This window comes from Balaenoptera ricei, chromosome 12 (genome assembly GCF_028023285.1).
Source record: "Balaenoptera ricei isolate mBalRic1 chromosome 12, mBalRic1.hap2, whole genome shotgun sequence".
NCBI classification, from domain to species: Eukaryota; Metazoa; Chordata; class Mammalia; order Artiodactyla; family Balaenopteridae; genus Balaenoptera; species Balaenoptera ricei.
Genome location: NC_082650.1, coordinates 77333354 through 77394395, shown reverse-complemented (window position 1 = coordinate 77394395; position 61042 = coordinate 77333354). Strand labels below are relative to the sequence as shown.

At 39.7% G+C, this 61042-nt stretch overlaps 1 protein-coding gene and 1 long non-coding RNA gene across 7 annotated transcripts; one reads left to right on the top strand and one right to left on the bottom strand.

Moving 5' to 3' along the window:
* Window positions 1-6565: 6565 nt before the first annotated feature.
* LOC132376155 (uncharacterized) lies at window positions 6566-7530 on the bottom strand. Its single transcript, XR_009506231.1, has 2 exons — window positions 6967-7530; window positions 6566-6706 (listed from the first exon to the last, which is right to left on the bottom strand). It is a non-coding gene; the product is annotated as an uncharacterized LOC132376155 (long non-coding RNA).
* TPBG (trophoblast glycoprotein) lies at window positions 7399-15705 on the top strand. 6 transcript variants are annotated; one of them, XR_009506229.1, is made up of 3 exons: window positions 7630-7818; window positions 8535-8639; window positions 15647-15705. XR_009506229.1 is itself a non-coding variant. In XM_059941738.1 (2 exons), the coding sequence occupies exon 2, from the start codon at window positions 8867-8869 to the stop codon at window positions 10124-10126; it is 1260 nt and encodes a 419-aa protein (XP_059797721.1). In that variant the 5' UTR covers window positions 7399-7466; window positions 8535-8866; the 3' UTR covers window positions 10127-11218. The 6 variants fall into 6 exon arrangements, 5 of the variants coding, with proteins under 5 accessions (XP_059797721.1, XP_059797720.1, XP_059797723.1 ...); XM_059941738.1 differs by lacking the exons at window positions 7630-7818; window positions 15647-15705 and adding an exon at window positions 7399-7466 and having other exon boundaries at window positions 8535-11218; XM_059941737.1 differs by lacking the exon at window positions 15647-15705 and having other exon boundaries at window positions 7668-7818; window positions 8535-11218.
* The last annotated feature ends 45337 nt before the right edge of the window (window positions 15706-61042 follow it).

Genomic DNA, 61042 nt, shown 5'->3' with positions numbered 1-61042 from the left:
CCATTTATATAAAATTCTAGAAAATTCAAACTAATCTATAGTGACAGAAATCAAATTAATGGTTGCCTGGGCATGGGTTGGGGTGAGGGTGACATGTGGATAGAGAGATTATAAAAGGTCATGAGAAAACTTTTGAGGGTGATGAATATGTTAACTTTCTTGAATGATGGTTTCAAGAATGTATGTATATGTCAAAACTTATCAATTTGTTCACTTTAATTATATACAAAAGAAAACTGAAAAAGAAACCAAATATTAGGATTTGTAAAGCTGAGTAGTAGACACAAGCTTTTGTTATACAATCCTCTGCTGTTATGTGTTTTTTATATTTAATAACAAAATATTTTAATTCAATTAAAAAAGAAAACTAGATTTCCCACACTTGAGTTAATTGATTTAATAAACAGATGGAAACAATAAGTTTCCATGAAAACAAGGCTTTTGTCTGTTTAATTCATCATTGCATCCTCAGTTCTCAGGACAGTGCCTAGAAGCACTTATGCCCTCCAAAGTTATTTAATCTAACAAATAATGAATAAACTCAATTTATTCATAACTACTGATTATTTTCTTATTTTAAGGAAGATTTCCAATTCCTTAGAGTAAAGCTTCGAAGTTTTGGAACAATTTTAATGATTGCCTGTACTGTGGAGGGTGCCAAGAGAATAGGAAACCTTCAGCATATATATAATTGCTTGTATTCAGGCAGCTTGCAACACCAAAGCCCTACTGCTTGTTGACAGGTGGAACCCTGATTATTGAACACTTACCGGTCAGTGGCTGTGCCATACTAGTTGTAAACTATTTTGAATATCGCGTCTTTGCAAATGTCATCACACCAATATTTTGTGGGTTCAAGTACCTCCTGATGTCACACATTCCTCCAGCAGGCTTTTGTTCAAGTTCAGTAATAGGTATCCTCTGACATGCCCTTTGCACCCAACTCCTTTATTCTACCATTTTAAATGAATTAAAATATTTTGTTATTAAATATAGAAAACACATACTCAACACCCACCCACTGTTCAGGCCATATGATTTGATGCTGGCTTGATTTTGTCTCTCTAGTTAAACTCTTTAACTTCATTCTTTTTTTCACTGCCAAGGTAATGTGATAAAATTCTATTCCAAAATACACAATATTTTTAGCCTTCTCTTCCTGGACTTTTATATGGGGAGCTAAACCAAATCTGATAAATATTCACTTATTGGCTTTGAATATTTCAAGCAGTGCTAGCAGGCAACTTATTGACCTATGTGCTTTAGCTCACTGGATAAGACTTGTAAAATAGATTAGAGACACCTGGGTCATATATCTGAGTTTTGGCCCAAGTCTATCTGCTGAACCTCTGCCATGGACATGCAATAGACTGCCTGTCAATGTGCCAGGATTAGAAAATTTTTAAGGAAAATTTCTGGCTTTGGAGGTGGCTCTGTTTGGAAGACAAAGTGAATTCCATACAAAAAAGCTACATTAGTAAACATTTATTGAACTGTATTAAATTTAATTGAAATTAATTAAATTTGGATGGTAGCTACAACTGCAACTGCTCCCATTGCTTGGCTGAATTCCAGTTTTGGTTTAGAACCCAGTTTGGGCAAGGACTAGAGAAATGGAAAATCTTCAATGTCAACTTCAAAGTTGAATTAATTTACATTAGAAAAAGAGTATTAGGTAACACTGCTGATTTAAATATTTATCACAATTTCTTTTAAAAAGACAATAATTTCAACCAAATAAGCCAGGTCTTCTTCAAGCAAATAAATTCACTGTTCTATCCTTTACTCCAGGTATTTTTCAGCTTCCTTACAGTCAAATTTGACTCTTCAATCTAGGGTTATTAGGATTTCTCTTGGGCATCATTTAAAATAGAGAAACTATCTATTATATTACATGTTTTAGAATTATAAATGCCTGTATTCTCGCCTCCATATTGAATAAATTACCAAGATTTATAGATTCTACCTCTTAAGTATCTATACAGGTTACTTTCAAACTTTTTAAAACAAGTATTTTATAAAGCCCCTTTATATAAAGCATATCTTCACACCAATTTTAAAATATATATTATACTAACTATAAGAGGGAAATAAGAGGAGCATAATTAAATGTTAACTAACATGTAGTATAACATATAAATAACTATACTAGAAGATCTAATGAAGTGGTAATTTACTTCCACCTACTTATAAACAGGCTAGGATTTAAGAGAAATTAGACTAAGATTCAAATGAATAGTGAAAAGATAATAGTTTGCCTTTACATTAGACATTTTGAAATAAGAATTACTGTAAATGCAATAAATACAAATGCACACTAATACAGTTGGGTTGTATTTGTGTCTCAAATAGCATGAGTGGCATAGCTGTCAGAGATAAAATTTTGGTAGAGTCCCAAACAAAACAATAATTTTTCTTCAATGAACATGGTAGCTGCATTCCTGGAAAATTCAGTGTATATTAAAACCATTTTTAAAAAAAATTAATTTATTTATTTTTGGCTGTGTTGGGTCTTCGTTTCTGTGCGAGGGCTTTCTCTAGTTGCGGCAAGCGGGGGCCACTCTTCATCGCGGTGCGCGGGCCTCTCACTGTCGTGGCCTCTCTCTCTCGTTGCGGAGCACAGGCTCCAGACGCGCAGGCTCAGTAATTGTGGCTCACAGGTCCAGTCGCTCCGTGGAATGTGGGATCTTCCCAGACCAGGGCTCGAACCCGTGCCCCCTGCATTAGCAGGCAGACTCTCAACCACTGCGCCACCAGGGAAGCCCATTAAAACCATTTTATAACTATTTGCAATTTAAATGTAGAATGGAGTTGTTTCTAGGCTGAGATGATTATAATCAGGTTTTTCACCTACAAGATTGCCTAGATGGATACTTGAAAGTCATGTGGGAAGCAGCATAATTTTTCATTGTATGATATTGTCTCTCTAATTGCAGGATAGCTAACATCCCTGTCCTGTACACCCTAAAGGCCAATAGCTCTCCCCAATGATTGTGGCAACCAGAAAATGCCTCCACAAATATCCAAAATGCCCACTAGGGGCCGTGTCACCCTGTTGAGAACCACTGGTCTATATAATCTGTTCCTGCCTTGTCAATCTTTTAACACTGCTTTAGTTTAGTTCTCCAACATGCATCACTTGGATCTCCCAATTTCTCTCCCTGCCCTCAGTCTCTCTGCCTATAACCTACCCTTCAAACAGATTGCAGAGGTGATCTTTGTAAAATGCACATCTGATCACGTCGTTCCCCTGCTAAATATCTTCGCAGGCTCCCCAGCTCTATAGGATGAAATCAAACTTTTTCCAATAGAGGGCAGTAATCTGATCCCACCGTGTTTCAAATCTGGCCTTGTACCACTCTCTCCAATGCAGTGCTGTGCTCTTCCCCACGTAGTCTCTAGAACTGAACAAGTTCTCTAAGTCTTTTCACCAACTTGCCAATCTTTTGTCTAGCAAGTTCCTACTAATACTTCAAAATGCAGTTCAGGCATTACTTCCCCCATGAAGTCTTCTCCAGTCTCCCCACTCCACCACGACCCTTGCAGTCACCATATGTTTTGTAACTGTTAGGTAGTGTGCCTTCACCACTAGACTGTGAGTTATCTGAAGACAGGGATTTTTATCCTATTTACCTCTGTACCCCAAGAACATCAAATAGCTGGAGGGCGTACAGTAACGACTTAAAAAGTTAAATACACTTAAAGCTGAATAATCCTGTAATGTTCACTATTTGGAAAGTTCTGCAGATTGTTATATAATTGTTTTATTTATGTTTCAAGGTTTTCTCATCCTTGAAGAATCACATATTTACATCCAGTTTAATCTTTCCAATTTTACAGCCTTTTAGCTTGTTCTTTCTTTAGTATTTATTTAATTTCTGATAAATCCTGAAATGTCTTTGCTATATTTTTCTTTTACTAGCTCCAACCCCCATTGTACTGACTCATGAAACAAATATGTCCTTTTCAACCCATTCCCTAGTTAATATTTTACTTAATTTAGTTTATATATCTCAGACAAGAAGCTTATTTCTTTCTCAAATGATTTGAAATCAGCACATGAGAAGAGTTTTCTTTTTAATCGTTAACAATTAAAATATATTTTTCCCCCCAAATTGACTGTCAAGTTGATTGTTCTGGTTTTAAGGGCTGGTTCACGGTTTTACGACATGTGTGTTTGACATTCACCAATGTTTGATTTTGTTTTAGAAATTTTTTGGATTTGAGAGTGTTCACCTTTATCAACTCCTTTGCTAATTTAAGGCAGAGACCAAAATTAACTAGTCTTAAATAACCTTGATGTTTGTCCATGCTGCACCACATGGTTTCTCTCTTCTAGTTACTATGAGGGTAGCCATAATCACCCATCATTTAAAAAAAATACATTATTCCTTGCCTTCCCAGGATTTAGCAGCAATATTTCAAAAATTTACTAATGACTTTCCTTTGGGTCATTAGAAGAAAAACGGTTCCTGCAGAAACAATGTGCTAAATAAATAATAGTGCGGAGACATTTTCCTGGAGGCTACAAAATGACCTATGAAATACACTAGATTGGTTCTTCTCCATTAGGACATTCAGATCCTTCTTATTTTATTTTGGAATGGAAGAATAAATGGGGGAAAATGTGCTCTGAAATTCTCTGTTCTGCTTTAGAGCATGTAAATAGCATCATGCACAAAAAAATTTTCAAGCTGTCAGGAGTAAAGCAAGTATGATAATTCCGGATAATTAGATGCTGAAGACAATCAAAATAGAACTGATCCTAGTAAGCTTTTCTCACTTGAAGGAAACTTCTTTAAAAAGTAGTTACTGATCTTAATGTCTTTCAATAGGGCAGTTTAAAAATGTGGCAAAACAATCCACAGTACGGAATATTTTGCAGTCTATAAAATAAAGAAGAAAGCATACCTATATGTATGGACACAGAATGATATATGGTTGTTTTAAAACTAAAAAAAAAAATCATGAATAATACATATACTATGATCCCATTCATATAAAAAATAGCAAAAACAGAAGTAAAATATATGCAAAGAGAGAGATTGGAAAGATACACATACTAAACTGCATTCAATGTTCTGCATTGAAAGCTCTTGTTTCTGTGTTTCTTCCACCAGGTTATGAATTCCTTTGTCACCAGACCAAATACAGGATGCCCAGTTAAATTAGAATTTCAGGTAAAGAACAAAATTTTTTAGTGTAAGTACATCCCAAATATTGCATGGGACATATTCATACTAAAAAATCATTCATCGTGTATCTGAAATTCAAGTTTAGCTGAGTATCCTGTATTTTTATTTGCTAAATCTGGCAACTCTACTTGAAGGAGACCTTGGACTATTCATCCTTGGATTCCTATCACTAACACAGTTACAGGGATATGGTGGGTGCACAATAAATGGCGAGAGGGCGAGTAATTAAGAAGAATACAAAAATAACAGGCAATTTTGCCTGTTATCTCAATTCTCATGGAAATGCCATAACGTTTTATTAGTGGTCCTATTTTACAGATTAAGAAACAGAGGTATACAGAAGCCACACAATGCGTAAGTGGTGGAGCTAAAAATGACCCCAAATTTCTGAGTCCTGATTCAGCAGCCATAACCAACTGCCAGCTGCAGGCAAGTAGAAGAAAATCAGGAGAAAGAGAACCAGGGGAGAGGCTTTGGTTGTGCCTAAGTGATACAGAGTAGGACTTTGCACAAACTCCTCAATTTTGCCTAGAGGCGGAATGTGAGATATTTAAGAAAAGCAGACAAATCTGGGCCTGGTCCCTACCTCCACCACACATTAGAACAAGTTACATAATTTATTCCTGCCTCAGTTTTTCTCCTCTTTAAAACTGCAGTGAGAGAACCTACCTGAGTACTGATGCGAAGAACAAAACAGATAATTTCTGTAAAGTGATCAGCACAGGGCTTGGCAAGTAAAAGACACGGTCAATGCTAGCTATTCTCAGTTCAGAGCCCCAGTTTTTTCATTTGTAAAACAGAATAACAACACGAATTAGAAGACAATAGTACTAATGGTATCTATACTGCCGAGTTGACTCTAAGATCGGATGAGAATATATCTTTCTAAATTCTAAAGTGCTTCTCACTCTCCTTAACAGAGCAGAACCAGAATTAATATCATGCCAGAGCATTACTACAGTTTTTTTCCCATGAGTAATTACTTTTGTCTAAAAATTATCAAAGAACTGATTCTTTTCGGTGTACAAAGTTCTATGAATTTTGACACATGTATAGATTTATGTAACCACCACCACCATCAGGATACAGAACATCACTACAGCTTTTCAGATTCTTTTGTCAAAGTGTTTCACATGCGTGTTAAAAAACACTTTTAAAAACAAGAAAAAGAGATTTAGATAAACGTGCTGAAGACACAAGTGAACGAAACTGGCTTTTTGCACAAACCGTTGCAGTCTCCAACCCCTCCAGGTCTTGTCTGGGGTCATTTTGGCTATTGGCTCTGCAGACTATCTCTTCCCACAAAAGTAATAAGGAATCAACTTGAGAGTTGGGGCCTTTTGTCACACTAAAGGCACACGTCACAGGCACAAACTTCGGCATTCTTTATTCGATCCTTTTCAGATTACCAGATCTTAATTTCCCCAACTGTTTTCTCTAATTGCCATTTTCTTTCTAAAATGAACAAGCCTTGAATAACCAGCACCTTCTCATCCTTTCAGGGAAGTTATCTGATGGGGAGAAAGGAGATACAGAGTCACTGAGAGAGCAAGGATTGAGCTTGCAGGACCCCAAACCTCTCCGATGTAACAAATCCCCCCTATACTCAGTCGTTCAGAGTCTCCTTTCCCGACTTCAGCCTCTTGGGTTCCCTGCCTACCTGGCGCCTCCTGGGGCGTTACACATTGGTACCAAACTTCTGCTCTCCCCAGGCGGCCTCCCTCCCACTCCCACCCCATGAGCTCTCCCATCTTAAGTGACTTGCACTGACACATCGCTGCTACATCTGGTGAGCGGGGCGGGTCCGCTTTCCGGGTGACTCACGTCCTCTCTGTATGCCTTTTGTTTCTAGGACGCTTTGGCGGCCGTTTTCTTCCTTCTGCTTTTAATTTGGGGATAGGGAAAAGCTCATGAATCAAGAGTGAATCTCTTCTCCACCAATCTTTCCCCCCTTCTTCTTAAAGTTAGCTCTCTCCCTTCACAAGTTCCGTAACTATCCGGAGAAGTGCGGGGGCGGGACAGGTAGGGACGCGTTAATCACACCTAAATCTGAAGTTGGCAGTCTAACGTTATCACTTTGGTGGGAAGACTGCGAAACTCCCTTGCAGGCTGCTGGGCGTTTTACCGCTGCCGCTGTGCATTTTCAGCTCCCTTCTTGACGCCGCTGCTTCGCGTTGCTCTGTCACGCCTAAATCTACCCGGTTACTGCCTTAAGTGCCCGAATCAGGACGAATTCCACGAGACTCACCAGCGGTTTTGTTCCTGTCCAAGGTAAGTCCAGTATGCAAAACGAGGAACCACCAAAGGATGTCGGGGAAGGGGGAGAAGAAGGGATTCCCTCACCTTTTCCGGCGCATTCCTCGTCAGTTTCCACCAGGAGGAGGTGCGCAGCGCAGACCCCCCCCCCTCCGCCTCCTTTATTCAATCCCCCCACCGAGGTCTGCCGAGGCTGGCCCCGCGGCCGGAGCAGCCCCTCCGGCAGGCCTGCCCTCCCCCGCCCCCCGGATTGGTTTTTCCCAGCTGCGGAGGTTGGGCCTGGGGCTGGGGTGCGAGGAGAGTCGGCGCGCAGCTCGGACCCGAGAAGTCCCCGCGACTCTGGTGGGACCGGGAGTTGTCTCGGGAGGTGAGCGGTGGGGAGCGGGCGGAGGCGGCGGCTCCGGGGCCCCTCCCCACCCTCGGGCAGGAGAGGAGCGCAGGTCCGGGTTCCGCCGTCGCTTTGTTCGCGGCCTCTCCCCTCCCTTTTGGAGAGGACTGGAACGCCCTCGGATCCGAGGGGCTGGCGGGGGCGCCGGCTGGGGGGCGCCAGCTATCCGCTCCTCCACTTAATCCGAGAGGGTTCTGAGAGATCAAAATACTCCTGTAACGGGAAACTTCCCTCTCATCCTCACCTGGACCGGGAGGAGAAGTCCGGGCGGGGGGCGGAGACCCCGGAAGGCAGGTCGTCTGCGGAGACGGTGGGGGGAAGGAGCTGGGAGAGTGAGAAGTTTGGCCGGGAGGCGCTGGGGATTAAGCGAGAAGTTCGATGCGGGGGAGGGGGGGGGGGGGAACGAGTCGGATCGGGAAAGGCGGAGGGCGGGAGCTGGAAGGGTATATATAGCAGGGGCCGCAGCAGAAGGCAGACTTCGCGCTCCGGCATCTCGGGTCGCGCGCCCCTCTCCCGGGTACGGATCTGCGTGTACGGATCTGCGTGGCGCGCTGGAGGCGGCGAGGCTCGGACGGGCTTAAAGGAGGGAGGTCTCGGGTACCGAGTGGGGACGACTTGGCTGGCAGAGGCCGGTTCCTGCACTCGGGGAGCTGCGGGCGCCGCTGCCCCTCACGCTTCTCTCCCGCTTGTCCCAGGTCGCGCCGCGGATCCTGCGCGAGGCGCCAACAAAAGAGGCGAGGAGGTGCCCCCCGGGGGCGGCCGCTGGAAGCGGAGCGCGGAGCTGAGCGTCCCGACCCGCCGTGCGTACTTTCTGGAGGGAAGGGGCGGGGGGCTCGGCCCCGGGAGGGGGACGCCCGGTGGCGAGGGGCTTAGCCAAGTTCCGGCGGCAGCGGCGGCCCTCCTCAGCTTCCACAAGAGGAAAGTTTTCTCCGGACGCTTCCGGCCGGCCCGCGTCCTCCGGGCCCAACCCCCCGAACCTTCGGAGCGGGCAGCGTCCCAGCCCAGCTCCGGGGAGACCCGAGCCGCGATGCCTGGGGGGTGCTCCCGGGGCCCCGCCGCCGGGGACGGGAGGCTGCGGCTGGCACGGCTGGCGCTGGTCCTCCTGGGCTGGGTCTCCTCGTCCTCCCTCCCCTCCTCCGCGTCCTCCTCCACCTCCTCGGCGCTCCCGGTCTCCGCGGCGTCCGCCCAGCCCCAGCTGCCGGGCCGATGCCCGCCGGCGTGCGAGTGCTCCGAGGCGGCGCGCACCGTCAAGTGCGTGAACCGCAACCTGACCGAGGTGCCCGCGGACCTGCCCCCCTACGTGCGCAACCTCTTCCTCACCGGCAATCAGCTGGCCGTGCTCCCCGCCGGGGCCTTCGCCCGCCGGCCGCCGCTGGCCGAGCTGGCCGCGCTCAACCTCAGCGGCAGCCACCTGGAGGAGGTGCGCGCCGGCGCCTTCGAGCATCTGCCCAGCCTGCGCCAGCTCGACCTCAGCCACAACCCGCTGGCCGACCTCAGCCCCTTCGCCTTCTCGGGCGGCAACGCCAGCGTCGCGGCCCCCAGCCCCTTGGTGGAACTGCTCCTGAACCGCATCGTGCCCCCTGCGGCCGAGCGGCAGAACCGGAGCTTTGAGGGTACGGTGGCAGCGGCCCTGCGAGCGGGCCACGCGCTGCGCGGGCTCCGCCGCCTGGAGCTGGTCAGCAACCACCTCCTCTACCTGCCCCGCGACGTCCTGGCCCAGCTGCCCGGCCTCAGGCACCTGGACCTGCGCAACAACTCGCTGGTGAGCCTGACCTACGTCTCCTTTCGCAACCTGACACACCTCGAAAGCCTCCACCTGGAGAACAACGCCCTCAAGGTCCTGCACAACGGCACCCTGGCAGAGCTGCAGAGCCTGCCCCACGTCAGGGTCTTCCTGGACGACAATCCCTGGGTCTGTGACTGCCACATGGCGGACATGGTGGCCTGGCTCAAGGAGACAGAGGTAGTGCAGGGCAAAGCCAGGCTCACCTGTGCATTCCCGGAAAAAATGAGGAATCGGGTCCTCTTGGAACTCGACGGCTCCGACCTGGAATGTGACCCTATCCTTCCTCCATCCCTGCAGACGTCTTACGTCTTCCTGGGTATTGTTTTAGCCCTGATAGGCGCCATCTTCCTACTGGTTTTGTATCTGAACCGCAAAGGGATAAAAAAGTGGATGCATAACATCAGAGATGCCTGCAGGGATCACATGGAAGGGTATCATTACAGATACGAAATCAATGCGGACCCCAGGTTGACAAACCTCAGTTCTAATTCGGATGTCTGAGAACCACGCGAGGACAGAACGACGACAACTATGCATGAGACGTAGACTTCAGCTTTTATCCTGTCCTAGGCTGGCTCCACCTCCACCCTCCACTGTAGCCGCCACTGACCTTGACTGAAAGCAGTGAAGGGAATTTGCTCCCTTCTTACGTAAAGTTTCTTGGTGTGTTCTGCTACTGTAAGACAATGCACAACTGTGCTTAGTGTTTTATCCTCTTCCTTTTCTGGGAAATCAACACGTCTAGAGGGGTGTTTTCAAGTTTCAGCATGAACATGGCCTCTTGGCTGTCTGTTTCTCTTAGTACAGTTCAAGGTTATCAAGTGTACTCCCACAGATAGCATTCAACAAAAGCTGCCTCAACTTTTTTGAGAAAAAGACGTATTTCATAAATATCAGTTTTATTCTCATGTACCAAAATCGCGGAGAGAATGATTGCATTCCATAAACTGCCCGCAGACCTTAGCAAGCTCTTCAAAGTAAACTCCATAGCACACAGGAGCGCCTGCATCCGAGAGCATGCTTACATTTTCCTGTTCTGCATATTACAAAAAATAACTTGCAACTTCAGATAACTTCTTTGACAAGTTACTTTTTTGATTGCAGTTTATATGAAACTGTGCTGAAGTTTTTTTATAAACTGCATCCGAGATCCAGCAAACTAAATTGTTCAAAAAAAAATTCAATAAAGATTCTTAAAAGAATTACAGTTGTGTTCAAGTTTCCTATTTGAAAAAAAGATTAGGGGCAGTGATATTAAAGGGTCTTGGTTCTGATGATAATTAAGGTATTAGTTATTATAGCTGAGAATGAAATGGGAGCAGTGTCATACAGACAGACTCCGGAGATAGTTTTGAGATGGTGGATCCTTTCAGGGTTTACATAGAGAATTTGAATATTCATGTGAAAGTTAATGCTATTCATTAAACAATTTTGTAAAAGCATTATAAAGTTGGTAAGAGGGAAGAGTTCTGTATGATAAGCAGTTCACAGTGTGGGGCTTTTTCTAGACTAATTAAGTTGTTAGGACAGAACAAAATTATTCACGTAATAAAACTCTCCATGTGAAATTGATCTGTGGATTTTTAGAGCTGAGTACGAAACAAATATAATGCAAATAAATGTGTGAAAATGAAGTGTCTTAAGACAGAATATTGTAAAATAAAAGATTTAAAAGAGTAACTTTAAAAATTTATAAGGTCATAATGTAAATTGGAACTTAGATTTTCCTGAGAATATATTTTTTTAAATGCTTAAAATGGAACCTATAGGGTTGATAGTTTGATTATCAGAGACTCTGCTAATGTATTTTAAAAATTGTTATGTTTAGGATATGAATTTGAGGAAATAACCAGAGATAACTGTCTATGTGTCTCAACTAATCATAGGTTCTTATGTTCAGTTCAGCACTTAAGAATTTGGGGACATTTTGATTTTAGCTAAACTCTATGTTAGTGTATACACCTTTGTGAAGAATAAATCACACTTAGGTGTAAATAAAAGCAATTGGTTAATCAAGTGATATTGTCAATAATAGACAAGATTTTCTTTTTTTCAGAGTTTTTTATATTTGAAATAAAATTTAGGTTTCCATACTTTTATAAATGAAATAGGATTAGATAGTACTTTAGTTCTAGAAATCTTTTTTTACAATAGAAGCATAGAAACCTTTTCCCTCTTTGAGTTAAATTCAGAAGTTTTCAAAATAGAGCTAAAAATATCTGAATCTGTTCCTTGTTTAGATTAGATTAGACAGACAGAATATGATGTTTTAATTTTAACTATATTAAGTTTCTTAACGCTCATTTTATGAAATAGTATGCATTACTTTGGGGTTATACGTCAGATCCTATAATTACCTAAGAAGAGGTTAAATATATGGTACTTAATATTCCATTAAACATTTTAAATGTTCAACAGGAATTCGTAAACTGGCTGGCTGCCATTATTTCCTAAGGTTGATGCCAAAACATAGCCAAAAACTAGCGAAAACATCTAATAAATAAAAGCACACCATCTTCGGAATACACTGGCGATGGGCTTTCATTGGTAAGTCTGCTGTTATTGTAGAAAACAACAAATTGTAATATTTATAGAGTCTCCGTTCAGAAGAATGATTTCTCCTTCATCATGTGATAATCTAACAGTTAAAAACTGAGCTCTATCTAACATCCGGGAAAGCGGTAGATTTGTCAGTCTAGCTTTTCTCGTCATCAACTCACTGAAGCAGAATCTGTGATACAGTGAAGCCAAGTTTCTGCCCATTAGGTGATGGCTTTTTTGAAGTTTATGATTTCCTGCTGCTTTTTCACCCCCTTGCTTCTTCCTTTGTATAAACTTCCCAATTTTATATCATATCACTGCTTGCTCTTCCCCAGTACATGGCAGTAGACATTCTTAAGGTAAAAAATATTACTGTTTGAAAACAATTGCTATTGTGTAGTCATAATACTCTAAGTCTATAAGCTTATAAGGCATTCTGAGTTCCTTGGCAGATAGGTGCTATATAAATCCAATAAGGATTATAGGCAAAAAAGGAAATGAAAGTATCGCTTTAAGTGCACTTGTTTTAAACACTGTTCCTTAGTACCATTATGCATTATTGATCCTAGAAACCTACAAATAGTCCATTTTTAAAAATTATTTTGGTTGGTGATACATTTTATTACTCAGCTTAGCAAAGGTTTCAGCAGAAAACACCCTTCATTTATCCTTTACAAGTTTCATTTGAAGAAAGTTAGAAAAATACTTAAAATTTAAGTACTTCATAAATCCCTCAATTTAAAAAGCTATTAAAATGTGCAATACATTTCAATTTAAAGTGGCAAGAATTTAGGCTAATACAGCTATTTGACCCTGAATTGTAACTCGTCCCTTTCAATGTAACAATTCAGTTTGCAACATTAATATATATATCATCAATTTTGCTGCCCCATGGGACTCAATGGTGACCCATGAGGCACATTTACACCTTATAACTGATAGATCTTTCTTATAAAATAAGGAGTCTTTGAAGCACATTTGATAACATTTTTTAAAGAAAAAAGAGCTACTTAAATTGATACTACTGATAATAGACAAGATTTTCTTTTTCTTTTTTTTTCAGAGGTGGAGAAAGGATTGGTTGAAATAAATGGTAAATTCTTTTAAAATACCTTGATTGGCAGCAAATGTGGATTATGCTCATCTCAATATTTAATCGGAAATAAGTTACAGCTTTGTTTTCTGACTTTTTAATTAAAGTGGGTGGGAAAAAAGCAGGTCCCAAATGAACTACGATTGTTTCCTTAGGGATTCCGTTTGACTCTGTCCCTTTTGGACTAAGGTTCCAAATACGAGGCTTACCTTCTTTAGGACATCAGAGGCTTTGCAGCTCTAGCTTGGGAATCTTTCCTATCATTTCTGCTGGTTTGCAAGTTAAAACCAGTTTGGCCCGTGCTTCCTTTCTGCTCCAAAATCCAGCCTTCAGAGAGCAGCACCCTGCAGTGAAGAGAGACATTTTTCAGATGAGATTCAAGTTTCACTTTTACACTTGTGCAAGGATCTTTCACAGTAAAGGGGAGGGAAGGAGGAAATTATATTTCTAGATCATATATGAAAAATACCTTGATGATGTATTTTTAAAATCTTTCAGTAATACTGCAGCACTGCACTAGAAAATAATTAGTTTAAGAAAATATATTCTGTATTGTCCAGGTGATCCTGTCTTTTAGGAGGAGAAAAACAGCTCCTTGAGGATGTTTTGTACAGGTATTTTTCCATCCCTAGTAATGTTTGATTAAAAATGCAGGCTGGTTTTATGTTTTGTTTTATCTTAAAACATTTTAGCAGCTCTAATTTTGTCATGGGTTAAAAAAAATCTAGATTTTAAAACATATTTAATATATGATTTATGTATTTTTGACAAGAAAAAGAATTCTTAGTATTTCAAAATTGGATGGGCTCTTAAATGTGTCAAGCCCAGTTTCCCATTCTATAAATGAAAACCTGATAATTGTGACATATTATTGTTATATAGCAACAACCAGGACTAGATCTCAGGGTTCCAGACTCCCTTTCTAGTTCTTTTTTTGCCACATGGTGGTATTGCTAATTACCTACCTTGAGACCTTTGAAATTCTCTTGTCTAATTTAAAAAAAGGCAATTGACGTGAATTTGTTTTATTGTTTTTGCTTTGTGCTCAAACATTCACTATATTTGTTTAAATTTCACTTTCAGTGCATTCAAAAAATTAGTTTCAGACCCCTGAATATGCTTACATAAAGCTCCTCTGAGTCCATAGTATGATAGGAAATATTTCGGAAATTTAATGGTGATATTTCTTTGGAAGAGAAAAAAACTCTGGAAAGCTGTGCTAGCCTGTGTAATTCTATCTTAAAAGATGAGTTAGCTCAGCTGGTGAGAACACCAAACAAATGAGACCAAGTTCACGGGCCGTGAAGTCGGTCAGTCACCAGGTGAGCTGTCAGCTTTGCACGCTCTGCTCGGCTCTCCCGGCTGGCACCCACTCCAGGTGCAGGCTACCACCCATCCTCTGAGGACCGAGACCAAACAGGGAATCCAAATCGACGGAAATCCATCATCACCCTGGAAAACCAGCGGACTGACGGGCCAAACCCCAGCAGCTCTGCTGCTGCTGTGCCAGTTCACTGTCTCTACATACACAGGACCAAACTCATGACAGTCCCTATGTCCTGTAGCATGCATGCCACAGATCACAAAAGGTTTCTCATCTTATGTGAATTCTGAGAAAAATCTATCATCAGTGCCTTTTAATGTGTCACGTGGGAAATTCATTAGGTTTGCTTGGCTACTGAAAATGAAAATGTGGTATAAGATTCAGGACCATGGTTACCATGTCACAAACCCGTATGTAAGTGTTTATAAAAACAGAAATGCAGTTTAGCTGACATTTTCTGATGATAGGATTTATTGGTGGTTCCTGTTTGGACTTGGTGAATGTAAGGATACATTTGCTTTTAAGGAAGCCAGAGCTTAAAATATAACCAACTATAATATTTTTTGTGAAAAGTAAATATTTGAGAATATGTTTTCCAGAACCTGAAGATGTTATCAAGATAGACTTTTTTTTTTTTTTTTTTTATAAAGAGGACACAAGTGGAAGCAGTTAATTTTTTTTTTTAAATTTATATATTAATGGCTGTGTTGGGTCTTCGTTTCTGTGCGAGGGCTTCCTCTAGTTGCGGCAAGCGGGGTCCACTCTTCATCGCGGTGCGCGGGCCTCTCATTATCGCGGCCTCTCTTGTTGCGGAGCACAGGCTCCAGACGCGCAGGCTCAGTAGTTGTGACTCACGGGCCTAGTTGCTCCGCGGCATGTGGGATCTTCCCAGACCAGGGCTCGAACCCGTGTCCCCTGCATTGGCAGGCAGATTCTCAACCACTGCGCCACCAGGGAAGCCCAAGATAGGCTTTTTTAAAGTGGAAGTTTACAGTTCTCCTGAACTCCCTTTCGCCCCCCGCAGTCCTGTTTGCACAACTTTGTGTTTTCTTCCCCTAAACAGAACCACGATACATAACATTTCAAGGTGACGACTTGCACACAGGAGAACTGGAAAGACTGAAACATCAGGTCAGTCAATTTACAAACGTTCCTTTCTATGTGCAATGTAGATTCTCTGAGTTTGACAATACAGCTAGTTAAATGCCTTCAAGGAAGACTTTAATCTTTCAGTTAGACACATTCTGTAGTTATTCTTATAGATCATGGCAAACACATGGCTATCAAACATTTAAAGGACATATTTTTAAATTAACTCATGTTTCTCGTAGATTATTTAAAAATACAGTGGGGACAAACACCATGAATAATCCTATCACTAATGAAAAGTGCCTTAATGTCGAGACAAAGTACTTCCTGTTGGCATCACGTTGTACCTGCCTTTCCACTCACAATGTTGTGATCATCCCCTACTACCATTAAAAACTATTTTAATAGTTTAAAGTACGGCAGACAGTCACATATTTTACACACATAGGATGTTTCTTGCTAATGTTCTCATAAGCATTGTTATACCTACCTGTGTTTCTACGTCTCCCATATTTTTCCCTCAAAGTAGATCCTTGAATGACAATTACTGCAGCAGAGGGTAATCTTTTTCTTCTAAACTCTAAAAATATTTTTGATGTCTATTTAAGAATATTAAATGTAGAACAACATCGTTCACTATATGATTTTCTTAAAGTACTGAATGGTCTGTGGACAGGATTTTGAACAGAAAGAAACTTTAAGTTGCTAATTAACTTGTCACTGTTTTTCATCCACAAACGTCTACTCTTTGTTAAAATACCAAAATTAGAAGATAGCTAAGTCCATAACCCAGTTGTAAGAGTGTGTATGTGTGTGTTGCAGGGTTGGGAGAGGTGGTATGGGGTGTGGAGGAACCTCTGGGAAACTAGTTACAAGTTAGCAAGCAGTTTTTAAGACAAACCTATGTTTTCCTGAATTCTACTCTCTTTTTAGATGATTTGTGTGTGTGTTCTTAGAATTAATTTACATTCATGCACGTGATTTAACTGTGCTAATCTTACTGTTAATCTGCTTTAAAATTTCAGTGAAGTCCTATGAATCATTTATTCAGTTCACTCAATAGATATTTATTCAATGCTTTCTATATACCAGACACTGTTGTTGCACTGGATTAAAAAATGAGTTTCTGATATAAAATTACTTCTGATCCAGTTGAGAGGATAAACAATGATAATAGCTAACATTTTATTGAGTTCTTAGTATGAATCAGATACTAGGCAAAACCCTTCACGTGTAAGATCTTATTCTCATTGGAAGAGAAAATTGAGGTTTAGAGATGCTAGGTGACTTGCCCAAGGACAACCAGGTAGCAGGAATCAGATGTGGGATTTTTTTTTTTTTGGTCTGTTTCCAGGACCTGTGCTGTCAACCCCTGAGCTTCAGGAGCAATAAGATGTGAATGACTTTGTTATAGGGTAGAATGTGATAAAGCACTGCCAGAGATTCAAACTGTGTGATATGGGGTTCAAAGCAGGGAGAGAGCTTGTCTAATTGGAAGATTCAGAAAATCTTTCATGGAGGATTGGCTTTTAAGATGATTTTGAAGAAGGGCCGATAGAGACAGTGGGTAGAAGAGAAAACTCAGGACAGAGCATAAGCAAAGAGAATGGAGGCAATTAAAGACCAGGTGCGTTCTGGGAACAATAGCATTTGAAGCATGATGTTTATCAAGGAGAACAGTGGAGAGTGAGACTAGAAAGATAAATCTGTAGTTATGATCAATAGTTTCTATTTAATTCAGTGGACAGTGGGGGAGTTATTGGAGGTCTATGAGCAGGGGAGTGATACGCATAGATATGGTCATCTCCTAGTGGGTGAGATCCACACCCCCTCCTCAATAAGTTTGGATATCAAGCCTGATGATACCACATGTGCATAAAGAGGGTAGCAAAAGGTTTATTACCCCCATATGGGATTTTCTGGGAGGGTAGAGCTTGGCTTTGTTTTTCATTGTGATTAGGGGGTGGGACCAGAGTGAGAGTTGGGGTATTTGTGGTTTTAACTACCCAGCAGGTGCCAAGGAATGAAGCTCATGGGCCTTCTTATGAGCTTGCCCCAATGTGGGACAGAAAGTGGAGGGGGGGTGGGTATGGGCTTGAAAGCTGTCAGTACTCAGACATCACAGGTGAAATCAGACTCAATTATAATTCACCACTGATGTTTGATTGAGGATGTGCTATGTCTCATTTAATTGATGTTGAACTTATTTAAGTAAGCTATTATGGCTCTCTGAGGCTTACAGCATGTGGCCATTAGTAAGGTGAAAGTTCCATTGAATGTCTCGTTCTAGAGTCTATGGTATGTGTTTTGAGAAGTGAAATGCATGCCTTGGTCACCATCAGTAATGTCTGGAACTCTGAAAGGGATAAGAAATGTCTTGAGGAGGCCTTTTATTTTGGCTCTAGTATGGGCAAACTTTACGTGGACCTTGATTTTTATCTTAGGTATCTACAGGGCAATCAACTCCTTGGATAAGGAGTTGTTGCCATTGGTCAGACTAAATGGACAGATAATTGGTAATGCCTCCAGATTCCGTAAAAACATGCACTTTGGACCAATTTTTGATCAAGCATTTTCCATCACTGAGATGACTGCACGAAGTTTGGCCAGTTGTGCTGACCCTTGAATCTCGTCCTTGATCTAGGCTGACTTGGTTAGGTGGTGGATAGAAGCAGCTTGCTAGAAGGCTCCATCACATGTTATGGTGACCTTATCACAGATAAAGTAAAGTTCATCCTGAGTAATCACACACACACGCACATACACACACACACACACTCTCCAGGTGGCCAGCAGATCTCCCCCCTCTTTCCCCTTTGGTAACCATAGGTTTGTTTTCTATGTCTGTGAGTCTGTTTCTGTTTTGTAAATAAGTTAATTTGCATCATTTTTTTAAGATTCCACATATAAGTGATATCATATGGTGTTTGTCTTTCTCTGACATATGGTGTTTGTCTTTCTCTTCACTTAGTATGATAATCTCCAGGTCCATCCATGTTGCTGCAAACAGCATTATTTCATTCTTTTTAATGGCTCAGTGATATGCCATTGTATATATGTACCACATCTTCATTATCCATTCATCTGTCGATGGACATTTAGGTTGCTTGCATATCTTGGCTATTGTAAATAGTGCTGCTATGAACATTTGGGTGCATGTATCCTTTCGAATTAGAGTTTTCTCTGGATATATGCCCAGGAGCAGGATTGCAGGATCATATGGTAACTCTATTTTTAGTTTTTTAAGGAACCTCCATACTGTTCTCCCTAGTGGCTGCACCAATTTACATTCCCACCAACAGTGCAGGAGGGTTCCCTGTTCTCCACACCCTCTCCAGCATTTATTGTTTGTAGACTTTTTGATGACGGTCATTCTAACCGGTGTGAGGGGATACCTCATTTTGGTTTTGACTTGCATTTCTCTAATAATTAGCAATATTGAGCATCTTTTCATGTGCCTCTTGGCCATCTGTATGTTTTCTTCGGAGAGATATCTATTTGGTCTTCTGCCCATTTTTCAGTTGGGTTGTTTGTTGTTTTGATATTGAGCTGTATGAGCTGTTTGCATATTTTGGAAATTAATCCCTTGTCAGTCGCGTTGTTTGCAAATATTTTCTCCCATTCTGTGTGCTGTTTTGTTTATGGTTTCCTTTGCTGTGCAAAAACTTTTAAGCTTAATTAGGTCCCATTTGTTTATTTTTGTTTTTGTTTCCATTACTTTACAAGATGGATCCAAAAATATGTTGCTGCAATTTATGTCTAAGAATGTCCTGCCTATTTTTTCCTCTAGAAGTTTTATAGAATCCGGTCTTACATTTAGGTCTATAATCCATTTTGAGTTTATTGTGAATAGGGTGTTAGAGAATGTTCTAATTTCATTCTGTTACATGCAGCTGTCCAGTCTTCCCAGCACCACTTATTGAAGAGACTATCTTTTATCCATTGTGTATTTTTGCTTCCTTTGTCATAGATTGACCATAAGTGCATGGGTTTATTTCTGGGCTTTCTATCCTGTTCCATTGATCTAGGTGTTTATTTTTGTACCAGTACCATACTGTTTTAATGACTGTAGTTTTGTAGTATTGTCTGCAGTCAGGGAGCATGATTCCTCCATCTCCGTTCTTCTTTCTCAAGATGGTTTGGCTATTTAGGGTCTTTTGTGTTTCCATACAAACTAAAAATTTTTTGTTCCAGTTCTGTGAAAAATGCCATTGATAATTTGATAGGGATTGCATTGAATCTGTAGATTGCCTTAGATAGTATGGTCATTTTAACAATATTGATTCTTCCAATCCAAGATCACAGTACATCTTTCCATCTGCTTGTATCATCATCAGTGTCTTTCATCAGTGTCCTATAATTTTCAGACTACAGGTTTTTTGCCTCCTTAGGTAGGTTTATTCCTACCTAAGGAGGCAAATGTTTTGGGATCCCCAGCTATAATTGTTTAAATGTATTGGGATCCCCAGCTATAATTGTAACTTGGGCACCAGTATTGATTAAGGCCTTTAAGGCCAATGGGTGCATCTTAGCTGATGTTAAAATTAATTTAGAACCAGTGTTGTAGAGGCACAAAAGCCAATCAGTGCTCTGTTGGATAAATTATTTTAGTATATTCTGGATTCACAATTGAATCAAATTGGGTCAAATTGCTGAACTCTCTTTCATTTCTGATTCCTCCCCCTATAGCTAAGTCCCCCATACCTCTACTTGGTGGTTACTGGATATACTTTGGAGGGTTCTACTTTACTCTGCTCATATTTATAAGTTTCTTCCTACAGAGAGTCCCAACTCAGTACTGTCAGGGTTAGGGGCCTCTCCATCGTGACTACTGCTTTACTGGGTTGAGAGACACTGGTCTTAAGTCAGTTTTGAAATAACTCTTTGGCATGTTGATAAATCTCTGCACTCGATAGAACCCATAGTCTTTGTTGGTCCATTTTGCAGTTATCCAACAGAGTAATGGCATCCTTGGCACTTAAAAAAATTTTTTTTAAGTATAGTTGACATGCAATATTGTATTAGTTTCAGGTATACAACATAGTGGTTTGACATTTATATACATGACACACTTCTTATTGGTTTGCCCAGATGTGAGGCAACAAATGAAGAGGGAGGAGTGGGGCTTGAAAGTATCAGAGAACAAACATCAAAAATGGAGTCAGACTCTTATTGTTTTGCTCCAGGAAGACTTGTCTGGCAGTGATGTAGGGAGAGACAGGAGATACATGGCTGTTTCAATAGTTAAGGTAAGATAGTACTTTATATTGGTTTTTATCTCACAAATCAAAAAGAAAAAGTTTCCCTGATCAAGTCTAAAGATGGTGCCACTATTTAGTGTGTCAGTTCTTAGGGCCAGCTGGTTTTGACCTTTGAATGAATGAATGAATGAATGAATGGAGGAGACGGGCTCTCTCTAACAGCCAGGGTACTTCATACTCTGTCCTTTCTTCATCTTTTCTATCCTTCGATTTGTGTTCTAATGAGAAATGAATTCACGAGAGAGACTGCTTGAGCAAATCTGCAATCTTAATAATTTAATACTGGCTAATCAAGTTAAGTGTTGGGTGGTATTATGTTCTAATAGTCCTGAGAGTAAGTTGGTCACATACAGGTAGGGAGTTTTAAATTAGCTTTTTACTGTTAACTGCAGAGACATTTTGTATTACTTAAGAAAGTGCTTTGGCACCAAGTGCTATATTAACATTAAATTATTTTGTCCTCTTAATGGGAGAGTGTAGTAGGGACTATTTCATAGATGAGGAAACCGAGGCACTTTGGAAGTTAAATAACCTGCCCATTGTTCACATAGCTAGTAAGTGGTAGAGCTAAGATTTGGAAGCCAGGATCCTAGAATTTGAATCTGGCTCCAGAGTCCACTTCTTAACCACTGTGCTATATTGCTTCTCTTCTCACACGTACCATGATAACCACAATACTCTACATTCTTAGGGAAATTCAGACTATATATAACAGGTCTCTCTTTAACAAGTATGGTATTTGGGGTTATGGATAAGTCACCAAATAATTTAATTTCAGTTTCAAAGTCCTTAGGTTTTCATTTTTTGACATTAAAGTATAAACACAAAATCACTACATTTCAATGGTATTTAATGTATGTGAAGAAATGGTAAATATAAGGCCACGAATAAGATATTGTATATGGAAGAGAGCAATGTGAGATTTCCATTTGCAAATCTGAAATGGAAAAAAAAATCACAATAGCTTAAAAAAACAGCACTTTCTTTAAGACAAATAGTATCACTATTTTACTTTCAATATCTAGATGGGTTCATAGACTTCCTTTGTGGCTTTAAATCAGTTGTATGCGACCGGCTGCATCCATTCTGGGGAAATGTTTTCCACAAAGTGAAACTTAGTTTTGAAAATCAGTATAATAAGACCAATGTAGAGAAATCAGACAGTTCAAGCCTTCTCTTCAATGTTTGGACCTTAATTATCTGATCTGAGGTCTGTGTTTATCATTTGAATCAGAGTGGTTGTGAAATTCTCCCTGTTAGAGTGTAGAATAATTTATCGTGTCTTTTCAGCTTAATCTTGGCTGGACAGTTGCCCTCTGGGTGGAGAAACTGAGAACAAGTGCTCCTGCCCTTCTTGTGTATCTTCCAGGGTGTTAATCCCACTGTTCTCAGCAAGGCCCAGCTTCAGGGATTCCTCTGCGGTCTATATAAACCTTCCCTGACGTGTGCTGCGATAAGGAGATTTTTCAAGCCATCTGCATCTTCGTGTACAAACCAGCTTATTTTAACTGACTCTGTTGGTGGCATCAGCAAAATAACCTCTCCATGCAAAGAAACAACTTTTTCAATTAAATTGACATTTAGGATAAATAGAAAATGCATTTTTAGGTTGCCTCTTCTTCCCCTACACTTGACTGTTTTGCTTGTGCAGGTTGCCACAGTGCTAGCCAGATGATCTTTAATAAAGGATACAGCAACATAAATAAAAAGCAAAGAACCATTAAATCAGATTTTTCCATATGTCTCATCTACCCCTTGGAGGGAGGTAAGTTGCTTTTTCCTTGGGAAGGCCTCACTCAATCCTATGACTTTGTGTTAGGAAAAAATGGCATTTAATTAAACACAGTCAGCAATGTTGACGCTTCGGATGTTTGACGATTTGTTACTATCCTTTGTTTTGCTTGAGAAACTCAATATGCAGCCAACATTTTGCCAAGAGAACTGAGTGCAGAGAGTTGATGGTACTTGACTGGATGGAATTAGTTTGGGCCCATCTTCAAATTGAATCGAGTTCCAAGCTGGGTTGAGGCTTAACTCAAGAGGACTTTCCTACTGGCAATGCCTTCTTGGAGGCCCTGACCGGCTCCAAAGGCTCTGGCGGTACCATAGTCTGCAGTGTAGATCGAGTGCATTAATTTGGATTAGGCTTAGTTGTGAATGGCAGAAAACTCAGTAGAAGTAAATTTACTTCTTTCTCTTACAAGTTCATAGATTTGAAGTCCAGAGGTGATATGGCAGCCCTGCTCCATGAAATCCTCAGGAACTCAGGATGCTCCTAGCCCACTGGTCTGTCCCTGGTAGGCAGCCCTGATCCTTTTGGTCTAAGTTGGCTTGAGTCTGGGATCCCTTTAGGATGAGCCCTTGGGAGTCTTCCTTCATCCAGCAGCTAGTGGACCAGTCTTGAGAAAACAGCACATTTGCCAGGATGTTTTTTCGCTTGTTTTTGTTTTGTCAGCAGAGAGGATAAGGTCAGCCTCTCTCTGTTTTTAATTTTGTTTCTGACTGTTACCCCTGTACTTTGCTTATTGAAAAGCAGCATTTGTATTAACTGCAAATGTGGTGAAAGCTCTAAGGTTTTTTTTTTTTTTTTTGGAGGCGTATATGACGTTTCTTTTTCCCCCTGTAGCTAAAGTGAATCATCTAACTGTGGTTCAAATTAGTGAGGTTTCCAGTTCAGGAAATATTTATTCAACACTTTCTAAGGGTCAAGGACTATGCTAGAGGATATGGGAATAAAAGATGAACAAGACAGGACTGATGCATTCTCGTAGTGGAAATGAGGTAAGCATACAGATAACTCGAATACAAAGCAAAATGTGAATATAAAAGCTACACAGTGTTGTGCAAAACCAAAGGAGAGGTGACTTTTACTGGATGACTCAGAGAGGGCTTCATGGAGTCAACATCATTAGATCTGGGCTTTGGAGGACTAGAGGCAACCGTTGGTCGCCATTCCCATCCTCCTCCTGGATAGTACAGCCCATCTCCCGTTTTAGAGGCTGAAAGTACTAGATGCTTATATTTCTTGCCTTCTTTGAAGCTAGAGAATGAGCATGGATGATTCCTTTTAATTAGCACCTTAGCAGAGTTTTGCTAAGTGCATGCTGGAAAAGCTTTTCCTTCCCTTAAAAAAAAAGAGAGGAACTCCTTTCTTCCTCTCTGTTGACATAGGAAGGAATGCCTGGAGCAGTGGCAACTATCTTGTGACTATAAGGAAACAAGCCTCAAGACAATGGCCAACATGCTAAAGACAGCAAAGTAGAATGAAAGAAAGCACATGGCTCTTTCTATCTCAGAACTTCTTGCTATGTAAGATAATCAATGTCTGTATTGTTTAAAGCAGTTAGTTGAGTATTCTGCTACAGGAAGCTATAAGCATCTTAACTGAGAGAGTGGGATTTTCCCAGTCAGTTTGGGGTTATGGTAGGTGGTGGGGTAGGGTGAAGTGGTGTTGGAGAGAGAATATTCCAGTCAACAGAAACAGTGTGAACCAAAGTGTGGAAAGGAAAAACCCAGGTTATATTAGGGAAATAGCAAGTGGTTTGTTTGGAGCCAAGAGAAGAGAGGATGGCGAGTAATGGGAGGTAACTGGTAAGATAGTTTAGGACAAGAGCATGGAAGGCTTTGTAGGCATATTTAAGAGTTTAGAACTTATTCAAAAGAAACAGTGAGCAGTTGAAGGTTTTTGCGTAGGGAGAACTGTAATCAAAACTATGCTTTTTTTGAAGAATATCACACACACACACACGCACACACATACTTTCTCATGGTTACACTTTTTTCCTTTTGAATTTTCTGTGTCCTGTCATCAAGAACATATCACTTACAAAGACAAAAAGAGGGACAGATTTTTATACATTTTATACCACTACTGGTTAACTTTGCGTAACTCCTTAACAATTTTAATTGCATAAGGTAGTTTCCCTTTAATTAACTGACTCTCATTTAAGCATCTTTAAAATGAAAAGATGTTATTTTTATGGACATTTGCAGATGAGAAGAACTCTTATCAGAGATGCTCATTCTATTTTAATGTGCAATTATTTTGTAGTTTTACCAGGAGTTGAAGCAATTTAATCAACATCAGTTCCTTTACCCTCATATCACTACTTACCCTTTAGGTTTTTTCCTGAAATGAATTTTTTTTTTTAAAGGACTGAAGATGATGCATTATAATATTTAAACAAGTACAAAATATGTAATTGGCTTATGTAAGTGAACCAAATAAATCTGACTTCATGATTTGGCAGTAAAATGTTATATCATAGCTCTAAATTATTATTTAGATAATATGTTCTTCAGGAAACAAGCATATTATTCATTAGGAGTTTCAGTTTATTTCAGAAAGTGAAGGCAGATTATGTCAGAGTAAACAGAGCGATTACTCTTCCTTAGTAAAAACTGAGCAAACCTCAACTTGGCTTTGGACTTCTAGAAAGACAATAGCAATCCAGTAGACGTTACTCTTGTTCTGAACAAAGCTTTTTAGAATTTTGCCAGACGATTTAAAGCATAATTCTGTTTTCATAAATTCTGAAAATACCGCATATAAGGCACAAAGTATTTGATAAATGAGGGCAAAATAATAAACTTGGCCCACTAAAAATTATTATATCAGACAAAACTAGCTGTTGCTGTTTGGTTTGTCATCAAGAATTATTCTCTTATTTTGGAACATAATTTGTTTGTTACACATTGTTTGGGACCATTGTAACGAACCTCCAACTGTATGGGAGAATTTCTAGAAAAAAAATTAAAGTCGTGCTAGAAGTCTGTTATACTAGCATGAGTTGATCTAAAAAATATTTTAAATGTTTAAAATTTAGAATTAAAAAAACATTGTTGACTTAACTTTAATAATTAGTTCTGAAAATTAAAAAACCCATCTCTCCTTTATAAGAAAGATGCGTAGCTGTGTTTCAGATCAATGCTTCTCAAACTGTAGTGTGCACGTGAATCATCTAGAGGGCAGTTGTCTGGGGTGGAGCCTGAGATTCTGCATCACTAACAACCTCAATGCCCATGCTTCTGGTCCACTGACTACATTTTGAATAACTTGGTTTTAGAGGAACAGAAAAAAGAATTGCTCCCGTTACCAAGCTCCTGTTACCAAACCAGAAAAATGTATTCTGCAAACTATCTGATAGATCAGTTTAATCACATGTAAACTGGTAATGAAATGCTGTGATCAGGAAAGGCCATCATTCAATACTCAGCTATTTGCAACTGCAAAAATGCATGAAATTTTAACTTAGTTCCATTTTCTAAAACGTTTTTCTTTTGTGCCCTTAATCACCCTATAGCCCTGATGTTCTTCCACAATGGGTTTAAACTAGTCTAGGCTGCAGACTCCAAACATCAAATACAAGCTCATATTTTGGATCTGTGTGTGGAAGGAAACTTGGAATTCGTCTTTTCCAAGTCTTTGAACATATTTAAGTGCAGTCGTTTTCATTAAATACTCTTAGCAAGTAATTAATGCTCTGTTTGGAGCTACACGTGAGCTCCTGTCTTTCAAATGCTGGATTTGTGTTTGATACCGTTTTGCAGACATTCAGGCTAGTTACTGGTCTTTCATAAACACTCATGAAGTGAGAAAGGAAGGAATTTAGGCAGAACTAATCCCGTAGCTAATAACAGACGAGATATAATTATATAGAGGTTGTTTTTTTTTTTTTAAATATTGAACTCTGGGCATTTAACAGAAAGCTATTTCTGCAAAGCTGATTTTTTCCCCACCCCTTGACTAAAGTCATCTTGCACAAGTAAAGGTGAAGGGAAGTAAATATTTATCTCACTGGTTAGGCGCAGCCAGGCATAGGTATGGGGTATGCTGTGTAGGACTCCTTCCCCTGCACAGAACTAACCCCTCCAGGCAGCTCCTGAGGACAGGGAGCCAGATGCAAATTAGTTTTTTTTTGTTTTTTTTTTGAAAACTGGCAGTTTTCTCTGCCTTACCTGTGGATGTCAGCAAACTAGTCATTAAATATATTTCTGTCAAAGTTCATTTGTCATGTTTCGTGTTTTTTAAAGATCAAGTCTGAGGTCGGCGATGAGCACCACGAATCTTAACTGGAAGTGACACCTAAATTATAAGCTACAAGAATGCCAGACTCTGGTTAAGTCAGTTACTGGCCTAAAGATATTTTCCTTTCACTTGAAATTCTCAAATTGTTATTGTTTCCTCACTAGCATGTAGATCTCAGTTTCTATAGTAGGAAAAAATCCCTCATTAAAAATGAGAAGTGATAAGAAAGAAATATCCAAGAAAGAAAGAACGGAAATGCCATTATACAATAAGCCAAGAGATATTATGACCGAAGATGTATGGTATCTGATACACAATTGCCTGCTCATTAAATGCCAGAACATTTAGTAATACTTTAGTGTACAGCATTTAAAAACAAATTTTACATTAATCTAAAGTGGGGGGAAAAAACGGGATACAGACCCGTAAAAATTCTGTGTAATTGATATGATCACTATAAACAAAAATGCATAGAAAAATATCTAAAATGCCGTCACTGATTATCTTTGATTGATGGGCTCATGGGTATCACTTGCTTTTCTTTTTTTATTGACGTACAGTAAGACCCCTAATACAAACCTTCGAGTTTCGAGCTTTCAAAGATGCGAATGTGCACTCGCACGTCCAATCACGTAAGTTCGCTCCCGTGTCTGGAGTGCATTGTCACGTGCGTGCATCCTCTACCAGTGGCTGTGCTTTTGTGTACTTTACTGTACAGTACTGTATAGAGTACGGCAGTACAGTATCTTTATTTCAAGCCCAGGATGTCCAAAAGCAAGCGTCAAAGCAGCAGTGATGTAGCTGGTACTGCAAAGTTAGTACCAGCTTACAAACAAATTGGACTTACGAACATACTCTTGGAACGGAACTTGTTCCTGTTATAGTTGATTTACAATGTTGTGTTAGTTTCTGGAATACAGCAAAGTGATTCAGTCATCTATTTGTCTATCTATTCTTTTTCAGATCCTTTTCCATTATAGGTTATTACAAGGTATTGAGTATAGTTCCCTGTGCTCTGCAGTAGGACCTTGTTGTTTATTTTGTTTATAGTAGTGTCCTTTGGTAACCATAAGTTTGTTTTCTAGTGCACAGCATTTTTAACCCCAGCTACCACCCTTCTTCCTCCCCACATCAAAGTGATTTAACCTAAGCTGAGCATTCAGTGAGTATCTACTCTGTAGCAGGCATTACCCAAAACAGCATCTCACCCACGCTAACCTTCCATCGTGGCCTCTGCTCTGGAACAGAGCCCCGACCCCTTACTAGTCTATGGCTTTGTATCAGGGGAAGTCCCAAGCAAGCTTTTGGTAACCTGTGCTATACAGACATGAACAGACGGTGTCAGCCAGAGAACCTCATCTCCAACATCCATTAAGATGCTCTCTTAGGGGCTTCCCTGGTGGCGCAGTGGTTGAGAATCTGCCTGCCAATGCAGGGGACACAGGTTCGAGCCCTGGTCTGGGAAGATCCCACATGCCGCGGAGCAACTAGGCCCGTGAGCCACAACTACTGAGCCTGCGCGTCTGGAGCCTGTGCTCCGCAACAAGAGAGGCTGCGATAATGAGAGGCCCGTGCACCGCAGTGAAGAGTGGCCCCCACTTGCCACAACTGGAGAAAGCCCTCGCACAGAAGTGAAGACCCAACACAGCCATAAATAAAAAATTGAAAAAAAAAAAAAAAAAAAAAAGATGCTCTCCTGGTACCGACTAGGCTTCATAACAAGTATTCTCAGCCTGCCAGAGGGGGAATGGAACCTAGCCAAGTGCTCCATTACACCTGTGCAGCCGGCTAAGATGAAGAACTGTGGGGGAACATTTTGATTGGTTAAAAATACTTCCCTTTATAAAATTGCCTCAGGATAAAAGTACAAAACTTAAACCATTAATTAATAGGCATAAAACAACAGTGATAATTAAGATAGCATCAAAACCTCCTAGAGGAAGCCAGAGTAAACAAAAGGCAATTAGAGATGCTACTGAAATTGTGAGTATGTTTCGTCACAAGTTTTCACTTCTTTTATTAAGAAGATATGGGGGTTTGCCCTAGATTTAACTTTACATCAATTTATCTTTCAGTGTTTATGGTGTTGGTCAAAAGATCAAGATTGTATTGAGGGTGATACCGACCTATTCTCTGTCCACTGATTTTCTGAGCTTTTAATACCACCAATAACAGCCCATATTACGGTTCCTACCCGGGCAACCCTAAAGCATTTAGAGGTGCAATCCAAGAGATGCTGTGTAAAACCAAAGTGATGGCTTGGGACCATTATTAGCCTGATTTTGAGAAGGAGTAATAGACTCCAAAGGTTTAAGAATCATGCTCTCGGGCTTCCCTGGTGGTGCAGTGGTTGAGAATCTGCCTGCCAATGCAGGGGACACGGGTTCGAGCCCTGGTCTGGGAAGATCCCACGTGCCGCGGAGCAACTGGGCCCGTGAGCCACAATTGCTGGGACTGCGCGTCTGGAGCCTGTGCTCCTCAACGAGAGAGGCCGTGATAGTGAGAGGCCCGCGCACCATGACGAAGAGTGGCCCCCGCTTGCCGCAGCTAGAGAGAGCCCTCGCACAGAAACGAAGACCCAACACAGCCAAAAATAAATAAATTAATTAATTAATTAAAAAAAGAATCATGCTGTCTTGGCAGGAGCGGGCAAGAGAACCTTCACTGATTTGATACCAGAACTGCAACAGGCTTCAGACACTGGAGCACCTCCAGGAAAGACGTTTCTTTCTGCTTTTCGGAGCAGATCTGATTTAGCCATATTTTGGTGTAGAATGCTATCTGTTAAAGAAGTTCCAAATAACACTAGGAGAATCTGCTTGACGGTGCATTCTGTGCACGTGAGTGTGTTTCCGCCCCTAACTCTCCTGCTCTGAACCACCAGGCAGCGCTGGTGCAGTGACATTTCCTGCCTGTATAGTTCCCTCTTGTGCTTCCAGGCTTTATCAACACTTCTCTTTATCTTGGATTACTTCTCCGGAGTCACTTAAAAAGAACTGGAAAGTTATAGGACTATTTTAACATTAACAAAGTGGTATTTTCTCAGGAAAGCAAACAAGAGCGAATCTTTTCATTTTCTTTGGCTGTCAGTTACAAGATGAGGTGGAATGGAGTAACAAAAATTAGCTTAATGGAAAAACAATGTCTGTATCTTTTAGAGCAGCTTTGCAGTTAGAAGATACCAAGTACAAGTTTTAGTGTGTTTATATATATATACACATACATCTATTTATTGCAAACAAATAAGATGCCGACACACAAGGAACAGGAGACTTAATACATTTGCGAACTCCTCTATATCCTTGATATATCACTACTGTTAATTTATAATAAAGGAGGAAAACATCTGGCAGGCCGGATAACATTTCTGAAGACTAGTTTTAAGTAGAGTGAAATTTTATATGGTGTATTTTTCTTTATGTTCCAGTGTTTTTGCAAAATTGTAAAATAATACAAATTAAATGCAGTTTTTTTTTCTAGGAAAAATAATTGTGCATTTTTCTGTTACTACTTAGCATTGGGAAAATTGTACCTCCTGGGGATAAACTGTTAATAACAATGGTAAATGTCTACATTTAGTAAAAGGGGTTCATTTACATTGCACAAAAATCCTTATTTGGATGAAGCTTTTACATAGGGTAGTTGTTTCTGAATAATTGGTTTCTTCCCTGCTGTTTAAGTAGCTCTTCATTGGACCCTCCTAACACTTTCAAAAGTGAGTTGAACTCACTGTGACACTTACTGTTTAAAATATGCATATTTCAAAAAAACAAAACTGAGCTAGCCTGTTCTAGGAGGCTCAAACATTTAATAATATATTTTTGGAAAAAATTGTTTTTTCCTAGTTGAAAGCCATAGCAATTTATACTACATACACGTTTTAAAAATTATTTTCTAACTCTGTTCAATAAACAAATGTACATCTTCAAGAAATCAGTATTAAAAAATAACCATTGTATATCATTTTCCCCAATATTTAGAATATATTTGTTTCCCTTTTTCTAAAAGTTAATCTAATTTATATTTCCTTTTAAAATAATTGTTTTGGAAAATTGCCAAAATTGAAATATTTGTTCAGATAAAATGTGTACTAGGTGAGTACATGAAGTCAGTGGGTAGCTTATTTATATTACTTAATTCCACACCGATTATTCATAATACTTATGCATCTAATGTCATTTTCCTGGACCATCATAACATTTTCCTGTGTGGAAGAGGTGAAAAAATATTTATTACAATTCCAAAGATGAAAGAAACTTCCGAATAATGCATGGTTACATTTTTTTTCCTGGCAGTGGCAAATGAATATTGGCTTAACTGTTTTACTTGAAGCTTTCATGAATAGCATGAGAAATATTTGATCGTCTCTAAAGAAAATGCATCTTCTTATCAAACCCACATAATTAAAGCAGGAGACCCAGTGTTTCCGTATCTCCCACCTACTAGCTCCAGGGACAGACCAGGGACAGATTCTCCTACGTTTACTGTCATTTAGATGACAAAGGGCATGCATTTCAGTGTGAATTTTGGAAAGGGAGAAGAGCTCAGAAATTGTGTGCTGACTTCAACTACTGCAGCGTTCCATTTGTATTGTGAGTATTGCAGAATCTTGGATCATGTGAACAGGGAACCAAATTTGGAGAAGCAGTCACAAAGTGCGATGAAGAACTTGGACTATGGCATCAGAGAGGGCTAGGTTCAAATCCTGGTCTCTCTCGCTTCCTGTTGAACATAAGCAAGTGGCTTTTGTGAGCCCTGATTTTCTCGTTTATAAAGTAGGTCTTACAGTGGTATTTACCTCAAAGTGTCAACACAGTCAAATGAAATAGTTCATGTAAAATGCTTGGCACACAAAAGTAGACAATAAATGGTATATGTTGTTGTATCAGTTTCCTCCCCCGCCAACCTGATATGCTCAATGATGACTTAGATCATACACTTACATTTCATCTAATTAGAAAATTATGCAGTTTTCTTCAGTTGTGATAATTGAAAAATTTAAGAGTACTAATACCTTTATGTAATACATTTATTACATCATATAATCATAGTTTACTTGTGCTCAGTTTAACTGATTCCTATGTAGTACGATAAAGAGGGTAGAACTACCTCATGATCCTCATTTTTCAGTGGGGAAACCGAAGCAAAGAAAAATTAAGTGAATTGACTAGAGTTACACAATCCATAGCAAACTAGGAAGTTGAGTATTTATATTAAAATTCCAAAGATTTAGAACTTTTATTTGAACAGAAGAAAGCAAATTTATATCATAAATTATGTAATTGTACATTATATATGTAATTGATTCTATAAAGATATTTAGCACATTGATTTCGAAAGCACAGAGTTTTCCTTTGCAGTTGAGTTTTCATGCTAATAGTAGAAAAGGTTTTCATACACTTTAACTGTATTTGAATTTATTTCTAGAATACTGGCAGGAAAAAAAAAAACACTTACTTTTGAATGATGGAAAAGTCTTCCAAAGTATGGCAAAGGAAAAAATCTTTTTTCATGGCACTTAATGCCAAGTTAATGCTTAGCTTAGCTTCTGATACACATTTGGTGTTTCTTGAGGGCTTTTTTTTTTTTAGAAATTCACGTTCTTTTATTTATTTATTTATTTATCCATGACTGTGTTGAGTCCTCGCCTCCGTGCGAGGGCCTTCTCCAGTTGCGGCGGGTGGGGACCACCCTTCATCGCGGTGCGCGGGCCTCTCACTGTCGCGGCCTCTCTCGTTGCGGAGCACAGGCTCCAGACGCGCAGGCTCAGTAGTTGTGGCTCACGGGCCCAGCCGCTCCGCGGCACGTGGGATCCTCCCAGACCAGGGCTCGAACCCGTGTCCCCTGCATTGGCAGGCAGACTCCCAACCACTGCGCCACCAGGGAAGCCCCTCTTGAGGGCTTTGACACTGCTGTAGTCATCATGCATATTCTTATACAGTCATCACATCCTTTATATTTTGTATAAAATTCTATTCTCTGGCCATATATAAATTGCCATTTTGCTATTCACAATTTTTTTTTACATACAATTTCTCACTTTTGATTTCACCAAGATGCACATTTATCTACCATTTTATTAAAAAATGTCCTGCAAGACAAAGTATTCTTGCTGATAATAAGTACCTGACAGATTAAAACAATAATATGGTGGCCCAATTCCCTAGTCTATTATTCAAAGATCTTTTCACCTAATTAACCAACCACCATCTGCAGACCTGTGAGAAGAATTTCTCTAATTTTATTCCATCTTCCTTTGAGATAGAGAGATGAATGCCTGCTGATCTTATCATTTTAAAGAGTTCAGTGATTTTATCGTAAGAGAATTCATAAATCCAGCCAACTTGATTAGTCTGTTTATCCCATAGCTCTAGGTCTCCTATATTCACATATGCCATTTCAGACTTCCAAGAAGTAGAAAGATCTCACAAAAGAAAAAACTTTTACATTATTTAAACAGTGTAGTATCCACGAAATAAACAGTATACTCTTCTCAGTTCACCAAGCAGGTACTTCTTTGCCCTCTCTGGGTCCCCAGTGAACTGAAACTCATTAAACTCAGATGCATTTGGACATCAGACCCCTTCTCTAATAAGGAAAGGGGTCACCTCAAGGAGAAATGCAGAACTGCCGGGCCGATCCACCTCCCACCAGAAACCTGCTTTAATGAGCATGTCCTTGCTTCGCAGGGCAACCCTCAGGCTCTCACTTTGCTCTCAGGCAGAACACCTGGGATTCTTCAGCCTTGCCATGTGTGGAGAACAGCCCGAAATAGGCCTGCTAAGACTTCCAAGATGGATTGCTAGACTCTGTGAGTCACCTCCGAAACCTGAAGCTCTGTGCTCTGTGATTTCTGTTTGCATCATTAGGATGAGGAATTTCAGCAAAGCTCACCACAATTACTTGTAGCTAATCTTACCAGATATAAAAGCAAGCGTTTTCTCTTTCCAATCCATACACATACAAAGGGCAAATAAAACCCAGGGTTGCATAACCCTTTCACAGCTACCTTCCTCAACAAAATGCTCATCAACAAAAGCTTTTCCGTATAAATAAATACGGTGTTCCACTAAAAATGAGAAATATATTTCCCAACTTGATGCGGTTTTGAACATTTACCTTTACATGCAATGCCAGAAAAGAATGATTAGACCTGGGATATTAAGCATACAGATTTCACACTGGGTCTTCATAACAGGGAGATAGGTCAGGCTCTGGAAGGACCCATGGGTCAGCTGGCATTCTCGTGAGACTAGAGCATGAACCCAACTGGGATCAACAGAATACAGAGAACTAGAGTTATCATGCAAAGGCTGTGCTTTACTAAAGTGAACTCCAGTACCCACATCCTGTGTTTTCCCCATATTTTATGATTAAAGGGACATATTAATGCTAGAGGGCTTTGTTTTGGTATACGTACCAATAGCAAAGTGAGAGGTAGAACCTGGAAGTAACTTGGAAACACAAAAAGGATGATGTAAGTTAACGGCCTAATAAATATGGATTCAATGATCATTCACATCTAGGTTGCCTCTTATTTAAAGGAGAAGCATATACATTGTTACGTAACTTAATACCTCAAACAGATTTAAAGGTCATAGCAGGTTGGACTGTTTGGGTATACATGTACTCTGGCAAGCAAGAAAAAAGGAAAAGTGAAAGAAAGAAGAATGAGGAAAAAAAAAGGATGGTAAGTATAAAGTAGGAAAGGAAGAGCAGAGAAAGGAGAGACACGGAAATGGTGATTTTTGGTGCCACAGACTGTCTATTCCAGGTCCAAAAGATACACAAAGGAAAATGTCTGAATAAACTAAGCCATCACCTCTCAATTACTTAGGACATAGGGAGAAAGGGAGAACATGGTGAAGGAAATGAAGATAAAAATTAAAAAAGCTAATTTCAGCTGGTGGTTTCAATTTGCCCTAATGATCTAAGCACATTTTTCAGAGCTTAAAGTGTTTATGTCAGGTTCATGGAATTACAATCTTTAATGCCTCACATTCATGTCCAGATGATAAATGATGACCTACATTTCCAACACCCCCTTAGCCAATGTTCTCAAATCATTTTAGCAATATTTGCCCTCACAAACTTTAAGAGTACCAAGCACTGGTTTGTAGAAAGGAGAAAACAGACTTAAATAAATAAGTGAAATCAGTTGTTGTTCAAGATTCCATTGTGAAGGCTGGGGCTGAGTGAAAATACAGATCAACTCATTCTGTTCACACATGCTATCTTATATCCTTCTTACTTTCGACCAGAGTTATTGGTTCCCAGACTGGGCAAAGCTGTAATTTTAGAAACTTCTAAAGAGTACAGGAATTCTTTTAGACCAAATGTGACTCACAATACAAACACATGAGCAATTGTTTGGTTCTGTAAGTTCCAAGACAGGGCAGGTTTGGTCAGAAATGTAATTACCTTAAGGGCAGACAGTCTAAATAATAACTGGAAGAAGAGATGTTTTTATAGAAATTAGTTTATGGGGGTGTAGGATCCACGCCTCCAGAAACCAGGTTTCTGACCTCCTTCAGGAGAGAACATTTTCTTAAAGTTTGAAAAGGTACAAGGAGCAAGACATTGATTGGTTCTTACTTCTCTGAGGGGACTCGCAGGAGACTGGTGTCTGGAATCAGCTGGCCAACAATGGTTTGTGAGAGCCAGTTGTTCAATTTTCAGGAATTTTGTGAGCCAGTTTTTAATTAGAGCTATTAATAAAAATTATATTAAATAAGCTTTCAATTAAATAAGTGATAATAAAAACATAGGTAGTAAATACTCAGAATTCATCACTTCCTAATTATTTTATTATATTTTACTAGTATCTGTACTGTTGAGGTTATTTATGTCTATCATATCTGTATGGTAGGAATGTTATAAATAGCATGCTTCTATGCATCTCTTTCTGATTTCACTTTCAATAACTTCATGTTGGTAACCTGAAGTAGCCAACGGTGAGAGTATCGACACAAGGGAAACCGGCAAGCAGCAGGGCTAATGATTTGTTGTTTTGTTGATTGTCTAGACCAGGGTTCAGAAAACCAGGACCTGCCCATCACGTATCTTTATAAATAAAGTTTTATTGGAATACAGCATTGCCCATTCACTTATGTATTGTCTATGGCTACTTTCACACTACAGTGGAAGAGCTGAACTGTTTTGAAAGTGACAGTGTGGCTTACAAAGTGTAAAATATTTATTATCGGGTCCATGATATAAGTTGGCCTACCCCTCATCTAGACTTAAAAAAGTGATGAGGAAAACGTTAATAATGCAAATTAAACTAAAAGCATGTTGTTGTTTGCAGTTGTTACATTGCGAATAGCACAAAAAACTGAGGGAAGAATCTTCCAGTATTGGAATACTATTATCTGATTCAGCAAAATAATCACTCACGTTCTTGATAAGTGAGTGAAATTTCAACATAAATATGCTAAACTAGGGCTTCCCTGGTGGCGCAGTGGTTGAGAGCCTGCCTGCCAATGCAGGGGACACGTGTTCGCGCCCTGGTCTGGGAAGATCCCACATGCCGCGGAGCAACTGGGCCCGTGAGCCACAACTACTGAGCCTGCGCATCTGGAGCCCATGCTCCGCAACAAGAGAGGTCGCCACAGTGAGAGGCCCACGCACGGCACTAAAGAGTGGCCCCTGCTTGCCACAACTAGAGAAAGCCCGTGCACAGAAACGAAGACCCAACACAGCCAAAAATAAATAAATTAATTAAAAAAAAAAAGTTAAAATATGCTAAACTAAGACAAATTTTAGTATAATGAATATAATCTGTATGGGACTGAGAAACAGTTAACCTAAAACAATACATAAAACAGCAAGTTATTTTACCTGCAAAATAGGTTTATTCGGGAGCAGCAAACGATTGCAATTTGGGATGTACAAATATGGCAATCCACATGCAAGTCCAGCAAAGCAAAGGAGAGGAAACTCTCCTATAGAAGAGAAGGGGAAGTTGGGAGGGGCTGTTATAAACAAAAAGTCCATTGAAAGAAACTGGGAGTTTGAAGTACAGCGGTTTTTCATTGGCTGAGCTGTTGACAGGCAAGGAGAAAAAAAATCTTTCTTCCTCCTTCTGGTGGTAGTAAAGTAGTGTCACTTCCTGCCAGAGATGCAAAGTACGTCTCTTTCTGTTGGGATCTGTAGTGGTGTTGAGTGGTATATGCATGACAGCTCCCCCTTCCGGCCGCCCATCTCCATTTTAGTGAGATTTTCCTTTATTAATTTTCACATTTCTCCCTTTTGATCAAGAACTTTCTCTGAAAGCACTGCTAATCAAGAGTCTGTTTGTCTGTTTTAACTAGCATTCAGTGGCTTTTTATCTCTCAATGCCAGGAAGGACCTTTCCTGGGTGTCATGTCCCTCATCAGAGGGAAAGTGCACAGACTGGAAACCTATTGTGGTCACATTTGAGTAATAAGGAAGGGTAGGAGGGATTTGTCTCAGACATCTTTCATCTAAAGTCTGTATCTCATTCATCTACGTGTCACAAGGATGGTTCAACATAAGGTAAATCAATCAATGTAATACACCACATCAACAAAAGAAAAGACAAAAACCACATGATCATCTTAATGGATGCAGAAAAAGCATTTTATAAAATTCCACATCCATTCATGATAAAACCTCTTACCAAAATGGGTAGAGAGGGAACATATATCAACATAATAAAAGCTATTTATGACAAATCCACAACCAACATAATACTCAATGGTGAAATGCTGAAAGCCTTCCCACTAAAATCTGGAACAAGACAAGAATGCCCATTCTCACCACTTTTATTCAACATAGTATTGGAAGTCCTGGCTACAGCTATCAGACAAGAAATAAAAGGTATCCAAATTGGAAGGGAAGATGTAAAATTGTCATTATATGCAGATGATACAATACTATATATAGAAAACCTTAAAAACTCCACACAAAAATTAGTCAAACTGACAAACGAATTCAGCAAGGTAGCAGGAAACAAGATTAACATACAGAAATTGATTGCATTTCTTTACACTAACAATGAAATATCAGAAAGGGAATGTAAAAAAAAAATCCCTCTTAAAATCACATCAAAAAAAAATACTTAGGAATAAACATGACCAAGGAGGTGAAAGACTTATATGCTGAGAACTATAAAACATTAATAAAGGAAACTGAAGATGATTCAAAGAAATGGAAAGATATCCCATGCTCTTGAAGAGTACTGTTAAAATGGCCATACTACCCAAAGCAATCTACAGATTTAATGTGATCCCTATCAAATTACCCATGCCATTTTTCACAGAACTAGAACAAATAATCCTAAAATTTATATGGAAGCATAAAAGACCCAGAATTGCCAAAGCAATCCTGAGAAAAAAGAATAAAGCAGGAGATATAAGCCTCCCAGACTTCAGACTATACTACAAAGCTACAGTAATCAAAACAGCGTAGCACAAAAACAGACATATGGACCAATGGAACAGAATAGAGAGCCTGGGAAAAAACCCACACACCTACTGTCAGTTAATCTTCAACAAAGGAGGCAAGAATATACAATGGAGAAAAGAGTCTCTTCAGCAAGTGGGCAAGAAAGCTAGACAGCCACATGTAAATCAATGAAGTTAATTCCTCACATCCTACACAAATATAAACTCAAAATGGCTTAAAGACTTAAACATAAGACATGACACCATAAAACTCTTAGAAGAGAAAATAGGCAAAACATTATCTGACATAAATTGTACTAATGTTTTCTTTGGTCAGTCTCCCAAGGCAAAAGACATAAAAGCAAAAATAAACAAATGGGACCTAATCAAACTTACAAGCTTTTGTACAGCAAAGGAAACCATAAACAAAACAAAAAGACAACATATGGATTGGGAGAAAATATTTGCAAATGATGTGACCGACAAGGGCTTAATTTCCAAAATATACAAACAGCTCAAACAACTCAATAACAAAAAAACAAACAACCCAATTGAAAAATTGGCAGAAGACCTAAATAGACATTTATCCAAAGAAGACATACAGATGGACAGCAGGCACATGCAAAGATGCTCAACATCGCTAATTATTAGAGAAATCCAAATCAAAACCACAATGAGGTATCACCTCACACCAGTCGGAATGGTCATCATCAAAAAGTCTACAAACAACAAATGCTGGAGAGGGTGTGGAGAACAGGGAACCCTCCTACACTGTTGGTGGGAATGCAAATTGGTGGAGCCACTATGGAAAACAGTATGGTGGTTCCGCAAAAAACTAAAAACAGAGTTACTGTATGATCCTGCAATTTCACTCCTGGGCATATATCCAGAGAAAACTTTAATTTGAAATGATACCTGCACCCCAATATTCACTGCAGCACTATTTACAATAGCCAAGACAAGGAAGCAACCTAAGTGTCCATTGACAGATGAATGGATAAAGAAGATGTGGTATATTTATACAATGGAATATTACTCAGCCATAAAAAGAATAAAATAATGCCATTTGCACCAACATGGATGGACCTAGAAATTATCATATTCAGTGAAAGAGAAAGACAAATACCATATGATATCACTTGTATGTGGAACCTAAAATATGACACAAATGAACATAACTATGAAACAGAAACAGAATCACGGATATAGAGAACAGACTTGTGGTTACCAAGGGGGAGGGAGAATGGGGGAGGGACTGATTGGGAGCTTGGGGTTAGCAAATGCAAACTATTATACATAGAATGGGTTAATAAAATCCTACTGTATAGCACAGGGAACTATATTCAATATCCTGTGATAAACCATAATGAAAAGAACATAAAAAAAGAATGTATGTATGTAACTGAGCCACTTTGCTGTACAGCAGAAATTAACACAACATTGTAAATCAACTATACTTCAATAAGATACATTTTAAAAATAAAGTCTGTATCTTAGAATAGTAAATATAGCGAGGACACACTAAAAACTGAAGGAATTAAAGAAATGCTTTGGGAAGATGCATTGTAGGAATAAACATGAAGTAATTAAACAGTATTGTTATCTCAAAAGAAACTGTTCGGAACTAAATGTTTTCTCAGTATTATAGCCTATAGGTTGCAAAGTCAGAGACTATGAGTTCAGATAAGAATCCAGAAGGTTGGTTAGCAGTACCTGATAGGGGCCTTTCCAGCGAGGTTGAAGAGAGCCCTTCTGGAGGTGTCTTTTCCAATAGATGGAATATCCAGGTTGCAAGATGTGATGCTTAAGGTCTTCATTTCCTGAGAGCACAATGTGAAAAGATTACTCTAACAAAACACTGTTATTTTTAACAGAAGCAATTAGGCCTGTGCAATATAGAAGTATATCTTCTTTTTTCAACGGTGGGTCAAAAGAAGCAGAAGCCAATTGCATTGGGTGTCTTATGATTATCTCAAAGGGTGAGAGTTTATAAGTTCCAAAAGGAGTGGATCTGAGAGTTAAAAGGACCAATGACAATGCTTTTCGCCAGGGTATCTGGAAGGTCTCTATGAATTTTGCCAAGTGGGTCTTTTTTTTTTTTAATTTATTTAAGTATAGTTGATTCACAAAGTTGTGTTAGTTTTAGGTGTACACCAAAGTTATTCAGTTCATACATATATATTCTTTTTCAGATTATTTTCCCTTATAGGTTATTACAAAATATTGAGTATGGGACTCCCCTGGTGGCACAATGGTTAAGAATCTGCCTGCAAATGCAGGGGACACGGGTTCGAGCCCTGGTCTGGGAAGATCCCACATGCTGCAGAGCAACTAAGCCCATGCGCCACAACTACTGAGCCTGCGCACCTAGAGCCCGCGAGCCACAACTACTGAAGCTCGTGCGCCTAGAGCCCGTGCTCCACGACAAGAGAAGTCACCGCAATGAGAAGCCCGCGCACCACAACAAAGAGTAGCCCCCGCTCGCCGCAACTACAGAAAGCCGCCCACCCACAGCAATGAAGAACCAACGCAGCCAAAAAAAAAAAAAAAAAAAAAATGAGTATAGTTCTGTGAGCTAATTATTAGAGAAATGTAAATCAATTGGGCCTTAATACTGGCCTTAGTACATTCGACTAACCCTAAGGATTAAGGATGTTAAGCACCGTGAAAGTGTTGTAAAACTGGCCCAAAGCACAGATTTGTCATAGTACCTGGCCAGTAAAATGGGTTCCTTAATCATTTTGAAGTTCAAGAGGAGTTCCCCAGGTAGGAATAATATTTTCTAACAAAATTTTAGCCACAGAAGAAGCAGTAGCCTGTCTATAAGGGAAAGCTTCGATCCAGTGAGAAAACATACATACCATGAGTAAAACATATTTATATTTATATCCATGAGATGGGGGCAGCTGTAGGAAATCCATTTGCCAAACCTTGAATGGCCCATTCAGCATTTCAAAATACCCAGGAGCAGTGCAACCAGGTTTCCCTGGATTGTATTCTGGACAGGGGGACAAGCAAGGGAGGCACTCTTTGTGGCTTTATTAGTATTTCCCCAACCATATTGGTTCATGAATACTATCATTTTGTCAGCGGACTAATGGTTCAATGCATGTACAATCGCGAGAAGTGGGAATCTGAGAATTCCTGGTGGGACCAGTTTGTTATTTAACCTGAACCTGAGTTCTCTCTTTTTATCAAACCAACGGTTATTAGATCTCCAATATTGTTTTTCCTTTTCTGGGATCAAATGTTGGGCATTTCTCATCAATTTTTCTAGACTGTTATTTTGGGGAGCATCCCTTTGGACCATAACAGAAATTTGGCCATTAATTCCTTTGAGAGCAGCGTTTTGGGCACAAATATCAGCAAGGTGGTTTCTTTTAGCCTCTAGGGAGTCAAGCCTGGCACGCCCCGGGATCTCAATAATAGCCAAGGCTTCTGGGTAGAGTATGGCAGCTAATGGATTTTGGATATAGGAGCCGTTTAAAATTTCTTCCCCATTAGAGGTAGGAAACCTCGTTGTTTCCATAGCACCCCAAAGTCGTGGGCTGCTCCAAAGGCATACTGACTATTGCTATAAATGTTTGTCGTTTTGCCCTTGGCTAAATTATAAGCCCAAGTAAGAGTGTATAATGCAGCGTGAAGTAAGTCAGAGACAGAAAAACAAATACTGTATGCTAATACATATATATGGAATCTAAAAAAAAAAAAAAATTCCTTCTGAGGAACCTAGGGGCAGGACAGGTATAGAGACGCAGACATAGAGGATGGACTTGCGGACACGGGGAGGGGGAGGGGTGGGCTGGGACGAAGTGAGAGAGTGGCATGGACATGTATACACTACCGAATGTAAAATAGATAGCTAGTGGGAAGCAGCCGCATAGCACAGGGAGATCAGCTCGGTGCTTTGTGACCGCCTGGAGGGGTGGGATGGGGAGGGTGGGAGGGAGATGTAAGAGGGAGGAGATATGGGGATGTGTGTCTATGTATAGCTGATTCACTTTGTTGTAGAGCAGAGGCTAACACACCATTGTGGAGCGGTTATGCTCCAATAAAGATGTTAAAAAAAAAAAAAGTGTATAATGAAGCAAGTTGGGCCAAAGTAGCCATTGGTAAAGGTGCTGCCTCAGTGATATCAAAAGGAGTTGCAACAGCTTATCCAGCACTCTATTTACCATTTTCTCCCTTTAAATAAGAATCATCTGTAAACCACGAAAAATCTGCATTGGTTAGAGGAATCTCCTGTAGATTATTACCAGGTGTAAGACTATAATACCCTTATGGGTCAATGATGGTCCCCATGTTTGGAGGTGAGTACTCCAAGGGCATTCCCTTCCTTCTCACATATAAAAGGGAAAAGGGAAGCCGATAGTTAGAACGTCCAAGGGCAGGTGGTCTCAATAAGCTTTTCTTTAAGCCTTCAGAAGCTGTGTCATCTTGACCTCCCCAATGAATGGGGTCAGGTTTGCTGGGTTTCAATAAAGCATATAGGGGCTGAGCCATAAGAGAGAAATTTGGAATCCAATTTCAACAGTAACCAGCTAGCCTGAGAAAACCTTGTAATTGGTTCTTAGTTTTAGGTTTGTAGAAGTTCAGGGTGCCATGAAGGCTATCAGGATCCAAACGTAGCCACCGTTCTGAGATCAGGTGCTCTAAATATCGAACCTGAGTTTGAGCAGACTGCAGTTTTTCTTTGGAGATTTTATGTCCCTTTAAGGTCAAACGTTTTAGTGAGTGGATGCTGTCTTCCTGTGAGGAGATTCGAGAAGGAGAGCATCTATATGTTGTAAATCATCTATATACTGTAACTAAGTAGAACCCGCAGAAAACTTTATACCAGCTTTCAAGGTTTGTGAAAAGTAAAACGGACTTTCTGTGAAATCCTGGGGCATTCTTCTCCAGGTGTAATGTCATCTCTCCCAAGTGAAGGCAAAAAGATATTGACTTGCCTTACCAGCTAGAATACTAAAGAATGCACTACATCAATCAATTACAGTGAAAATGTGCTCCCAGTGGGAATGGATGTCAGTAGGAACAACAGCGTGTCGAGGGATAATGGCGTTGTGTATCGCTCAGGGGTCCTGGACAAACCTCCATCCTTGGCCCTTGGGTTTTCTCACAGGTAAAACAGGAGTATTACAGGGACTACTGCAAAGGATGATGAGGCCCTGAGCCTTGAAATCTTCCGTTATGGGCTTTATTCTTTGAAGGGCTTCTTTACTTATAGGGTATTGACTAATTCTGGGGAGAGATTTTGAGATCTACTTGAATCTTTTGTGGGAGGTGCACTGTGGATGTTTCCATTATTAGAGATTTTGCCCATAAGGGTGGGTGATGGTAGCTGATTCAATAGGGAAAAATGATCAGTGTTTCCAGAACCAGCTCCTGTACTGTCAAAGGCAGAGAAAAAGATGTTAATTAATTAACATCTCTTGGTTAATTCTCTTGGTTGGCTAATTTGATGGTTTCTGTCAAATTCTAGAATTATTTTCCCCTTTTGGAAGAAAGAAATCCTGGCATGATACTTTTCCAAGAAGTCTAAGCCTAATAAATGGATAGGGCCAGAGGAGCTAAGGAGAAAGGGTGTGCATCTGTCAAGGGGCCTAAACAAAAGGGAATCGGTTCAGAGAGAGGAACCTCTTGAGGTTCACTGGAGACACCCCCTATTTCAACTGTTTTACTACTACGAGGCAGGAGCTGCTTCATAGCAGTGGGGTTGAGCACCAAGTGGTGTGGCTCCGGTGTCAGTTAGGACAGAGAGAGATTCATTCCACATCTGGAGAGATGTTTCCTCGGAGCTGATTAAGGAGGAAGATTGGGAAAAGTGACTGGAGTTGCTCAGAAGTCTGTCACTGAGAAATGGGAGGACATTGGAAAGGCCGGTTAGAAAGCTAAAGATACCTGAAAATTTTTAACAACCTTTTTTCCAATGTCCTGGCTCTTTGCAATAATAGCAGAAACTAGAAGGTTTTGGTTCTGTTTAGGGAACTTCATTTGCCAGAGTTGAAGATTAAGAATTTTAGCAGTCTTTTTGGTGACTCTTCTAGGGTTTGAGTATGCTGATTTGCCAAATTAAGTAAATCTGGAGTGATCATAGTTTCCCATTCCATCTTGGTCCTTTCAACTAAAAGAGAAAGGTCCTGATTAAGCCCATTAATAAACATGGAGTTAAAGCCTAACCCAGTGGACTTAAACATCTGAAGAAAGACAGGATTTTCTTTAAAAATAATCTGAAGTCAACTACAATAGTCACGGACAGTGTCATCGGATTTTTGTGCGCAAGCCTGAATTTTGTTCCCATCAGCAGGCTTAGGAAAGGCTGCTGTAATTGCTCAGTGGGGGTTTTCAGTGAGTGCTGCAGCCTCTTGACAAGTTAGGGGTTTGCCTTTCTAATCCCTTCCAGGATGTTCCCATCTTGGGCTAGTTTCATCCAGTGTTTGGCTTGACCCTCACCAGCAAGCATGTGGACTAACTCATATAAATCTGAGAAACCATGTTGGTAGGTTTGAATAACTATGTGAAATTCTTCAGCAGACATATGCGGGGGTCCTCGGTTACTTTAGGGAACTCTTGTAGCTCACAGTTTGGCCTTAGTCCAGGAAACCTAAGTACTTAGGGGTTTACTTGGATCCTCAGAAGATTTAACACTAAAGGGGCAGTTTCTGCTAGGTTCAGAGAAGGAGGAAAATGGCACTAGATGCGAAGCCTAAGACAGAGGAGCCCGGGAGACAAATGTGAGGCTTTGGAAGGCTTTTTGTCTTTCTTTAATAGCTTACCTCAATTAATTGAATTATCGTATTCTACACAGAGGCAATTTTTAGACTTTGATAATGGTTGGAAGCCTCAAAATACCAATCAAAATAAACATCCAATTGAGTCTGGATATTTCAGAGCCATGGCTGTCTAACAGATTTTAAGAAAGGTGAGTTTGGAGAGTTCAAAAGTGCCCCATAATGGCCATCGATGTTCTAAGTTACTTTTGGTTAAGTCATAAATCAAATAAACATGAGGAGGGACCACAACTTTTAAACTAAAATTGGCTGGGGCCTGGGAGGGAGGGGTGACCTCAAAACATTTAGATAACTGGGATCCAATTTTTCAGAGGTTTTTCCCTAGAGCAAAGAATAATTCTTAAATAGCCTGCAGGCCAAATACTAGCACAGTTACAGTAGGAACTGCCTGATTTCAAAAGAGCCAGACAGAAGTGTGAGTACTCACAGCCAAAACAAGGCCTTAACAAATAAAGGACAAAGGCTTTAAACAGATCCTCAATAAAGGTTGAAGAGCTTCAAAATGCAAAAGGAGCAGAGCTTGGATCCAGCAAAAACACTTACCCTCAGATTTCAGGGTCAGCAAGAAAGCAGGAGTTCCGTGGGCTCCAAGGTGGCGACACCTGTTTGTTCACCAGCCTCGGAGCTGTCAGCGTTCTTCTCTGGATCTCTGTGGGACCTCCATGTAACGTTAACTTAAAACAATAAAAAAGCAAGTTATTTACCAACAAAACGCATTTATTTGGGAGCAGCAAAAAATGTAACTTGCGACACGCAGCTATGGCAAACCACATGCAAGTCTGGTGAAGCGCAGGAAGGGAAACTCTTATAGAGAAGGGGAAGTTGGGTGGGGCTGTCATAAACAAAATGTCCATTGGAGGAAAGTGAAAGCTCAAAGTATAGTGGCTTTTCATTGGCTGAGTTGTGACAGTCTCTCATTGGCTGGGCTGTTGTCAGGCGGGAGAAAAATCTTTCTTCCTCCTTCTGGTGGTAGTAAAGTAGTATCATTTCCTGCCAGAGAGGCAAAGTACCTCTCTTCCTGTTGGGACCTGTATTGACATGAGAGCTTCTCCCTCTGGCCTCCTGACTCCATTTTAGTGAGGTTTTACTTTATTAATATTCACATAGTTTAACAGTAGATCATGTCAGATTTAATGACAAATTTTATTGGGAAAGGAGTTAGTGGATCACCTTACACCCATGAGAATGGCTACTATCAAAAAACCAGAAAATAAGTGTTGGTGAGAATGTGGAGAAGCGGGAGAACACTTTTGCACTGTTGGTGGGAATGTAAAATGGTGCAGCCACTATGGAAAAAAGCATGACAGTTCCTCAAAAAATTTTAAATAGAACTACCATATGATCCAGCAATTCCACTTCTGGGTATATATACGGAAGAATTAAAAGCAGGATTGTAAAGAGATATTTGCCCACCCATGTTCATAGCAGCACTGTTCACAAGAGCCAAGAGGTGGAAGCAACCCAAATGTCCATCAATGGATGAATGGACAAACAAATGTGGTATGTGCATACAATGGAACATTAGTTAGCCTTAAAAAAGGAAAGAAATCTTTTCACATGTTATATCATGGATGATCTTGATGACATTATACCAAGTGAAATAAGCCAGTCACGAAATGACAAATACTGTATGATTCCACTTAAGTGAAGTATCTAGAAAAGTCAGATTCATAGAAACAAAAAGTAGAAGAGTGGTTGCCAGGATTTAGGGAGAAGAAAGAATGAGGGGGTGTTGTTTAATGGGTATAGAGATTCAGTTTTGCAAGATGAAAAAGTTGTGGAGATTAGTTGCCCGACAATGTGAATATGCTTAACACTATTGAACTATACACTTAAAAACGGTTAAGATGGTAACTTTTGTGTTATATGTGTGTTACCACAATTAAAAAAAGAGTTAGTGGATTGAGATACAATGCCATTAGTCAAATCATGGTTGAATTGCAACCATGGGTTGGCTATGGATAGAAGAATTGAGGAAAATCAAAACATCCAGTGAGAATCAGTTGGTCATATGGCATTTACCTTAAAGAGTATTGCATATTTCATTATCATTTGTAAACTATGTGTTACTTATCCTTTATATGAGTAGAGGGTTGAATACAATTAGATATAAATATATGCACAAACATTTTTGGGCCCAGAGAGCTGGCTGTTTACATTTACCAGCACACCACTTTTAGGACTGGACTCCCAGCCATGAACTGACGTCCGGGCTGGTGGAAGGACCTTGGCCTGGGTCAGGTGCCTGGGCTCTACTTCAGACTTCTCCACTAACTATATGGACAACTCGCTTAGGCTCTCGAGTCTCAGTTTCTTCATCTGTTAAATGAGAGCCCGATTGGGTAACCTGATTATTTTCTGCTGTAAAAGTCTATGACCGTATCAGCTTGTAAGCTCCATGAAAGTAGGGGCTGTTTTTCATCTTTGCATCTAAAAGCACTTAGCACAGTTCTTTGCACACTCAACTAATGTCTGTCAAATTAAGTGAGCAAGTAGAATTTTTCTCAAAATGTTGGTGATTCCTAAAGATGACAATGGCTAATATTTCCTTTACTATCATGCAGAAGCTGCTTTATCTCATTGAATCCTTTCAACTCTATGCAGTAGGAACAGTTATTAACCCCACTTATACAAACAAAGTAAAAGAGAGTCCCAATATCTCACAGCTAGTAAATGACAAACTAGGATTGGAACTTGAGTCTGTCTCATTTTACAAACCCTCTTAACCACTGCCCTACGCTGCTTCATATCACGAATTAAGGTCTTCTCCACAATTCTAATCATGGGGAAGCCCTCTGCAATGCTAGAAAGTGAATTGACAAGCAATTCTTTAAATCCCTTCACTGCAACACCAGAAGTGTTATCATCTGTGTCGGTAATTAGTGATTTAGTGAGAATCACTTGTAGTTCCTCTAAAATGCAAATTTCTGAGCCCCACCCTAGACCTATTCAATCAGAATTTCTGGGATGAGGCAAGAAAGCTGCATTTTTATCTGAACTATTATGATTTGAGGGTCCCAAACCACATTTGGGAGAAGCACTGGCCTAGAGCAGGGACTTTCAAACACTTTAAACCACAATTCACTTAACAAAACATTTTACATTGTCACCCAGCACTCACATACATATTCCAACAGAAATGTGAGCATTTTGGGACTTCCCTGGTGGCTCAGTGGTTAAGACTCCATGCTCCCAATGCAGGGGGCCCGGGTTCGATCCCTAGTCAGGGAACTAGATCCCACATGCATGCCGCAACTGAGAGTTCACATGCCACAACTAAGGAGGCTACAAGCTGCAACTAAGACCTGGCATAGCCAAATAAATTAAAAATAAAAAAGGAGCATTTTGATTTTTTTATTGTGTGCTTTTATTCTACACGAATAAAATTAGCGAAATGCCACCACGGGTTTCGCAGTTTGTAATTTTAAAAAACAATAGTCAAAAGCTGCTGTACCTCATAAATTATGCAATAAGGGGTTTTGAGTAAGATTGAAAAATAGGAGTAAACCTACATTCCCAGCAGGAAAAATACTGCTTGACATTTCAAAAAATTTGTTCTCCCCCCCAGCTTTATTGAGGTATCACTGACAAATAAAATTGTATAAAGCATACATTATGATGATTGCTACACATAAACTTTGTAAAATGATCACCACAATCAGATTAATAAAACAACCATCACTTCAGAGCAATTATAATGTTATAATAAAAGAGGCATCTAATCAGAGTGGAGGAGTCAGGTAAGGCTGTCCTGAGGAGGTGATACTTGAGCTAAGTCTCAAAGGGTGAATAAAAGCAGAAAGAAGCCGAAGAAGGGGGAAATAGGACATTCCTGTTAGTTTGGGTGTCCCTGAAAACAGAGCCTGCCATAAGGACTCAGGACTAGGTAGTTCTGTTGAAGTATGATCCCAAGAAGCTCGAGTGAGGCAGAGAAAGAAGAGAAAGTCAATAAAGGTGGTGTTTTGAGTTCATTACAACTGTGGACCACTGGGACTTTATTCCAGTGAGGACTTTTGAAGGAACATGTAAAATATACTGAAGAATTGCCTCTCTCAAGGGCAAGTGCTAGGGCAAGGGCATCTCTCCATTGACTCCAGTCCTACTGGAATATGGTGTGTGTGCGTGCGTGTGCGTGCTGTGATGGAAGTGGAAAATTGACTATCTTATTTTCTAATGGGTAAACACCCTCATTCTTTGAAGCCAGTGACAAATGTGGTGGAGTTGAGGGGTTCAAAGTATCTTGTCCCATTTTCCAAATGTTCTTTATTTCAAGTGAGAGTTGAGGGCAGCCAAATTTTTCATAGTCTACTTCCACATGCCTTACAATTTGGATAGATTCTTTCCACAGTCTCATGTAGGTAATACATCCAATCTCAGTTTTTAGTGTTGTGAATGTTCATTTCTTTCTATGTTCTCTGTTTTAGTGGAAAGTTAAAATGACCTCAACAAGGACTGGTCTTTTGACATTTTGAACCCCTGTATCAGTACAGTGTGTTTACCCTACCATGTGTTAGTGTCAGGAGAAATGCTAACATCATCTACAAAAGGAACATTTGTGGAAATCAACTTTTGCTTGATATGAACATTTTTAGAACTGCTTCTTAGGTTGTGTTATTCCTAGTTTTCATGAGTGTAAGAAACTAATCAGGAGAATTATATTAATTTATTCATGATCAGTAAGCAATAGAGACCAAACTGAATCTCGTAAAGTTAAAAAGAACACTGTGTACTAATACAAGAAAAATATGTGGATAGGAAAATGATTTACTAATTTAAAAGCAAAATATAAAATTTAGGAAATTTATCAATAAAATGTGATTTTCTCACAATTATCTCTCAAATTACATAATCAGATTAGAATAACTTTCTTTGTAATAAAGTAATTTGTAATAGAAGCTAATCTCTTGGATTAAAAAAAGGAGTTTTAGTGTAAGAGAGATAAATCATTGCTGGAAATATTATTCAAATATTAACTTGTTCTTTATTCTTTATATTTTCCAGATTTTATTTTCAAAATGGCTAATTTATAGTATTTTCCCCAAACATTACAATTTGTCATTTCTTATTCTTTCAAAGTTGGCATGCTGAGATTGCTTTTTAACAGATTCAACTTGTTACTTCAAAATGAAAAAGGGTTTAGGTGCAAACAGCTGCTTCAAAGTACAGGTTTATGAGATTTAAGAGCTTTTTAAAACAGCACTGACAAGAAAAATACTCTAAATAATAATTGAAAAATATATGGGAATACTCCATCACTAGTACGTATTTTAAAGTCCAAATTTATTTTTTTCTTTTCTTGGAACTTTTGAGTAAATCCATTTTTTTGTGGATATCATAGTCTTAAATAATTTAAGTATATTTTTCAGGGGTAAAAACCTTTGACTTCATTGGAGCCTCTGTGTCTTATGGAATTAGGTTTAAGGCTGTAACTGCTCAGAAATAATCATTTACACAATTCACTGACCTCTTTATCAAAAGACACCTTATAAATGCACATCATAACACTGTAGAGAATAAACATGCAAGTACTGTCAAATCTATTCTAAAAATGGAGCCACTGAATTACAGATTACAATTAGAATGAGAGACTAAATGATATTTAGTGCCATTTGCAGGGCTTACTTCTTGAAATCCATGCCTGGCAAATGATTACTGTCATATGTTTAATATCTATTTGTTTTTTAAAAATACATCTTTATTGGAGTATAATTGCTTCACATTGCTGTGCTAGTTTCTGCTGTACAACAAAGTGAATCAGCCATATGCACACATATATCCCCATATCTCCTCCCTCTTGCATCTCCCTCCCACCCTCCCTATCCCACCCCTCTAGGTCATGGCAAAGCACCGAGCTGATCTCCCTGTGCTGTGCGGCTGCTTCCCACTAGCTATCTATTTTACATTTGGTAGTGTATATACGTCCATGCAACTCTCTCACTTCGTCCCAGCCTTACCCTTCCCTCTCCCTGTGTCCTCAAGTCCATTCTCTATGTCTACGTCTTTATTCCTACCTTTTTATTTTTAGATTCCATATATATGCATTAGCATATGGTATTAGTTTTTCTCTTTCTGACTTACTTCACTCTGTATGACAGACTCTAGGTCCATCCACCTCACTACAAACAACTCAATTTCGTTTCTTTTTATGGCTGAGTAATATTCCATTTTATATATGTGCCACATCTTCTTTATCCATTCATCTGTTGATGGACATTTAGGTTAATATCTATTTGAATACAAGGATCTAATCATTTTGCATACCCAGACTTCAGGGCCACCTTCCCCCAAGGTACATAGTCAGCATGCTATTAACTATTGATGTTTCCATGATCACTAGCAGCATCTGTTCCTCAACGTTTTCAACATGACATTGGAGAAATATTAGAACTCCAAACTTAGAATAAACTTCTAAAATTATATGTGTGGAGTGCTTTTCCATTTAAAAACCAGGTAGATATGCATAGTACTGATAAATGTTTAGCAATCAGCTCTCTAGTGGGAAAAAAGCCCTGATTTAAAGCATTTGTAATTCCAAGCTTCCAATATAATAATGACTTCACTGAATGCGGTGTTGTTTATATAATATTTCCACCACACTGATTACCAACACACCTACATAACCTTAGGAGCATGATAATAGTAAAATACTTATGAAGTGATGAGTTTGAATATTTATTGCCTTTGTTTTTAATATAGTTTATTTAATTGTAAATTTATGTAATTTAATATTTATTATCGACTGTGTTAAAAAAAAAAACAGGCTTACTAAGGTCTTAAAAATTTAACAAGCAGCTCTCGTGAGCTGGTATGAGCCAGCTCCAGCATACCACTGGGCTATAAAGATATTATTATTGCTGATTTATAGATGAGGACACTGGGGCTGAAGAGAGGGAAAAAAAGTTAGCATTTATTGACCACACAGTGTTGGACACAATAATCAATCATAACTCATATAACCCTCAAAACAACTCAGTGAGGCAAGAAGTATAATTCTGGTTTTACAGATGCAAAAACAGAATTTTCCTAATGTCATAATGCTATTAAGTGACAAAATCAGAATTAGAGCCCAGTTTCTCTGACTTAGGATTCTCACTTTTTTTTATGCCCTCTATCTCTTGCCCACATAAACTATGGAAGAATACCACTGGCTATCAGATCAGGCACTGTGAGATACAGCAATGGATCATTTGCCTTTGAAAACACTACTTTTTAGTGGTGACTGTGGCTATAGATTTCAAAAAATCACAATATATAAACAGTGGAAAATTAATACTGTCTGCATTGATTTGATTTCAGAATTAAAGATACTGGTTTTAAAATTTTAGTAACTAAAAAGCTTGGGTAAAAATAAGACTAAGAAAGAGTAGAGAGAAATATATCATAGTACAGTAGTTATAATATCAAACAGTATGACGTAATGATGAGTGGAGAGTGTAACACAACCGAAATTGTAAATAATCACTTTTTGAGCACTCAGGATTATGAGGAACAATGCTCAGTATGGAGATGAGACAGATATTCAATAAAACAAGGTCTAAAGTGAATCATTATTCAAGATCAATAACTTACTTTTTTTATTGTATGTTGCTCTTAATTGGACATCAACAACAAAAAGAAATCAACATAAAACAAGCTGACATCCATCATCACTGATAGACTCTTTGCAATTGCTTTGAAGATTAATGTAACGTGATATCATCACATAATATTAAAAAGGTTCCAAAAGCCTTAGTACGAAGGCTGTAAGAAAATAAAGATTTAAAATAACATTAAAAGATTCTAATTATGATTAAAGTACCTTGCAAGAATAATGAAAATATATTTAGAAGTGAAAGATCGACCTTTCAAGAAGTCTCGTTGTAAGCACAATATTCATTCAAATTAACTATTTTTTTTTGAAGCCATGTAAGGTTTGTGAGAAATTTCTGTGCAAATATTATGGTATTCACAAATAAAAGTTGTAATGTATTGTGTTTAAAAAAAAAAAACAGGTTTGTGTATTTCACATAGCATGGATAAGATCAAGAAGTTTACAACCACCAAGTTCCAAATCTCTTCGTGCCATAGGAACTAAGACAGGCCTGGGACCTTGGACCCCTAGCGGCAGAGCTGCAGTGCTTGCACGTGGACACACCTCTCCTTGAGCAACAAAATACAAAGAAACTGTAGGGGACTAAAAATAACTGCGTGCATGCCCAGTTGGGGCAAATTATGGACAAAAAGATACAAAAGACCAAAATACTCAACTGCCACTTCTGAAGAGCCGGGTCGGGAGCGAAAGCAGAGCACATGCCCACTACACTCAACATCACCTAAGGGGTGGGCAAAACACCTAAGACACCCCTCCGGCCCGACTCTTGGACCCACCCCTACCCTGACCTCATATAAGGAACAAGCTCGCCCCACCCACCTTAGGGAGTGAGCAAGGGAACCTGCCGTTTGTTCTCACTCCCCCTGCAGCAGGGGCCCCCATAAAAAGCCTTGCCTGAATTTCTTGTCTGGCCTCTAGTCAATTTCTATTGATTGGGGAAGGCCAAGAACCCTGGTGGGTATCAGATTTATACTCAGTTCAGGACTGAAAAGTGCTTTGAATTCTGAATGTTTGAAAGGTGTTTTGGTAAGATAAACTATTGTACTTCTTTTTAATCACCTGTCTTCTCTAAGTTATTAAACTTCCATCATAATTGATTTTCTTCTTTCAAAATTATATCACCAAAAGTGACATTTGGAACAAGCACTGAATTTAAACAAGAGATTTCCTTGTTTTCTGTCCCTGCCCTTTCTGGTGGTTGCTGGGAGAAGAATGGCCTTTGGGGGGATTCACAGAGTTGTTTCTAAATGGGAAGCTCCCTGCCCTTCTCCAGGGCACCAGCAGCTCTTCCTGGCGGTGCCACCAGCATGAGTGGTCTCAGAAGGGGTTTGAAAGACTGGGCCTTATCGCTTGTCTCATCCCTCTGCCTGCTGACTTGAAGCTTGAAAAGCAACAAGTGAGAGGGACAAATGGCCATTACCTGCCCTCCCAGAGGTGTCCCGCAAGGATGATGTCTGACTGTGGAGCTGAATGTGCTTCCAATCAAACGGAAACAGAACCAAATCAAACTAAAATTGTTAAATGAATTAAATTATTTACAAGTAAATAAACTAGGAAAGCAAGGCACTCACGCCCAAAACAACGTGAAAACATGAGAACATAGAGTTAGACTTTATCTTGATGTGTTTCTAGTATCTTTACACGTGGCATTTTTGTTTCACTAATAATTTATGAAGTTGTATCTAATATGTAATGAGATGACTTATATGTGGAATCTAAAGAAATTATATAAATGAACTTATTTACAAAACACAAATAGACTCACAGACTTAGAAAACAAGCTCATGGTTACCAAAGGGGTAATGTGGGAGGAGGGATAAATTAGGAGGTTGGGGCTTCCCTGGTGGCGCAGTGGTTGAGAATCTGCCTGCTAATGCAGGGGACACGGGTTCGAGCCCTGGTCTGGGAAGATTCCACGTGCCGCGGAGCAACTAGGCCCGTGAGCCACAACAACTGAGCCTGCGCGTCTGGAGCCTGTGCTCCGCAACAAGAGAGGCCGCGATAGTGAGAGGCCCGCGCACCGCGATGAAGAGTGGCCCCCACTTGCCGCAACAAGAGAAAGCCCTCGCACGGAAACAAAGACCCAACACAGCCAAAAATAAATAAATTAAATTAAATTAAAAAAAAAATTAGAGGTTGGGATTAGCATATACACACTACTGTATAAAATGGATAATCAACAAGGACCTACTGTGTAACACAGGGAACTCAATATTCTATAATGACCGATATGGGAAAATAATCTGAAAAGGAATAGATATACATATATGTATTACTGAGTCAGTTTGCTGTATACCTGAAACTAACACAACATTGTAAATCCAATGTAAAACTATACTCCAATATAAAATAAATATTTTAGAAAACCAACTTAGATTCTTATTTTAATAGTGCTCTAATTGTTCTATACTGTAGAATTCATTATAAGGCAGACTTGGGTATCTTGTGCAACAACAGTAAGTAATTATTGGAAGTATAAGAAAACCTAATTAAAACACTTTAATATTTAGCGTGGTCCTCCACTATGAATTTGTGACAATGCACAGATTAGATGTATATTGCAAGGTTTATGCTACTGCATCTCAATGTCACCATTACTTCTCTGTCTTTTTGGTCCATGATTCAGAAATCTAAGCAAGGATAGCCAATATCTGAGTTATGGTCTGGTGATTCAGCCAAAAAAACATCAAAGAAGTTTCCTTGCACTATTCCTTGCCTTTTCCATTATCTGTCCCTGCCTTATTCTTTGCACTATTAAAATGTAATAGAGACCTGGGGAAAATTTATCTCTTTTTAAGCATGACTCATATATTTGTCTGAGGGCATAGGCATTATAGAGACAGGTGCTTCCAAAGAACCTAGAGATAAAAAGAGGCATCTAAATCAATGTTCAGAACACCAGAACCATTATTATTTGATAGGAGAGAGAAGCAGGTCATAGTTGGGAACATTTTTCTTAGGATTAAAAAAAAAAACCAGAAGAAAATACTCTTGTGTTTTTGCTGACGGCAGCAAATTCTTTTGGAACGGAGGCTAGACTATGAGAGTAGGGTGTGGGGACCAAGAATAAGACCTTGACCCAGCCCAGACTACTGGGTGTAAGCCTCCAGTTTTGCCAATTGTATGGAATAAAATAGTATATACTTTTTCCTATCAGACCCCTATGAGGATTAGATAAATATTTCTTAATTTAATAGAGTAGATTCCCACCTGGGTGACTGTGATATTTCATAGTTGTCATTATTGATGATGTATTTGTTCATCAGGTGTTAGATGTAATACTACGGCAGACATATTGGAAGTAGGGGACTTTCAGTAGTTGGATTTGTAACTGGTTCTCAGAGATGAATTTGTCAATATTTATTATTCCAGTTCAGTAAAAAAAACCCCACAGTTATGTATATTGATATATGTGAAATATACTTTCTCCTTGAAAAAAACTATGTGGACATGTTTTACCTTGAAGAATTTCTAGTATAAATTGTTTAGAATTTTTTTTATGCTCCACTGGTCCAAAATTTGAGAGTAATACATTTAAATTCCAGCAACCCCCCCAAAAAAGCCACTTATTAAAACTACTCAATAAAATCTATAATGATAATAGCATTCTGTTTTCTAATTTTATACAGAGAAACATCTCTGAAAAAGATAATTACTCTCTGGACAAAAATTTCACATTTTCTAGCACAGAGTAGGTATTTGATACATTTTTAAAAGTAAATGAAGACATATACAAAGAGATCTAATTTGATCCCTGATTCCAGAATTTAATATTTGTTACTTAAATTTAAACTTTAAAATGCAAATTTTAATTTAATATATACAACTTTATGAGATGAAAACAGACAATATCAACAATTTATAAAATAGCGTTAGATCTCTCTTTTTTTTAAAATTTATTTTATTTATTTATTTTTGGCTGTATTGGGTCTTTGTTGCTGCACGTGGGCTTTCTCTAGTTGCGGCGAGCAGGGGCTACTCTTTGCTGTGGTGCGCGGGCTTCTCATTGTGGTGGCTTCTCTTGTTGCGGAGTACCAGCTCTAGGTGTGCGGACTTCAGTAGTTGTGGCATGCGGGCTCAGTAGTTGTGGCTCACAGGCTCTAGAGTGCAGGCTCAGTAGTTGTGGTGCATAGGCTTAGTTGCTCTGCGGCATGTGTGATCTTCCCTGACCAGGGCTCGAACCTGTGTCCCCTGCATTGGCAGGCGGATTCTTAACCACTGTGCCACCAGGGAAGCCCCAGATCTCTTTTTGAAAAAAACACATTAGACTTTAAGCTACATTAGAGCAGAGGCTGTCTCTCTTGTTCGATGTGCTCACCCAAGTGTCCTGAACAATGCCAGGCACACAGTAGGTGCACAATAAGGATATTTGTTGTCACTGAAGCTCTTTAATTGGACTAAAGAAAACAATTTGTCTTCACACCTAAAAATAAAAGATAGGGTATGCTATTTTTTTATTTCTCATTTTTAAAATTTTATTTTATATTGGAGTATATCCGATTAACAATGTTGTGATAGTTTCAGGTTCACAGCTAAGTGACTCAACCATATATAGACATGTATCCATTCTACCCCAGACTAAGATGGGATATGCTTTTGCTCTATTTGCTCTGTTTTCTCATCCCTTCTTGTGGCAACACGGATTTTTGTGAGGTTACTGAATGCATTTAATCTAGATAGATTTTTTTATTCCTAGCACTCTGGATTATTGAATTTTCAAAGTTACTGAGTTTTCAAAGTACTTAGACCACTCTAAGAAATGTATGTTGGGAAGTGACACTAACAAGTATACAAGGCGAATAGAAATTTTTTGGCTCAAAGAAATTTTCAAAGATTTTTAAAGACTTTTTTTACTTTAGATTTAAGATGGTTCATTCAGTGTTTGGATTATTTTAAGATTTTGACTTGCCTCTCTTTGCTTAGGGAAAAAAATTAACATAATAACAGTAGCTATAACAATAACAACCCACCTACCATCTACTGAGTGATCGCAATGGGCCAGGCACCATCCTGAGCACTTCACAGGTACGGACGTGGTAGCCGTCAGAGCAATCATGCAACTGAGCATGAAAGTTACCTCCATTTCATAGATGAGGAAACAGGCAGAAAGAAAGTAAGTGACTTGCTCAAGTTCGCACAGCAGGCAAGTGCCAAAGCCAAGTTGTGAACCCAGGCAGTGTGCTTTACACCCTCATTAGCTGATGAAATCAAAGCCTTTATAAACTTTATAAATTATATCATATGAATTATATATGAGTTATATACATGGTATAGGATTAGCACTCTTATTCAATGAATGATTATTCAGGGACTACTTAAAAACAGTTTTCCCTTGAGTAAGTATAATCCCAAATAATAAAGTTGCCAAGAATTGAAAAAAAAAATTCATATCCTTTGGTTCTTCTGTCGGAAACAGAAACCCCTCCAGGTATTTTAAACAGAGGGGTCTTAATACAGTGAACTGGTTACATAAGGTGTTGGAAAGGCTGGAGATGCAAAAAGAAGGTGATGCGGTTATCCACAGGTATGTGACAACGTGAAGTCACTTCAAGGTTGAGTCTGGGAGTAAAGAGGAAATGCTGCCACCCGAACCCACACTCTCTGTAGGTAGGTTTGCCAGAGCACCCGCTGATGCTGTGGGATCACTGGGACCACGACAGTCACTACCCTGCAGAAAGCCAGGAGCCCAGGAGCCGGCAGTCACCTCCCACCACGGCTTCCTCTGGAACCAGATCCAAGGCTGTTGGAGTGCATACTGCTGCTGCCACCTCTGAAACCACGCTTTTAGAGCAGGGAGCGAGGAGCCCACACACGCTTACTGCTGCTGCTACTGCCTGGGACACTGCCAGAAGCAGAAAAGGCAACGAAAAGTGGCTGATCCCTTTCTGCCACCTCACAGCTCCTGCCAGCAACTCCCATTGACAGGAATAACTTGCAGTCACCTGGCCAGAGTGTCTGGGAAATAGAAGTGGCAGAGTTCCAACCCCCAGAGATGCACATCAGAGTTCAGAGCCATCAGGCAACTTTCGTTGTGGCATTTTGTTCGTTTAGAGGCAATAGAAACCATTTAACGAATGAACATATACAGATGTACATACTACTCAATAACGAAATAACAGCTGGGGTTATTAGTTGCCAACAATAGATCCACTGTATTTAGTTTAAGTAAGAGAGTAAGTCATTAAAGATTATTTTGGATAGTCCACAGAGTAGCTGAGAGGGCTGAATGACGTCAAGGGTACTCAACTGGGTAAAATGCCCACAATTTACAGCAGAGCTCCTCCAGCAAGGACCCCATTGCCATATCTGGGCACAGACACCATGCTGTGCACTGCTGACACTAGACGTTAAACACCCACATCTCCTTCACTGTTTAAACCCAAGTGCCTTCCACTGTCCGTGCTCTTCAAAGAATGAATTCTACATGGTGCCTCTGTCCTCACATTTCTCTCTTTGGAATCAAAGTCTTGCATGATGTCTTTACCATATGCCTATCATCAAGGGAGGCTGGGAAAAGTAAGTTTTTGACCTGTACCTTGGCGAGATGGCATCCATAATGTCATTCAGTCCTGGGACAAGCCACTGTTTGCAAAGTACCTGACATAATGACTTACATGGTCACTAACATTTGTTGAATACTTACTATATGCCAGCCACAGTTCTTATCACTTTACAGATATTTACAATACTCTACAATTTCCATTTTACAAATGAGGAAGCTGAGGCACAAAGGGATCTTTTTAATCAGCTCATGGTTCCATAGCTACCAAGTGCCAGATCCAGGATTTGAACTTAGGTTTCCTGGTTTCCGAGTCTGAGCTCTTAACCACTCAACTATACTGTATATGGTAAGTGCTCAGTAAACAATAGCTATTTCTGTTTATCTATTTTTTCTTCTTTTTTCTTTTTGCTGGAGCTTAGGGCATAAAGAGAGGAGAGGTCAGAGGATGGTGGAGGATGGCCAGGTCAGGAAGGAGCTTGGAGTCATGTTGAGCAGTCAGTATGGCCTTCATCCTGCTAGGCAGTAGTTCTCAAATCCAGCATTATATTGGAATCACCTGAGCTGAAGCAGTGGCAGTAGAATTCAGATCACTGACTAACTCCCTAAAAGTATAAAGAGGGAGAAGAGAAGAGGACCAAACAGAGAATTCTCTTTGTTTTGTTTTTAAACTTAAAAAAGTATGTATAGGAAGAAGAGTCCAGGAAGCTGACTGAAAAAGACTGGTTAGAAAGGTGAGAGGAGTAACAAGGGAATGTTATTCTAGAATTTGGGAGAGAGCACTTACAGAGGATGAAATTAGCCTGGAGCATCAAATACTGCAGGGAGGTCAAATAAGAGAATGAAAAACTGGCGTTTAAATTTAGAAACTTGGAGGTGATTGAAATCCTCTTAGCAAGAGTAATTTCAGTAGAGTAGTTGAAGTAGCAGCAAATTGCAAAAGGTTGAGGGATGCAAAGGAGGACGTGTAGACAGGAAGGGAGGAGTCAAAATGGGTCAAGGGTAGGCTTTTTATTAAGGTGGGAGAAACGTGAACATTGTTAATATGGTGCTGAAGGAAGGATCCAATTGAGAGGAGGTTGACGATACAGGAAAAAGAAGAGATAATTGAGATTATAAAGACTTTGAGTAATTGAGAGCAGATAGGATCTAAAGAACAGAAAGAGGGACCAGCTTTAGGCATAAATTTCTTTCTCTAGGACATGAGGAAAAGATGCCATACTTATAGATAAGTATATCTCTGTGGGGAAAGAGTGTGAGAAAGATTGCTCCTGATAGACATCGTTTTTATCTGACATGTGAGGAAATATCTGCTGAGAGAGAAGAGATGAGGGATGGGATATGATGGCCGGAGAGAATGGTGGGTGTTAGGGGCAGCTCCTGAAGGGAATGGGAAGGACAGCTAACCAAAGGGTGACCCAGGAAGCTCAGTTGAGGGGAGAGGCAGTATATTTTTACCATGATGTTCTGCATTAGTTGTCAGGAGTCTGGGCATAGGAGCATGGAAGGCAAATGATAGTTTTGAGACAGATCTTCAGTTAACAGGTCTGGAGCAGAGGGGATTGATTCTAACAAGAAATCTGTGGAAATGATGTGCCATAAAGTCTAGACTGGATTAGAAGGAATTTGGACAGGGAAGTGGCTGGCATTGGGGGGGGGGGAGTGCGTGACAACCTGTGAGAGAATAGAGATGGTCAGAACATTGGAAACTGAAGTGAATTCAAAGATAAAATGTATCAGGAACAACAGAGTGAGATTTTTAGAAAGATGAGGGCTGTGATCAGAGTAGAAT

Bases quoted from the DNA above. Each gene is read 5' to 3' on its own strand.
- TPBG (XM_059941738.1), top strand. From the start codon at position 8,867: ATGCCTGGGGGGTGCTCCCGGGGCCCCGCCGCCGGGGACGGGAGGCTG.